This window comes from Lacerta agilis, chromosome 3, assembly GCF_009819535.1.
Source record: "Lacerta agilis isolate rLacAgi1 chromosome 3, rLacAgi1.pri, whole genome shotgun sequence".
Lineage (NCBI taxonomy): Eukaryota > Metazoa > Chordata > Lepidosauria > Squamata > Lacertidae > Lacerta > Lacerta agilis.
The window spans coordinates 101,609,602-101,670,807 of record NC_046314.1 but is presented as its reverse complement, the minus strand read 5'-3'; the positions used below and the strand labels follow the sequence as shown (position 1 = coordinate 101,670,807).

The window sequence follows — 61,206 nt, the reverse complement described above, 5'->3', positions numbered from 1 at the left end:
AGGGCCGGCCCACCCGCCACCATCACCGTGAAAGGCAGGCCAGGCCCCTTCGCCACCACCACCTCTGTCAAAGGCCAAGGCCGTGAGAGGCAGCCTTCGCCCAGGCTCTACACAATAACCTCTATACAAAAATCACACAATGGGAAAAAATATTCCCATTTTAGAAATTACCAAAAAATTAAAAAAAATAAAAAATCTCTATTTTTCCTACAGTGCAATCAACCTGCCTCAAAACATCAATATAATGTCTTCAAAAGCAAACTTTGGTTGTCGTACTCGGAAAGCCAAAATCAGAAAACAATTCATTGCAAACAAATCTCTGGAAGAACGTTCAACAATAAATGAACAAGAAAGACAAAGAATTGCACAAAAACGTGTCGATGAAGCAGAAGAACAATGTACAGCCAGACGTGAAAATTAACGGTTGCGAAAACAACAAATGCATTTTCACAACTACGACGTTCCAAACAACTGCGATGTTTCATAGTCCTGATAATTACAGCAAAATACCCAAACAAAAAAGTAGTCAACCCTGATGAATAGCAGCTGGCAAAAAGTACGTGCAGTTTCACAATGTTGGTGTGTGAACTACCAGCTCTCAGCCGAGCCTACCTCACAGGGCTGCTGTAAAGATTAAGGGGAGGGCGGGACAAGGACACAATATGCACAGCCTTGAGTTCCTGGGAAGAAAATATACAAATATACAACAACAAGCAACAAATATCTGCTGTTTTCGCAAAATAGATATAGGCACAAAACATTTTGCCAGCCTTGATAAAACATATCCTTGTGTTAAAGTACATTATACAGGAATTTTAGCTTGCTGCAGCTGTGAAGTGTTTAACTGTTTTATGATTGTATTTGCTGATTTTGTACTCTATACTTTTTGTATTATTATTAGTAGCAGTATTAAATTAATTTCACACCCTCCACCAATAGGCCACAGGCCAGGTTACAACAATTGAAAGTTCAACATTTAAAACAGTTGATACAAATCACCATCACAGGAATAGGGCGAGTCCTAAAAACACGCATCTCAGATTTCACAGGCCAGAGTAAATATAGTCACTGTATATTAATATATAACAGTCCAGTGACGACAAGCAGACCAACAGTGGATACAAGGGGAACATGAAAACCCAGAGCGGGGAGAGGCAGACTGCAATATCACAATTCTTTCTAGGTAGGAAGGAAACCTCGTTTATTTCAAGAGAGCTACTTCCAAGTAAAGCATACCTAAGCACTGCTTCCTCTGATGGCTTAGCGACAGTGATGGATTAGGTGTCCTTAGCAATGCCTGATGAGTGCTGAATCATTAGAGCTGCCTCCACATTTTGCATGCTAACTTTCTTCAGAAATGGCCAGCTGACTTTTTTTTTAATGAACATTAAGAGACTGGGGCCACTGCTGACCTTGGGCCTCTCAAAATTCTATTATTTCTCCCCATCTGTAGATGGCACTGCAGGAGAACTTGGCAAGCCCAGTCCCTGACTTAATATACGGGGGGATTTGGGTGGCTAGTTTGTTGTTTTGAGCCCAAATTTCAAATTGAATTATTTTACTTTTAAAAAATAAATATTACCTCCTTGCAGTAGAGGAAAGCTGTCCAGTAGCTTTGGCTAATTCCTCCGCTGCCTCCTGTAAACCAGCCAAACCTTCACGATTTACCTCTCCCCATTGTACTGCTATAATTAAGTGGTAAAGTTCAGCAACCATGGGTGAAATAATTCTCTCGGTGGATTTGGTGTAAACAACAGCAGTGATGTCATACAGAGAAAAAGGTTCCATTGCTTCGGCTCTGCAAATAGGAAAAACACTGTTACCTGAGTCAGTTCTACAATGAAAACAAAGGGGTGTTAATAGAGTTCCTGAAGTGCTCGCCCCATTTCCCAAATAAATTTGAAATTCCAGAGGTGGGCATTTGAACACTGAGAACTTGGACTTACTACATCTTCGTAACAACAGTTTATTTAGCAGTATAGAAACAGATCACATTGGTTAGCAGGCAGTTCACAGGCAGAAGAACTACTAATTCTGCTTCACATCCCCAAGGACCAGCTGCACCGCAGGAATATCTCAATTGTAGCTGAAACACTCAGCTGAAAACACTCCCAACTCTCTGTTCTGACACTATGCATGTTTTTGCCAGACTCTGATGGGTAACACAATGCTGATATGGTATGTTACTCCTGTTTTAATAAACTTACCATATCAACATTACCTTTTAGCAGTACTGAGCCTAGGGCTTGCCGATTGGAAGGTCGGCGGTTCGAATCCCCACTACGGGGTGAGCTCCTATTGCTCGGTCCCTGCTCCTGCCAACCTAGCAGTTCGAAAGCACATCAAAGGGCAAGTAGATAAATAGGTACCACTCCGGCGGGAAGGTAAACAGCGTTTCTGTGTGCTGCTCTGGTTTCGCCAAAAGCGGCTTAGTCATGCTGACCACATGACCCGGAAAAACTGTCTGCGGACAAACACCAGCTCCCTCGGCCAGTAAAGCAAGATGAGTGCCGCAACCCCAGAGTTGTTTGTGACTGGACTTAACTGTCAGGGATGCTTTACCTTTTTTTTTTTAACAATACCTAACTGCCATATTTAGTGAGGATTCATGAATTTTAAAAATATAATTGTAGAGATATTTTCCCCTATTAATTTCTGCCATGGACCCCTGACCATTAGGTCTAGTTGTGGACAACTCTGGGGTTGCGGCACTCATCTCGCTTTATTGGCCAAGGGAGCTGGCATACAGCTTCCAGGTCATGTGGCCATCATGACTAAGTCGCTTCTGGCAAACCAGAGCAGCGCACGGGAACGTCATTTACCTTCCCGCCGGAGCGGTACCTATTTATCTACTTGCACTTTTTTGGCGTGCTTTCGAACTGCTAGGTTGGCAGGAGCTGGGACCGAGCAACGGGAGCTCACTCCATCACGGGGATTTGAACCGCTGACCTTCTGATCGGCAAGCCCTAGGCTCTGTGGTTTAGACCACAGTGCTACCCATATGCATGTTTAAATCAAAATATTAAAAGCTCTAATAGGCTCGGAAATAGCTATGCACATGCAATGAAATCAATTTTCAGAGTGGATGATAAAAACATGGGCAATCCCTCTTTTTTATGAGAATCATTCAAACACACCTCACACACCGCTAGAATGGACACCCATACAGGTACATGAAGGAAGAGTGATCACTTACCGGTACGTATGTTGCTGCAAAGGGGGCTTCTATTGGTCTCCAAATGCACACTTCTCATTAATGGACTAGAAATGGCAGCTTTTATAAATAATTTATCTTGGCTTGTTTACAAGTAATCGGAGCCATCGGCAGATGTGATGCCCGTCATGGCAACAGGCAGTCAGCTGATCAGGGACCTGACATCATTGTCAATGGGGCTGGCTGGCAAATCATGGTGAACCTGTTAAGAACTAAAACGGGGCAAACCTCCCATAGCTACCAGACCTCACACCTGATGTCTTAGGAGATCTGACCCATAAGGAGTTGAGGGACAGGACAAAATTCAATTCTTATATGGCAATGGTAGAATGACACAGAGAAGTGGAAACAAAATAAAATAAAAAATTCCTTGCAGTAGCACCTTAGAGACCAACTAAGTTTGTTCTTGGTATGAGCTTTCGTGTGCATGCACACTTCTTCAGAGAAGTGGAGCATGTCTACACCGATGTATAGAGGTGAGGGAGAATTTTAATTTGGTTCACACTTAAAGGCAAACCTACTTAATTCTCTCTTAACCTGAAACATTGCACAAATTGAAACACAGACAGCTTCAGAATGTGCACTTCTACAAAAATTTCACTGCAGTTCTGCAGCCAAGGAATGTGCACAAAAATTCAAATGCTTAGGGTAAAGTGTTTCAGGAAAAGGCATGTTGGTGAAAACTGCATACGGAAATGAAAACCGATTTGCAAAAAATGTGTTTACGCCATAAAATTGCATGCAAGAATGCTTCTATTAGGAGAAATTCTCACTGAAATGCTGGCAAGTTTTCATTGGGGCTTTTCTTCTTTTCTTCCCAGAAAATTTGCAAACTGATGTGGAAATGTGGTGAACCTAACTTTAGGCTGGAGAAACGAGAAAACGAGAGAAACTGAAATTGACAGACCTGCCCATCCCCACCAATAGGGAACAGGTCTATCAAATTTCACTGGACCTGAAGTTCAAGCTGATACAATAATCATTACTATTTTGTACAACACAGAACATGCCTCGTTGAGCCACATGCTATGGTCGCGGCAAAGGAATTGCCCCATCCATGGGAGGAAGTGTGTTCTCGTAGGAAGGTATGGAATCTGTTGGCGTTAAGCTGCTCATAGACAACATGCCTGTATTGTGGAGTCTGACTGATGGGACGGCGCTGTTGAACATGGCAAGACCTTATGGTGAAAATTCTGATGCTTCAGCCTCGGAGACAGCGCCACTTTCCACTGCCCAGTGGACCCAACAACTCTCTGTGCCTTCAGACATGCTGCTTATCATAGACAGCACTTGGGCACCTGCAGGGAAACTCAAAAGAGCTGCTGCCAGTCAGTGTTGACAGCATTGAGCTAGATGGACCAATAGTCTGACTCAGTGTAAGGCCCCTTCTTAAAACCCTATGACCTGTATGTAGATTCTATTTTTTTAAAAAAGATTTTATTATTTTCTATATTAAACAACAAATACATCAAACAAATAAACAAAAACAATTAACAAAAGATGAAACAAAGAAAACACATCAAACACATCAAAACAACATAAGAATAACAAAAAGAAACCTATACATACCTAAACAGGAACACCAAAAAAAAATCATTGTTTAATTCTAGTTTCAATCTTCTTTGGGGGGACTTCCCCCGTTCTCTCAACTGCGTTCAATATCAATATACTTTGGTAACTTTGTAACTATTTTCTTAACATTCACCACTATTCTTAATAATCATAGAGATACTAACTAACCATGTATAATTCATTACTTAAACAGCATATCCTTAGACATTTCTAAATATTTTAAACCATTCATAACATTACTTCTTGTGTACTATTTTTATCTAACATCAACTAGCTAAAGCCAATTAAACAAGCCAGTTCTGCTTCAAATATCTAACTTTTCACGATTTTTTAAATAGTCCTTAAATTTCTTCCAATCCTGTTGCACCTTCTCCTCCCTCTGGTCTCGGAGTCTCGCGGTCAGTTCAGCGAGTTCCATAAAGTCCATTAGCTTCATCTGCCATTCTTCCACTGTCGGGATCTCTTCACCTTTCCAGTTTCTTGCAAGTAAAATTCTAGCAGCTGTTGTGGCGTACATAAAGAACACTCTATCCTGACTGGGTATCTCATGATTGGTCATGCTCAAAAGGCAGGCTTCTGGTTTCTTACTAAAAGTAATTTTCATTACCTTCTTGAGTTCATTGTAAATCTTCTCCCAGAAAGCCTTAACCTTTGGGCATGTCCACCACATGTGATAAAAGGTACCTTCCATATTTTTACATTTCCAACACATATTACTTGTTACATGATATATCTTAGCTAACTTCACTGCTGTCAAATACCATCTATATATCATTTTCATAATATTTTCTCTTAATACATTACAAGCAGTAAATTTAATACCTTCCTTCCACAACTTCTCCCAGTCATCCATCATAATATTATGTCCAACATCTTTTGCCCAATGTATCATTGCAGATTTAACCAATTCATCTTTTGTATGCCACTCTAGCAACAAATTGTACATCCTGGAAAGGTTTTTAGAGCTCGGTTCGATTAACTCTGTTTCCAGCTTTGATTTTTCTGTTTGAAAACCAATCTTTTTGTCTAATCTAAAAGTTTCATAAATTTGATGATACTGCAGCCAGTCGGTGACCTCTTCTTTCATTTGATCATAACTTTTCAACTTAAAAGTTTCACCTTCTTGCTGCAGTATATCTCTGTATGTAGATTCTAATATTGGTGGGTGCTGAACACCCCGCAACGTGGACTTTATTGCCAGTGCAAACAGGAGGGTTCCCCCCGCTTCCACTCCACTTCTTCCCTTCCCTTCCATGCCTCCGACACCGCAACTATAACACAATCACAATGGCAAGCGGGCATTGTCAGCCTTATCCTCCGCAAATACATCTAATCTTCTTTCAGAGCCATCAAAACCGGTGCCCATGGGTACATTGGAGGGTGGCAAATATGAGAACAGGCCTTTCCTGTGGTGGCTCCCTGTTTGTGGAACGCTCTCCCCAGGGAGGCTTGCCTGGCACCTTCATTACATATCTTCAGGCAGAAACATGCCTCTTCAACCAGGAATCTGGCTGATTCTATTGCTTTTTTTAAAGTGTTTGTGGGAAGTTATTGGTTTATTTTTGTTATGCATTCTGTATTTTTGTTTTCTGTTTTTCTTATATGTTAGAATTGCAGTGTTGGAAGGGGTCCCAATGGTCATCTGGTCCAACCCCAGCAATGCAGGAGTCTTTTGCCCAATGTGGGGCTCGAACCCATGGCCCTAGATTGAGTCTCATGCTGTACCGACTGAGCTCCCCCAGGTCACTATCCCAGTCCTGCTGTGAACCGCCCTGAGATCTTTGGATGAAGGGTGATATGCAAATTTAATAAAAACAATACAATAACAGTAATATTTTGTGGGAGTTGGACGAGATTATCCAGCCAGCCACTGATGGTAGCAGCACAATGACGGGTTTGCTCGTTTTTAGGCGTGTGAGAAAGAGAGAGAATGCGTGTGTAGCGAGGAGGGCTCAGAACCCCATTGTCTGCACCCAGCTTGCCGCAGGGTACATATCTGGAGATGCTGTGCGCCTCTGCTATTGCTCCTCTCGAACCGGCGCAGAGAATCAGCCCCCTTTGCACTTCTGATCCGGAGCGAAAACGCACGCTCGCGCACCCACACACCGAATCAGCTCCGAATCAATCGCACCCAAAGAGTTTGATAAGTGTTCTGGGAACAGAAAGGACAGGGAGGCAGACGCGGCGAGGCTTCCCCCCCCCCCCGGCGCTGCCGGAGCCCGGCCCCCTTTTGCTCCCTGACCCCTGCGCTCCGCGGCCCCGGATCACGTCGGGGTGGAGCCAAGATGGAAGAGGAGCCGCTTTCGACGCTGCCGGAGGGGGAGAGGCTGCCTCGGTCTTCCCAGAAGGCGTTTCCTCCTCCTCCTCCTCCAGAGATAGGCGTGCGCCTCTCTGCAAGCGGCAGCGGCAGTGAAAGTTCGGGCTTGTGAGAGCGCCTCCTCCGCAGGGGCGACCATGGCCCTCCGGGGATCGCTGGAGGGACCCGGGGGCCGCTCGGCCGCCGCTGCTTTTTGATCCGGAGCTGCTGCCGCTTACTGCCGCTGCCTTCGGCGCCTTCCTCGCGAGCATGTAGGAAGGGCTGCAGAGGCTGCCAGGAAATGCTCGGGAGTCCAGCGCTCGAAGGGAAGGTGCCCGGGCTCTGATCCAAGGAACCCACCCCCGGCCACCCTCCCCGGTGCCGCCGGAACCGGAGTCAGACCCATCGGCAAGCCTCCTTCGCTGCGTCCTCTCGGTTTCGCCGCCGCCGCCGCCCCTAACTCGTTTTTTTAGCCTGGCAGGGTGGATAAGTCTCTTGCAATGCCGGTTTGGATGGTTTTTATTTTGGGGGGGCAAAGAGACGGCGGGGCCCCCACGCCTTTTTAATCAATGCGTCCAAGGCTTGCTCTTTGATCCGGCCGGGTGGGGGTGGAGGGGGAGTGGCGGCGCGTTTTGCGCCTCTTATTTATTTATTTATTTATGGTTCATTTTTAAATATATACGCACACATATACATATATATAAAGATGTACACGTTTGTGGCACGGGATGAGAACAGCAGCGTCTACGCGGAAGTCTCCAAAATCCTGCTTTCCACCGGACAATGGAAGAGGCTGAAAAAGGACAACCCCAGGTTTAACCTCATGTTGGGGGAGAGGAACAGGCTGCCCTTTGGGAGACTGGGTAAGCGAGCGATGGGGCCGGCAGTTATCCGGGCAAACGAGCTGGGGTTTTTTGTTTGTTCGCTTTGCGCTCTCGAGCATCAGGTTTCCGCGCAACACTCCTAAAGCTGCGCTTGGTTGTATGAATGGGCGCGCGGGGGAGGCAGCCGGCTGCATTCGAAGCAATACGGCTCTGGGTTTCCTTCCCCCCTAGACCTGCTTCTTGTGTATGCAACTGCTTAAGTTTGGGTGCACAGGGGAGGGGCGTGAGAGAGAGTGAAGGAGAGGGTCTGTCTGTCTGGCTCGTGGCGCATATAACTAGATTTGGGTGTTGGCAACCAGGGAGTGACTTGACTGTTTGGCAAGTCAGCTTGGGGATTTGCTTTTGGGGGGCGGGGGTGGGGTTGGAGGACAGAAAGTAAACGATATACCTGTACTGGCACAACGTCATAAAACTGGCATCCCTTGTACCTTAACCTCCTGATATATTTGATATCGGCTGTTTTTAATGAACCAAAGGGTTGCGTCAATTGTGAAACTAATTTAGACTGGGGTGCTCCTCTTGGTAACGATAATGATGCATTTGGTTAGGTCTCAATCACAACATAATGCTGAGAATCACATTTCTATAGGAATACTTAGATTTCCGCCCCCCTCCCAAAGGAACCACTGGAGAGCAAACTTCTATGGCACCCAGTCCCTTATTAGGTACTGAAATGTAATTTTTGCTTTTTCATATTAGATGGTGGTTAGAAGCAACCACAGATCTCCAATAAGCTGCTTTTTGGCATGCTTTGTCTTATGCTGACCAATTATTATTTTTTAAAGACTGCTGGATCTCCAGGTGTTCAACAAAAGTGTTGTTGTTGTGTGTGTCATTGTTGAAAATAAAAGTAACAAAAGTGCCCTTTTTTGAAGTGACATGGGGAAGACTTTTCCTAAGTTGGGAATAGTTTTTGGGAAATGGGAATAATCTTTGGGAAATAGACTGTGGCAGACCAACATCTGTCAGGAATGCTTTGATGGTGTTTCCTGCTTGGCAGTGGGTTGGACTGGATGGCCCTTGTGGTCTCTTCCAACTCTATGATTCTATGAACACGGCTATCTACCTGTAACTGGGAAGTAGTAATTAAACTGTGCACAAAAGACTGATGAATCTTAAACAGTTGTTATATCTTTAATACAAAGACCCAAACACTTGGCAAAAAGAGTTTAATTCACTAACCTCTATTTGAGTTGTTCATGGCTACTGGTTGGCTAACTTTAAAGCTGATCCACAGACCTCTGGGTATAGGGTGGTATATGAATTCTAATAATAATAATAATAATAATAATAATAATTAATAATAATTTATATGAACAAAGGAGAATGACACTGCAAATTTCCGTGCTGCCTCTTAATTTTTTGTAATAGTCTTATTTTCTTCAGTGGGGTTATTTTTAAAATGCCATTTGCGGACTCTTGTGAGTCAGGCTGACAAGACATTCGAGCCTGTTCAGCCAAGAGAGAATAATGTGCTTTTGGAACAGGTGGCTTTTCCGAGAGATGGATCCCTGGGAGGAGAGACAGCATTGGGGGGGGGGGGGATGTAGTAGGAATAGTGGAGACAACCCCAGAGAGAACTGTAGTCCAAAACACCTGGAAGGCACATGGTGAAGGACGAGCTTCATTTGAGGCAGGATGAGCTTTGGGAGGATGGAATAAGTCCTGGAATTATTTATTTTTTTAAAAAAGCATACACTGCTTTCTACTTGGGAAGATTTGCAGAAATGGCTAGCTCGTAACAGCACTGGAAAGTGCATCAAGGATTCTAGTAGGCCTGAAGGTAAGCATGAGTCAATAGCTAAAAAGGCTGAGTCAGGATCAAGTGCCATAGTTTGACTATTCGCTGCACAAAGAGGAACTTTCCTAAATCTTTCCAACATTCATTCAGCTTCATTGGATGCCCACAAAGTCCTAGTGTTACGAGAGAGGGAGATTTTTTTTTTTGTCTGCCCACTTTCTCCATACCATGCCGAATTTTATAAGCTGCTGTTGTATCACCTCTTTCTTTTCTCCGAACTAAAAAGTCCCAAACGCTGCAACCTTCCCTAACAGAGGAGTCTCTCCACCCCCTTGATCATTTTGGTGGCCCTTTCCTGAACCTTTTCCAACTCTGCAATATCCTTGCAAGAAAGGGGATTCCAGCTAAGTATTAAGAAGAACCTCTTGATGCTGCATACTGTTTGATAATGGAACGAGGTGGATGACTTTCTTTCATTAGAAGGTTTTAAGCAGGGGCTGACTGGTTCCCCCTTAGGGATGTTGGGTTGCTAGCACTAGATGGTTGGATTGGTGAACTTGGTGGGTTCTTTCAACTCTTGTGATTCTGTTAATCTCAAGTTTTTCAGAAAATCAAACTAGGAAAGAGGAGTCCCAGCCTTCTGCCACCCTACAAGGTAGAAGATCACACACTGAGCTGTGTGCTTCTTTCTGAGATAAATGGACAATCATAATAATAAACAGGCCTATGCATGTCTAGTCAATGGGATTATTTCCAAGTAAGTGCATATAGGATCGGGTACATTCATGGGTACATGAACAGGATCATTATTTAAGCAAACCAAACAAATCCATATGTTCCATCTGCAGACAAATCCTACGGAAATGTAAACGTCATGGAAACTAGCCTTGGGGGGAGTGTGACAGTAGGATAGGCTCTGTACTTGCTCTGCTTCCAGCATACAGAAGTCCTTCTTCTCCAAGGTTATGAGTTCCAAGCTTTGCCGTTTCATCTCCTGTGTGGATCATGAATCTCAGTAATTGTTTTAACTGATGCATGAGTAATGATAGCCGGGTTCAGCTGCTCCAGATAGATGATATACCAGCAGCTGCACCAACTCGAGGAGAACCCACAAGCTACGACCAACTCAAGGAGTTCCCCATCCAAGATAGGTTGTACCTCTCCACCTAGATTGATCACATGTACACACACATGGTCTTGGTCTGCATTAAAGACATTTTCAGAGCTCTGGACAGCTAACAGAGTATATTCTCATAACTCGCCTCGTGTGGCCTTCTAACTGGAAGGAAAGAAGTGTGTCTCATCCTGTTTGTGGATTGGACACCTCTGCAAAAACTACAACTTCTTTTGTGCTAGTGTTACTGATGGAATGATCACAAACAAAATGCAAAGTCAGAATAGCTGGCTAGGCAGCAGGACTGGTGAGCAACAATTCGGACAAAGGAAGTTAGGACTGATTGATAATGGAACATGAGTCAGCAATTAAGGATAGTTGCATAAAATGCTAATGGACTGCATTAGCAGAAAGCTTCATGTCCAAATTTCAGGAACCAATGCTGATTTTCTTGGCTCTGATGAGTTATCAGCTGATGCACTCTGCAAAGTTCTGGATACCACAATTACAAACAAATGAAAGATCTGCCTTGTAGCCTTGGGACTTTTCCCAGCCCAAGAGGGTGAAGCATGGTCAGGCTATTCTTGCTAGCTGCGTTTTGTTTTTAAAAGAAGCAAGTTGTGTGCTTCAGCAGTATAGAAGGGAAGACTGGGTTAAAAGAATGAAGAAAGTGCAGTATAGCTATATTTTCAAGTGGGAGTTTGCAGGCAAAGCAATAAACCTGACTCCTGGAAGGCGCTTAACATGGAGCTGCTCTTGAAGACAGCTTGGAAGCTGCTGCTGGAACAGAATGTGGTAGCATAGCTTTTGACTAGAGGAAACTACAGGGATTGCTTAACACTAGCCTTGTGCCAACCTCATTGTTATTAGTTTTCCTCCAGGCCACATTAATGGAGTGTGCTTTCCCTAAATGCTCTGGGTTTTTTCGTTGGATTTATCTTAATGAGTTGTAGGTGTCCCTGCGCATGTGCCTTTGCTACTGCAGCATTAAAATTGTGCCAAGAGTACATGGAATTCATTCAGCTTGTTATGATTCTCAGCTGCTCTGAAGGCCATATGGCAGAAAGCGACCTATGAACTTGAGAGCTATTTATATTTAAGGGGTGGCGCTGTGGTCTAAACCACTGAACCTCTTGGGCTTGCAGATCGGAAGGTCGGTGGTTGGAATCCCTGCGACGGGGTCAGCTCCCGTTGCTCTGTCCCAGCTCCTGCCAACTTAGCAGTTCGAAAGCATGCCAGTGCAAGTAGATAAATAGGTACCGCTGTGGCGGGAAGGTAAACGGTGTTTCCGTGCGCTCTGGTTTCCGTCACGGTGTTCTATTACTCCAAAAGCGGTTTAGTCATTCTGGCCACATAACCTGGAAAGCTGTCTGCGGACAAACAGCGGCTCCCTTGGCCTGAAAGTGAGATGAGCGCCACAACCCCATAGTCCCTTTGACTGGACTTAACCATCCAGGAGTCCTTTACCTTTACCTTTTTACCTTTATATTTAAACAATGCATTAAGTGATTGCATGAATATGCCACAATTTAAGAAGGATATTGACAAGCTGGAGCGTGTGCAGAGGAGGTCAAGCAAGATGATCAAGGGTCTTCATTTCATATGTTAGTACATTCCTGTTACTCATATTTTCAGCAGTAAACAATACTATTTTTTAAAAAATGGTTTAATCACTTTCCTTTCCTGAACCCCTTCTGTTTGAAATTTGCACCAGTATGGTCTATAAAGGATCTCCAACACGGATGTATGATTGCTTGGCATAATAATATTAAAATTGCTATCCCCCCATTTTATGATTTGATCTTAGCTGCATGTAACAGAGTGGCTGTTTTTGTTTTTAGCCATGCTCAGATTTATTTCTTGAGCCTGAGGGTATAGAATGCACCGCCTCACAGATGTTGTCAGACTCCAGTTCCCATCAGCCCCAGATTATAACAAGGGTTGCCTTTCAAAAATCTGCCTTTAAATTCAGCTCTGTGCAAGGCCAGGTGTCAAGATGCGCGATTAAGCCGTATGAATGAAACTAATCTTGGACAAATCGTGAAGGAGCATGAACGGCAGGTGACACAGCAAGTTAAGAGAGAGTAATCAAATCCGGATGGAAGTTCTGCAGAATTTCAAGGGAATCACCTCAGGCTTAGATGAGCAGCAGAATCCCTATGGAACACGAAGTTCAACTTGGATGTAATTAGAGAGGGAGAGATTAGAGAGAGAGAATGAATTATTAATACGGTTAAGGGATATTCACTCCCACTTAGGACTGCTTTACCCTGTATCAGAGGCTGAAACACAACATGCTATCCTGGGATAGGGAAGCAACCTGAGGCATCCGGATGGTCAAGAAAATAGGGTACCATATGCTTCTCCAACAGATGTGGGGAGATGTAGTATTATTATTATTTTATTGTTAAATTTCTATACCGCCCTTCATTCAAGCATCACAGGGTGGTTTGCAAAACAAAAACACATACCATAGTAACAAAGAAAAACAATAACCCCTACACGCAGTTTAAAAGGCCACTGATTGTTTAATTAGCCAAAGTGCTTGGGAGACGATGAATGTTATTGCCTGGCACCTAAAGATATATAGTGGAGGCATCAGATGGGGAAAGGATTTCACAAATGGGGAGCCACTGCAGGAGAGCCCCGTTCTTGTGTTGTCACCTAGAAGCCTCAGAGGATGATCTTAGGGTCTGGGTCAATTCCTATGGGGAGAGGTGGTCCTTGAGGTATTGAGGTCCTTGAGCCACTTAAGGCTTTATAGGTTAAAAACAGCACTTTGAATTGGGCCCAGAAACTAATCGGTAGCCGGTGCAAGTCTGGCCAGAATTGGTCTAATATGCTCAAACCGCCTTGTCCCGGTGAGCAACTTGGCTGCTGAATTCTGCACCGGCTGAAATTCCCATGCCGTCTTCAGGGGCAGCCCCACGAATAATGCATTGCAGTAATCTTAACCTAGAGGTTAGCAGAGCACAGGCAACAGAAGTGAGGCTATCCCTGTCCAGATACGGGCACAGCTTAGCCACCAGCCAAAGCTGATGGAAGGCGCTCTGTACCCCTGAGGCCACCTGAGCTAAAGTGATGGTAATGGATCCACCATCAACATCATCATTTCTATACTGCTCTTTATCCAAAGATCACAGGGCAGTTTACAATAAGTACGCCCAAACTGCGTACTCACTCCCATCCATCCAGTTCAGGGAACTTTCCACTGGCAGTGCCTCAAATTTTATCTGGATGGAGCTTCAGTTTGTTAAATCATAGAATCAAAGATTGTAGAGTTGCAAGGGAACCAGTGGATCATCTCGTCCAATCCCCTGCAATGCAGGAACATGCAGCTATCCCATACAGGGATCGAATCTGTCACCTTGGCGTTGCCAGCACCATGCTCTCTACCCAACTGAGCTACCCATGTCTCTCATCCAGTCCATTACCGAGGCAAGACACTGGTCCAGCACTTCCACTGCCTCACCTGCAGATGTAAAGGAGAAATAGAGCTGTGTTCCATCAGCCTATTCCTGGCAACGTACCGGCACTCCAAAACTCCAGATGACCTCACTCAGCGGTTTCATGTAGATGTTAAACAGCATTTAAATTGAACTTTGTGTCCCCCTAGAGATCCAAGATTCTCCTGCTTATCCAGCCTGAGATGATTCCCTTGCAATTCTGCAGAATTGCACCCGGATTTTGTTACTCTCGTCACTTGCTGCGTCATCTGCTGTTTCTGCTCCTTCACGATTTGTCCCAAGTTTAGTTCTACCCTAACAGTTTAATAACCCATGTTGACATCCGGCCACGTGCAGAGCTAAATCAAAAGGCAGATTTCGCAGAAACCCTTGTTAAGATCTGCCTCTCCTTCGGCAATTAAAAACACTTGGATATCTACTGTGTGGGCTCAGTGGCGTATTTTTTCATTTTCTCCCTTGTTTTAAGCACCAGCACTTCAGTTCCGTCAATGCCCCCATTGTTGCCATAAAAAAGAGCTTTCTGATCGCCCTCCACCACCATCTGTGGGGAGGAAAGCCAAGATCTCTGTTGAATCTCCTCTGTCAATGGTCTTTGATACAATTTTCAACGTGATTACATTTGATGAGGGAGGCTAGCGTTTTCGAAATATTTTCCTAGGCCTGCCTTGCTTTCGCAAGCATTCCCCACTTGGAATTGTTCTTATAGGTTCTTATATTTCAACAAACGTCAAACCGTGGCATGGCTAAGCCTGGTTCTAATGCCAAATGTGCCGTGCAGTGGGCCCTTGACCAATTCATCGAGAAGCTATTATGATACTAGTATCATGCATTATACATGAGAAGCCTGGTGAAAGTTCGCCCGAGGTCAGTAGAAAAGCTACATTCATGCAGTTTTACACTTGGTGCCAATTCACACCAACTCACTACTTGCTCTGTTTCCTCCACCTTAAAAAAACAAAACTAAACTTGCTTCTTTTTAAATATGCTCAGATGTGATCCTGTTGCATTGCTGGATGTTTCAAATGCGCATTTGTATAACATATGCACACAGAGTCAGCCTGTTTGCCCGTCTAGCTCAGTAATGTTATTCTCCAGCAGTTCTCCAGGGAGCTGGAGCGGAAAAAGGTCTTCCATGTCACCTGCTACCCGGTTCTTCTTTTGTTTGTTTCGAGATGCCAGGGATTGAATTTGGGACTTAATTCTGCATGCAGAGCATGTACTCTACCACTGCTGAGTTATGGCTCCTCCCATCCTATAAGGCCCCATTTGCACCGTACATTTAAAGCACTATTGAAGGGACGCGGGTGGTGCTGTGGGTTAAACCACTGAGCTTAGGGCTTGCCGATCAGAAGGTCAGTGGTTCGAATCCCCACGACGGGGTGAGCTCCCGTCGCTCGGTCCCTGCTCCTGCCCACCTAGCAGTTCAAAAGCATGTCAACATTCAAGTAGATAATTCCAGTGGGAAGGTAAACTGCGAGAGGCAGTGAAGGATAGGCGTGCCTGGCGTGCTCTGGTCCATGGGGTCACGAAGAGTCGGACACGACTGAACGACTGAACAACAACAACAACAACAACAGTGGGAAGGTAAACAGCATTTCCGTGTGCTGCTCTGGTTTGCCAGAAGCGGCTTAGTCATGCTGGCCACATGACCCGGAAAAAACTGTCTGCGGACAAATGCCAGCTCCCTTGACCAGTAAAGCGAGATGAGTGCCGCAACCCCAGAGTCGTCCACGACTGGACCTAATGGTCAGGGGTCCCTTTACCTTTACCACTTGAAGCAGGCATGGAGTCCTGAAAAGAACCTGGGGAAGTGTAGTTTGCTAAGGTTGCTGAGAGTTGGGGGTTGTGGCTCATACTCTTCTCAAAGAGCTACAATTTCCAGAGCGGCCTAACAATCATTCCCTCACCCCAGGGAAGTCTGAGAATTGTAGCTCTATGAGGGGACCCGTAAGCGTTCCCGGGAATATTTGGGCGAAGCCATGACTCTTTAAAGTGGAATGGTTCTGCTTTAAATGTATAATGCAGATGGAGCCTACGTCACTGTAGGGAAGAAGTCAGGATGGGTTTCTGTTTTCTAGCTCCTCATTATTCCAAAACGAAGTTCTGCTCACTACACACCATACAGAGAATTATTTAAATTGTTAAATTATTCTTTTTACATTTCCACATCGCTTTGCGAATCTTTGTTTAACGTTGCCATAAAAATTCATCAGCTCGGTTTTTTTTAAATCATCAGCTGATTTCTCTTAATATACACATTTAATGATTCAGTTTTGCCCAAGATAGACATTTCTACAAAGCTGTTTTACCCAATAGAATGCATTTTGTATGTTAGTGGAAATAACATCCAAAATGCATTATATATGGAGAAAGAATTATTATGCACACTTTCCCATAGTATGTTTGTTTCTGTTGTCATCTTCTTCGGTGATTACTCGTAGCCGAGTAAGATTGTCTTCCATGAATGTGGTCTTAACAGTTAGTCCGTAAGTGACTGTGGAGGCCAATTCTGCATCCACACGTCCTTCCACAGTGGGGACATAGGTTTCTAGGTGGGAGTTTTATCATGGTGAGGATTTGCTAAACGTGCCTTCCTCTTAGCTGATTTCTCCCTTTCACCCTGAGTTCATGCTTCTTCAAAGTCCATGATGCCTTCTGTAAAGGCTGTTCTCCAATTGGAGCGCTGGTGTTTGTTTCTGCATACATCGCTCAGCTGGTGAACTTCATTGCAAAATTCATTGACAAGTGAATTTCAAAGATTGGCTGTATTTCAGTTCTCGTATTGCTTTGGAAAGTGCAAATTATGTAGGCTTGCCTTCCAGTGTGAACTGAATCTTAAGTTCTCCCTCATCTCTAGGCAAAAGGTAGATCGCTGGGTGATTTTGTAGTAGACGGGAAAATCCTGCCTTCCAAATATTTAACAATACCAGCAAAAATTACTGCCCAGCTACCCTCAATAGAACTGCTGAACAGAAGAAAGCATGGGAATGGATTTTTATGTGAAAGAACTGGCTTGCATTCAGTTCTGAAACTCAGAACAGATTCCTGAGCTCAGGATTCTTTAATTCTGAATATCTTTTGCACCAGGGTGTGCTTGGCGAATCTTGGGGCTCTAGCACAAAAGAAAGTAGATCCCGCAAGCCTGACGTCTGCTGACCCTTCCTGTATAGGTCTAGGAACGACTTAAGCTGCTTACGTCTCACAGAAGGCAATGGGATTTAAGCAGTCTGTCTGGGAAATTGCAGCCTTTGTATTATCAGATGTAAGGATGCCCAAATCTCTTCTTGCATATGCCCAAATTGGCTTCTTCGTAAATGTGAGCATTGCACACGTTAACGCATCTCTTGTCTGTCCGTATCTGTGTATTGACCTTCATTATTCCTAGCTCATACACTGGCTGCACTTTGACCTTATATTGTTATGCGAATGAGCTAGGGTTAAGCCTTGCCCCTATACGCTCCCCGTTTCCTCCTCCAGCTCTGTTTTTAACTAACCACAGTTTAGCATCAAGTCTGAACCCAGAAGCTTTACTCGAATGAGCCAACTTCAAACCTTGGTTTATCCAGCTGGCTTGTTTCAATACACTGTGGAAATATTAACCCAAATTTAGGGCAGTTGCCTATGTCTGTCTCACCTGACTTATCGTTTGCCTACCTCCAGATCTACACCATGCCAAATTGTATACACCTCTATCCCCTCCCCTGCACCTTTTTCATAACTAAAAAGCTCTAAATGTCGTAACCGTTTCTTCATAAGGGAGTTATTCCAGCCCCTTGACCATTTTGTTCCCCCACTTCTGAACTACTACTTCACACTGAAAGCTGGGTGGGGGTGGCTTGGGGGTGAATCACACTTGTGAATGCTCCCTGTGTAAAATTTTTCCTGCAAGTATAAATCTAGCACACTGCAGGGAGAGGTTCTAGGCCAGTCTGATCCCTTCTGAGCTACTTTTCTACTTGCAGGAATTTTGTGGGTTGTCCCCCCCCCAAGAGAAACACCCAAAATTTTAACTGGAATGTATTTATTGAGACCCACTTGCAGTTAGAAATGTTATATAATCACCTCCACCTTCTGCATGTGTATCTGAGACTTCAGTCTTCATGGATTTGTAAAGAGATAAGAACCCTATCTTCTAAGCCACATAATGATGGGGTGAGGGAGCTTTCTGTTCTTCCCACAATGACTGCTTATACCTCTTCAGGAAGGTGTCACTTCTGATTTGGTGCTAACTGCGGTTATTAACTCAGCGATGGTCATGCAGCTTGGGTTTAGAATGCCACTCGTTAGCCCAGGAGAAGCCAAAATCCTGCCTTCCAGGTGTCTGTTGGACTACAGCTCCCATCTGGCCCAGCCAGCATGAGCAGTGGTCAGGGATTTGTAGTTCAAAACATCCTGTTCGCTACCCCAAATGAAATCAGGAAGAGTCAGCAGCTTGCCTTTCAGCAATGTGTGTTTAAGTACAAAAAAAGGAACTCAGCAACTCACTTGGATAACTACCGGTATATACAGTATTTATTGAAGCAACTAGTATCCATAAGTTACTATGTACAGACTTTACAAAATAAAAGAAACAAAACATAAAATCTTTCCTCTCTGTCTCTCTCTCTCTCTCTCATCAACCTACACTGACCACCTACACCTGCACCAACCTAACACCCAAGCTCTCACACAGAGCTCACTCTTTAGGAACTCATTGACCAATCACAGGTCGTTGCTAAGGGTCTGGAGAGAGAGCAGATTTGGGCTTTCTGCCAACTGGTAATTGCTTGAAGATAGACAGCTGAATTTCTGCACGTAGACACTTTGAAATCTCCTAACAGTCCATTCGACTCCCGGAACCGTTCGAAAACCAAGGCGCGGCTTCCGATTGGCTGCAGGAGCTTCCTGCAGCCAATCAGAAGCCGTGTCGGATGTTCGGCTTCCAAAAATCATTCGCAAACCGGAACACTCACTTGTGGTTTTGCAGCATTCGGGAGCCGATTTGTTCAGGAGCGAAGCCGTTCGAGTACCAAGGTACCACTGTATTTCCTTGACGTTTGGGCACAAGCAAAATTGCTGCGATTTGAAATTTTACTTTCACATTCCACTGAACTAGTTTTCCGTCTAGAAAAAAACTGGAGATCGTTTGCCTGGATAAATGTTTATCTCTTTTTAAAAAAACTTTTTTCATGCGCACACCTGTGCACTTCCAAATTCAAAACAGAAAAGGTTAAGATATTAAAAAACCATTTCTCTTTTCTCTTTTGTAGGTCACGAACCTGGACTTGTGCAGCTGGTGAACTATTACAGAGGAGCTGATAAGCTTTGTCGCAAAGCTTCTTTAGTGAAGTAGGTTTGGCTCTTTCTTTTCTTTCTTGTAACCGTGGATTATAAGGGACCTGTGCAGCACATTTTTGTCATTTTTTTCTGAAGTTACATGGGAGGGGACAGTTAGATGCAGGATACTTGTGGATGGGGCACACAAGGGGAGGAGAGGTAGAAGAAACTCCTGTTGTGCAAGCAGAAGTCCTTGTGCAGGGCTGCTACAGACGTGAATCCTGCCCCGAGGATATTTACACCCTTGACATTTGTATTCTAAAAAACAATGTTTATAATAATTGTTCCTTACTGTATGTTATGGCAGTATATATCGACCCTAGCCAGTTTGAAACACCTGATGGGATGGTGCTTCCGGTTTGGTGCCGGATAATGGCGGAGCGGAGCTGAGTCAGTTCCAGTCCCCGGGGGGTTTTAGGGGTCTCCTTGTCTGCGCCAAGGGCCCCTTAAAGCCACGGGAAGAGCGTCCCGTGGACCGCGGCCTCGTGGGTCCCAGACGTGCCGTCTCTGCTCTTGATTGACCCTCGTAAGGGGGGAAAATCAAGCGAGCGGAGCTACCGACACGGGACTGGAGAGGCGGATGCACCCCCCCCCCCGGGAGATCAAAGCAGCAATTCTGCCAGACCTGAGCACCAAGCTTTTCCTGCTAACTTCAAAGAAAAAAGAAGAACCCCGGCTGCTGTAAGTGTGGGACTAATTGGATTTACATTTGAATAATTGGCAACCGGGAGGGATGTTAAAAGGAAGCCCGTCCCTCTCCTTTGTTGTGCAGAGGAGGTAATTAAGCTTCAAGCGGCTGCAGCTGCATTACTAGACACAATGTTGCTACGAAGCACTTTGACAGAGAAGATGGATTAAATCCCAATTTGAGGGATTGAAGATTTTGGAAATATCTCTTCTGTGGCTTTTGGAATTAATTTTGGCACCCTGTCTCAGGGAAAATGGCGCTGGAAAACTAATACGCAGGATGGAAAATTACTGACATTTGACACCCTTTGTTTTCTCCAACCATGCTTGCTTTCGCTTTTAAACTGATTCTAGATCCGGGTATTACCCAGGAACAAAGAACAATCCTTCTGCAATTGGAGTTTGTGAATCGGAAAATGGACTGGTTAGGTCGTAATTTCAAAGAAATTTGTTGTGGAGCAGGAGAGACCAGCCAGATCTGGGAAAATTTTGATAATTTGGAAGTAGACTTCTTCAGGGAACTGGGGCAGGTGCTGGAGAAATGGGACGAATTGATTCAGCAACCCCAGGTAAATGGACGGCCCTGGTGTAGTGAGAAACACAGGGCTGATGTTTTGACTGGAGCTACGAGATTCAGTCTCTGGAGTGGGAGTCCAGAGATGAAGCTGAGAAGATTTTTGAAGACACAAGTGGAAGGAAACCAAAATTGCGAAATGGAGTTGCTGGGAGAGGAGAGCTGGTGCCTCTTGAGGCGCCCAAGGAGGAGATTTATAAATTTTAAGATGATACTGAACAAGGACAACAGAGGGAAATGTAAAGATGAATGGTGGGGGGGCATGGGAGAGAGCAGAAAAATGGTGAGAAGGGGAATAGGGTGAAAATGATAAAAATTGAATTAGGATGGATTTATGGTACCCTGAAGATAGTGTGTTAAGATTTTAGGATTTTGATGTTAAGTTTTAAGATTTTGATGTTACGATTTTGGGAATTTTGAATTAGTGAAGAGATATGTAACTGATTAATAGCAGCAGCTTAAGTGAAAAGAAGTATAAGATTGATTTAAGAATTATTTCATGATACTATAAGATGTTAAGTTTTTATGATATTATAAAAGGTTGGATAATGAATTGTAATGTTAAAAATGGATGTTACCAAAGTATATTAGTATTGAAGGCAGAGGAGGGAAAGCGGGGGAGGTCCCTTTAGAAGATCAGAAACTAGATTTTGTTAAGTAGTAAGAGAAAGATTGGTGTTCCAGTTTAGGTATGTATTGGTTTTGGTTTTGTTTTAATTGTTTTCTTTGTTGATTGTATTTATGTAATGTGTTTTTTATTGTGTTAATGTTGGTGTTTATGTTATGTTATGTGTTTCTCTTGTTTTATTGGAAAATAATAAAAATCTTATAAAAAAAAAATGAAACACCTGATGGTGCATGCATAGCTCTGGGAGGGATGCATTTGACATGCAAAATGTAGTGTGGTGGAATGTGGTGGAGTCCCCTTCTTTGGAGGTCTTTAAGCGGAGGCTTGACAGCCATCTGTCAGGAATGCTTTGATGGTGTTACCTGCTTGGCAGGGGGTTGGACTGGGTGGCCCTTGTGGTTTCTTCCAACTCTATGATTCTATGATTCTAGTGGTGTAGTGGTTAAGAGCGGTGGACTTGTAATCTGGTGAACCGGATTCGATTCCCTGCTCCTCCACATGCAGCTGCTGGGTGACCTTGGTCTAGTCACACTTCTTTGAAGTCTCTCAGCCCCACTCACCTCACATACACTCACCTCACATACAGATGAAAAATTAGAATATCGTGGAAAAGTCCATTTATGTAAGCAATTTTTTTTCATTAGCTACTGGAGTTTAATATATGAGAGTTTGGGGTTCTCATCAGCTGTACGCCATAATCATCACAATTATAACAAATAAAGGCTTGACATATCTCGCTTTGCATGTCATGAGTCTATCTCGTATATTATTTTCACCTTTTAAGTTGAATTACTGAAAGAAAGAAACCTTTCCACGATATTCTAATTTTTCGAGTTTCACCTGTAGTGTTTGTTGTGGGGGAGGAAGGGAAAGGAGAATGTTAGCCGCTTTGAGACTCCTTCGGGTAGTGATAAAGCGGGATATCAAATCCAAACTCTTCTTCGTCTTCTTCTCTAGTATAAACAACAAAGAGATTTGTGGCACCTTAAAGACTATGGCTTCCACCCTGTAATTGTACTGTCAGTGCAAGGATTTTCTCTTGTGCAGCGGGACTTCCTCAGCCCACGCACCCCCTAAATCTGTTCTGCGTTTCCCCCAAATCCCATGGAGCAGATTTGGGGAAAGGAGGAAAGCCCCTTTGTGCAAGCAAATCCTTGTGCTGATGGGACATGAGAGCTGCCCTCAACAAATTTATTACGGGGTAAGCCTCCATGGACTCAAGCTCACACCATCAGGTGCCTCCTCTCCCTTTTTGCTGTTTCCTCCTAATAGCAACAAATTGCACCTTTCCCCCTGCAGCAGACCCTGCAATTTGTTCCTTTCAACTTGTAAGAATATGAAACACAAAGCGTTCTTTAAAATAATAAATGATACTATGACTGGAGGCATTCCTTTGGCTATCTGCTTTCAGACCTAGCGTGATTTCCATGAAGCTGCCTGACACGCCACTCCGATTCTGTGCGAAAGATGCTTGAGGGCTCGTTTTCGAAGTGGTCTAAACCACTCAGCGTCTTGGGCTTGCCGATCGGGAGGTCGGCAGTTCGAATCTGCGCAACAGGGTGTGCTCCCGTTGCTCTGTCCCAGCTTCTGCCAGCCTAGCAGCTCGAAAGCACGCCAGTGCAAATAGATAAATAGGTACTGCTGCTGTGGGAAGGCAAATGACATTTCCGTGTGCTCTGGCACTCGTCACAGTGTCCCATTGTGCCAGAAGCAGTTTAAGTCAAACCAGGAAAGCTGTCTGCGGCCAAACGCTGGCTCCCTCAGCCTGAAAGCGAGATGAGCACTGCAACCCCATAGTGGCCTTTGACTGGACTTAACCGTCCAGGGGTCCTTTACCTTTATATAGTGGCATTATGTAGGGCTTTTCATGCTGCCTGTATTTGCATATGGAGATAAGCCTTGAGGCTGTGTGACTCATTAATTTCAAATGAGCCTTCCTTAAAAAACCCTGACCTTTTCTCGTGAAGGCGAAATAAATTACTGGGCGATTCTGCCATAGTTGTATGTCCTTTTCAAGATACATCTCTTGATCGACCTTTTGCAAAATTATATTTCGCTTGCCCTTTAGTGCCAGAAATCAAGCTGGAATCACTAGAGTGTCTTCTTCTACAACTGCAGCTCAGTTTAACTCTAGAACCAAAACTGATCTTAATCCTTCTAGATTCTGACCCGAACCACCTCAGTAAAGATGCTCAGCAATTACCCTGCCAGGTTTCGGAAAACTCTGAGAATTACCTTGCACTCAGTTCTCACCTGTGGCCCCTGGAAGCTGTCAGCATGTGACAGTGGCCGCATCCTGGGAAGTGGCTTCAACTGGCTGGCCAAACCGGGTGAGGGTAGCCGATGGGTCTCAAACGCTCAGTGAGTTAGGGGCTTCCCCTGCATGCGAAGCCAGGCTCTGGTGGATTGAGCGGACGAGACCAATAGTGGGTCCAATGGTCAAGAAGTCGGTTTCTGCATGTGCTGTAGAAGGAAGTGAGGGGCAGGTGGGGCTCTTCAACCTGGAAAGGTAGCCCATCTAGGAATATCTTTAGGAGAAGAAAAGGCTAAGGCAGGGGTCAGCAAACCTTTTCAGCATGGGGCCGGTCCACTGTCCCTCAGACCTTGTGGGGGGCCAGACTATATTTTGAAAAAAATATGAACGAATTCCTATGCCCCACAAATAACCCAGAGATGCATTTTAAATAAAAGCACACATTCTACTCATGTAAAAACACCAGGCAGGCCCCATAAATAACCCAGATATGCATTTTAAATAAAAGGACACATTCTACTCATGTAAAAACACGCTGATTCCCGGGCCGTCCGCAGGCCGGATTTAGAAGGCGATTGGGCCGCATCCGGCCCCTGGGCCTTAGTTTGGGGACCCCTGGGCTAAGGAGTACCTCCAAATTTTACATCAGAGAGATGTTGAAGATAACTAGTTTCCTCTTTCAGGGAGCCTTCTAAGTGGAGATCTCCCCCCCCCCATCAGTATTTGCATTGGATATAAATTTGTATGTGTCTATGTCATGCTTTTTATTGTGTTTATATATGCAGTTGTTCTTTGAAGTCTCTTAGCCTCACTCACCTCACAGAGTGTTTGTTGTGGGGGAGGAAGGAAAAGGAGAATGTTAGCCGCTTTGAGACTCCTTTGGGTAGTGATAAAGCGGGATATCAAATCCAAACTCTTCTGGTGTGAAATCGCTTTGAGTTGGTTCGTAGGAAAGGATTCAAAAAGGGAACTAAAGGATGATGGTGGTGATTTGAAAGGTCTTTCAACTGCAGCGTGCCCTATGGAGGGGGGAAACCCCCAACTCAAATTAAATCCTTGTCTCTTTCTTTAGACTAATCAAGACAAGTCCTGAATTAGCAGAATCTTGCACGTGGTTCCCGGAGTCGTATGTGATTTACCCAACTAATCTCAAGACTCCAGTGGCACCAGCGCAGAATGGGACCCATCATTTGATAAACAACCCAAGAACGGATGAAAGGGAGGTTTTCCTGGCATCCTATCAGAAGAGGAAAGAAAGCGGAGAGGGAAGTGTGTGGATAGCCAAATCTTCGGCGGGGGCCAAAGGTTAGCAAAGAGAGCCTCGAATTATTGAGATATTTATCCAATAGATGCTAGAGCAGTGTGACAGCTAAGAGGCTGAGCCGCAAATCAAAAGAGCCACAGACCCACTCATGGTCTCAGTATCTTACAGCAAAGATGTAATAATATTATATGTGCTTTTTTTAAAAAAAAAGTTTGTCTCTTTTGTGTGTATGTGTGTGTGTAATTTTTATTAAGTTTTCTATTTTACAATTTAAAGTATTCATTAAACAACCCTAAAATGTCATTGACTTCCCTTTTTCCATGGTTCAGTTTGCATATCATAAACCCCTGCATATTTTACATAAACTAAACCATTCAGTATTCCATTATTACTTCCATCAAAACCTATTTACACTGTTGAATTTATCCTAATGCTGCCAACGTTTTCAAGTGTACACAGTCCCCCCCATATATTCAGTAAACATTTTCCAGTCTTCTTGTTCTCTTATTCTATACATTAGGCTGCTCATATTCCATCAGTTAAAGTTGCCGTTCTTCTTTGGTTGCGACCTCGCTCTTTTTCCATTTTGGGCTAACAAAACATGGGCCGCAGTAGTGGCATACATAAATAGCCTTTTTTGACACCTGGGAATTTCCATCAGATTTATCCCCATCAAAAAGAACACTGGTTTTCTAAAAAAAAAAAAAATACTTTTAAACATTTCCCCCCCAATTCATTATAAATCATTTCCCAGTATTCTTTTACCCTTTTACAGGTCTTCCACATATGAAAGAACGTACCCTCAACCTCATTGCATCTCCACCACTTATCTGATTCAGTCTTATACATGTATAAGATGTATTAAAAAGTATGTTTCTACCCTGCTTTTTAGCCAAAATGGCTCCCAGAACGGCTTGTAAAGATGAGCAGTAATACTGCTTTTTTTCCCACAGGATTACAATCTAAAAGGGATGGCACTCAATGGAAAAGGGTTCGAGGGGATGGAGAAGTCACTGTTCTTTTTATCTTATCGCTTCTTTGTTGAGGATCCTATTCCCTCCCCTTCAATACTTCCCCAACAGTGACTCTCCCTAAGTTTCACTGACAACTAGGATGAATCCTTCAGTGTTCATATGGGAGTTGTATCTGGGGTACCTCAGGGCTCTACGGTTGAAAACCCTTTTGCCACCTATGGGATCTCCCTACCAGGGTTCCCAACTACTGCAGTTTGCCTTCCCTTTAGGCAAATAAGTGGCACACTTGGCTTCACTGTCCAGCCCTCTGTATGACAGGAGAATAAGCAAACAGTTTCCTCTTCCCCAGGAAAGCTTTGTTCTCTCCTCTTAGTCACACCTCTTAAGGTACTGATACACTGCCAGATTCAACGAACGTTTAAGCACATTTAACTTTATTAGGAAACTTGAAAACATGGATGTCTCGGGTTATTACTGGTACAAATCTTCTTCTCATGTAATTCAGCTTTGTTATAATATTTCCTGCATCCCTTTAGCAATGGTAATGACCTTTCCTCCCATTCCCCAAAGCCTAACCTCCCCTTTTCTCTCTCTCTAATCCTCCACCCCCAACTGCCAAACCCCCAACTGCCTTTTAACGGTTGTTCCCCCTCCTTTTAGAATGCCAACTAGCTCCGCCTCCCAGGGAACACCTACCTAAACTGGGAGTGATAGGTTAACCCATGATGAACCTGAATCATCAGCAGGCACTATTCCGCCACAGAGGCATGTACTTCCTGTCCAACTTTTCCGCTTTCATCTTTTCCTCCTGGCTAGGTGAAGGAATTCTTATTTCTTCGGAGGCTACTGAACTTCTGGACTTCATAGATAATCAAGGACAAGTGCATGTGATTCAGAAATACCTTGAGAAGCCTATGCTCTTAGAACCAGGTCACCGCAAATTTGATATTAGGTACAGTAACCTCTTTCCATATTGATATTTCAGCTCAGTAACCTAATGAAGTGAAAGTTTGGTGTGAAAGGCTGGTCATTGAATCTGATTCTTCTGAATTGAAAATTCTCTTAATGGTTTTAAAAAACACCGCCTCTATATATTTTTTTCCCAACTTCTAGAAGCTGGGTGCTAGTGGATCACCAGTATAATATCTACCTCTACAGAGAAGGCGTTCTACGGACCTCTTCAGAACCTTACAATAGTGCTAATTTCCTAGACAAAACCTGCCATTTGACCAATCACTGCATACAGAAGGAATATTCAAAGAACTATGGGAGATATGAAGAAGGGAATGAGATGTTTTTTGAGGAGTTTAATCAGTATCTGATGAGCGCTTTGAACATTACTCTGGAAAACACAATCTTATTGCAAGTCAAAAATATAATAAGGTAATGTGTTTTACGTTTGTTAACAACTGTTCCCTGAGGATTCTTCCAAGACAGAGGTTACCATTATTAATCAATTTATGATCGATTGGTGGGTTTTTCCACAGATGCTTTTAGAATTAGGGTATTGTGTTAATTTGTTGTACAGTCATACCTTGGATCCCGAACAGCCTGGAACTCAGATGTTTTGGCTCCTGAACGCCGCAAACCCGGAAGTGATTGTTCCAGTTTGTGAACGTTCTTTTGGAACTCGAACGTCCGACGGGGCTTCTGTGGATTCTGATTGGCTGCAGGAGCTTCCAACCAGAAGCCGCAATTTGGTTTTTGAACATTCCGGAAGTCGAATGTACTTCCAGAACGGATTCCGTTCGACTTCAAATGTCACTGTTAGTCCCTAGAAGAACGCAAGAACTTAAGAAGGGTTTGCTAGATCAGACCAATGGGACGACCTGCCTGGTGGCTCAAGGACATCATCTGATTGAGTCAAACTCAGCCCGTGAGGCTGATCCTGCAAACGAATCTACCCAAAAACGGTTCTTGGCTGAAGGGCGGTATAGAAATTTAATAAATAATAAAAGCACCTATGGTCTACAGCAGGCACGTCCAACAGGTATACCGTGACCTACCGGTAGATCACTGGACGTCTTTGGTAGATCACTGGCTGCCCCCAAAGAAGCTCAACAACTTTGGCTCCCCTTAAAAAAAATAAAAATCTCATGATTTTAGCCCTGCTTTCCTCCTTCCTTAAAAAAGCTCAACAACTTTGACCTGAACCCCCCAAAAGGGGGTAGATCACTGCCAGTTTTTAACTCTGTGAGTAGATCGCAGCCTCTTGGGAGTTGGCCACCCCTGGTCTACAGCACAGTTTGGCATTTACATAGCACGTATTTTAATTAATATTATTTCCCCCTCCTTTTATATAAACTCCTGTAGAGCGTAATTGCTGCCTGTACAATATATCTTTTTCTTTACGGCCGACAGTCCCAGCAACGGATGTTACTACGCATTGTTTGGCGTTTGTTAAAATTGGGGTGGTTTTAGCATATACAGTTTGACAAAGATTTGTTGGTGTGTTCGGACTGTTGTTGTTGTTTTATTTTTGATTTTGCTGTTCTGTAATTGTTGTGTGTTATATTATTATTATTATTATTAATAATAATAATAATAATAGGTTCCCCGACACTAGTGTAGCAAATTAGACTTTTAATGACGGGCCACTGTGAAGAGTGAGTGGATTCTGCCATCCAGGCCAGAGGCCAGAATAAAAGCAAATCAATGCTTTTATTTGCTGTCCTAGTCGTGAATACCCAATGGTGGATATGAATGGATATGACTAACTTAGGTGTATTCTGAGTGTCACCATAATACACCTTCTGGCTCCCAGTCAGAGAGGCAGTTGCTTCCTACCTCATCTACATGGATAGCAACCTAACAAAATGCTTTGGGCTGGGGTGCCAAAATCTCAGGGGAGCAGAAAATACTATTTATGTATGTGACCACAGCTGTGCGGATGTTATTGGCCCAGAGATGGAAAGAAGATAAAATCCCTACCAGAGAAGAATAGCAGATCAAGTTGATGGATTACGCCGAAATGGCTAAAATGACCGGAATAATCAGAAATCAGGAAGACCAAATTTTTTAAATAAGGAACGAGGAAAATCTATAAATTATCTTAAAAACCATTGCAAACATTTAAAATCTTTAGTAGGATCGGAATAACACTTGTAGTTTAAATGGTGAATTTTGGACACAGTGGAGAGGTAAAACATTTGGATTATTATAAAAGATGCGGGAGGAAATGATTAACAATAGGACACACAACGGGAGGAGGAGGGAAGTCCAGGAGTTTCTTTGGAATCTTCTTTCCATGTTGAATGTTGGATATGTGACTGTAAAACTTTAATCTGAAAAAAATAAATAAATTGATAAAATAATAATGATGATGATGATGATGATGATGATGCTTTGGGCTGATATCAGGCGTGCTCTGTCCTTTTTTCCCCGCAGAAGCTGCCTTATGTGTATAGAACCCGCTATCAGCACCAAACACCTTCACTACCAGAGTTTCCAGCTCTTTGGCTTTGACTTCATGGTGGATGAAGACTTGAAGGTTTGGCTGATCGAAGTGAATGGTGCCCCTGCGTGTGCCCAGTAAGTTCCTGTCGCATGTTGGCATGCTTTTCCCGCATGTGGGTGAGCAGTGTCACAATATAGAATACCCTGCAAATTCCAGACCCTTGCCGTTTTGCTTTTTTTTGTGGGGAGATTGCGATCGTGGATACACGAGCATTTCTCCCTCCCCCTGTAAAGCTGAGGTAGGTGCTGGAGAGAGAAAGGTTTGGAAAAGAGTGTTACGCTCTCGGGGCAGAGTTGTTGGTTTGTTGTTTTTTGTTTAACTTACTTTTTGTGAAATATTTTTTTATTTGGTTTTACAAATATAAAATTATAAGAGTACAACCACACACATCAACACTTAAAAGATTCCTCCGAATCTCTGGACTTCCCACCTTCTTCAGTGTGGTGTAGTGATTAAGAGCAGTAGACTTGTAATCTGGTGAACCGGGTTCGCGTCTCCGCTCCTCCACATGCAGCTGCTGGGTGACCCTGGGCTAGTCATACTTCTTTGAAGTCTCTCAGCCCCACTCACCTCACAGAGTATTTGTTGTGTGGGAGGAAGGGCAAGGAGAATGTTAGCCGCTTTGAGACTCCTTAGGGTAGTGATAAAGCGGGATATCAAATCCAAACTTTTCTTCTTCTTCGCTTCCTCCATGGGTCCCATGATCAAACCTTTCCTGCTGCACCTTTTTCAATAGTCCCATGTTTTACATAACTCCATTATCTCCATAGTACTTGCTACATTACAAGTGCTATTGCAATCCTGCTAGTGTTTTCATCTGCTTACAGTGGTCTCCAAGATAAATTATAAATTTTCCCCATTCTTTGTTAAAGTTTTGGTTGTCTTGGTTCCTGAGCTTTCCGGTCAATTTTGCCATTTCGACATAGTCCAACAGTTTAATTTGCCATTCTTCTCTGGTAGGGACTTCTCTTCTTTCCATATCTGGGCTAGTAGCATCCGTACTGCTGTCGTCGCATACATAAAAAAGTATTTTATGCTCCCTTGGAATATCAGCACCTACAATTCCCAATAGAAAACCCTCTGGTTTTGTTTGTTTGTTTAATAAAAGTTAATTTAAACATTTTTTTTTTCAATTCATTATATATCATTCCCCAGAATGCTTTTATTACCTTACAAGCCGTGGCAGAGTTGTTAGCACAGTGGCGATTGCTCCGAGCGCATTGAAACTTGGTTAGATTTTGCACATGTGTGCAAGGGTGCATTGCTGCCCAGGGAAGGCAGGTGAGATAGACAGGATCTGCCGAGAGAGAGTCACTTCCTAGCCTCTCTCAACAGTGCCATCCACACTGCACGTATACGTGTGGATTCCAGGAAACATAAATGTGCTTGTACTTCAAGTCTGTCCTGCTCTGCTATAATAGGGGAGGGAAGGTGGAAGCCAGAGAAGCAATGAACTCTAGCAGCCCTAAATCTTAATATTTGGAAATTAAATTGCCGAAGATATCAGCTGGTGCATGGAAAGTGTTACGCCACTGTTTCTTTGTACCGCTTGCTAGCAACGCCAGATACTATTTGTGCATCCGTGCAAAACGACATATGAAGGGAAAGTGGGCTAGCGGTTAAAAAACAACAACAGGTGTCTTCCTGCATTCCTAGACCCTTGGCCAGCTGTGTGTTTAATATCCTTATGAGGGTGGCAGCAGCCTGTATTCGTGAGGGATCTTAGCTAGGATTCAGATTCCTGTTTCTCCCAGCTCCATAATATCAAAGGAGAAAGCATGTTTGTCTTCCGACAGTAACGCCGAGGATTTATTTTGAGCCTTGGTTTAGGTTGAGACGAGTTATAAATAAATATTATTTGTCGTGACATGACATTTCATAAATACAATGCAAACTGGCCCCTCAAACCCACAATACTGTATTATTTCTAATTCCCCCCCTGCCCCCGCGTCTGTTTTTGTTAGCCACACTGATGACAGAACATTGTGCTATAATAAATGAATTTCAGTTTTAGAGTGCTTTTTTTTTAAAGGTAGATTAAAGGGGCTTCAGTAGTCCTTTGCCGAGAGAGGAAATGATACGAAATCTGATGTTCTGAAGAATGTAACTGCTCTACGGTGCAGTTCTGTGCACGCTTACTCAGGAGTATGTCCCATTTTGTTCAGGGGAGCTTACTCCTAGGTATGTGTACATACACTATGCTCAATCAACATTTCTAATTCAAACTTGTCTCTTCTCATTTTTTTTTATTTTTTAGGAAACTTTATGCAGAGCTATGCCAAGGTATAGTGGATGTAGCCATCTCTAGTGTCTTTCCTCTTTGTGACACTCCACAGAAGCAGAGCCAGGAACCAATATTTATTAAGTTGTGATGATGATCACATTAAAAACAAAAACAAAAAAAACCCCGTCCACCCAAAACACATGGGAGAACTGCCACCTACGGATTTGGGGGGGAAAGAAGAAGCTTGGATCGATCATTTCACTTGCTCACCAGGCTGAAAGCAGAAAGGATACAGAACGATGTCTCGGAAATGTAGAAGGGAAGCCAAGTTTCCAAGAAAAGTCCAAAATGAACCAAAGCTGTCTCATCAACGCTGTGTGTGTGTGTGGTTTTTTTGGGGAACACCTTTGCTTTTGAAAGGATTCCTGCAAGGGAAAGAAATTCTGTAGGAGAACAGCGCCACAGTTTTGCTTTAATGTGAGCAAAAACAGGGACGTTTTGTTTTTCGCACCCCTCCAATGTAAAAAATTATTTTAGCAAAGCATTCTTCCAGGGATTCCATGGCTTGGAGGTTTTGTCAACTTGACATACTGTTATGTGGGTATTGTTTTGTTTTGTTTTGTTTGTTTCCTTCACCTGCTGCAGTTCTAGTGCCTTAGCTTTGTTCCCAATAAGTAACTTAATTTACTCTTACTTTGTTCTGTAGCTTTTCTTTCTTTTAAAGCTGTGGGGTATAAACTGTTCCTTTAAAAAGTGGTGTGTGTGTGTGTGTGTGTGTGTGTGTTGAGTTTTAAAAAAACTGGTTTTTTTTAATTGAACATTACAGTGTGCAGAAAACTAACCTGAAGGACTGCCATCTCCCTTTAGACTCCCACCCCAATAATGCAGGAAGTGGGCATTGTTCGGCCGTCCAGATAGTGATGGACTACAATTCCCATCATCCTTAGCTGTTGGCCATTCTGATTGGTGAGGATGGGAGTTGGAGTCCAACATCACCTGAAGGTTCCGTCATCCCTGCTCTATTACAGGCCGGCACAACTCGTGAACTCAACAAGCCAAGGCAACCAGCCGTGTTCCTGTGGCTTGGCGCAGACCCTTGACAATCTCTCTCTGTCTGCAGACCCAGGCAGGCAGCTTTGAAATGAAAGTTTTATTAAGACTGCGGTCTTATGTTCCCTTAACTGTAAGGCTCATTGAGACTGATTTATACGTGAACATGCAAAAAGTTGGGCTGTATGCCTCCGAGAGGTTGCCGTGCGTAGTTGATAATGGGCAGCATTTAGCTTGGTTGGCCAGAGGTTTTGCAGGCCATCCTTAATGTAGTTTCCATCCATTATTCCTCAGGATCTGGTATTGCTTTTTAAAAAATAGCAAAAATGACACTGAAACCATAGCACGTGTCTCCTAGCATTAGGGCCTCCCCCCACCCCCCAAAAATGTTCACATCATTTAGACTCCAAAGCTCTGTGTGTCATTGGCTGCAGATCCCTTTTCACCACCTTTTGTGTTTTAACTGTCCCCCCTCCCTTTGACTTTTATTCTTTTGGTTAGTTTTATTCATATTTCTTAAAGAGGGGAGATCACTGGAAAGGAACATTGCCATCTTCTTCCGTTGCATTAAAAAAACACCCATCCTTTTGCATATCTCTTCATCTTATTCTGGGGTTCCAAAATACAGGCCACTGATCCCTTTCCTGTTTGACAGATGTTGTGGCTTGGTTCAGACGTCACAGCCAAACCACGGTTTGGTGGTTGTGAACCGACTTGAAGTTCTTATGCTTCCTCCTTTCCCTCATATTCCATGCCACCCTTTTGGTTTGCAGTAACTATAGTTCTCCATGATTGCCCAATGAGCAAACTATGGTCACCACAACCATTGGTTTGAGTCTCAACCAGTATTGAAACAAACCATGGTTAGGAGGCACGATATGGTTTCTGATAAAGCAGTTTTTTTGCCCAATTTGGACCTTATGGCAAATTAAGTCTTACTGTGAACTAGGTGGGATGGAGGGAGCAAGCCCGTTCGCCACCGCGAAATAATTGCTCTCTGCCATTATTTCTCTGAAACAGTTCTGTATAGTTAGAACTAGCAACAACATTGCATCCACAAGGCTATCCCATAAAATAAATTATTTCAAGATTCAGTTTACAGTGGTACCTCTGGTTGCGAACAGGATCCGTTCCGGAGCCCGGTTCGCAACATGAGCAGCGCGCAACCCGAAGCGCCGCATCTGCGCATGTGCGTGGCGCAATTTGGCGCTTCTGCGCATGTGCGATGTGCCAAACCCGGAAGTAACCCATTCTGGTACTTCCGGGGTTCGGTGCGTTCGTAACCCATGCCGAATGCAACCCGCAGCTATCGTAACCAGAGGTATGACTGTATTATATAAAGAAGCTGGCATTTAAAAGTTCTGGATTCAACCATAAACATACATGTAAATAAGGCTGAGTGCAATAGAAAAAAAATGCTAGAACTTTGTTTTTAAGGTAATCGCTATGGTCTCTTAGGAACCCAAGATGTAGGCTAAATTAGATCTCATGTATCATCTGCTGCACTTGTATCCTCAGAATGCATAATATGAGATGAGATGCTGATTGAAAACATACTACCTGCTCCTATACATATTTACTTAGAAATAAATTCTGCTCGTTTCAATGGAACTTGCTTCGTGTTTGGGAGCTTAGGATCAAAGCTTCAGCTTTAATATTCAAGAAAGCTTTGCAAAAAATGTTTGAGCAAAGCGTGGTGAGCATTCTATAAACTCTTAGGTCTTGCACTCGGACTTGTGCTTGAGATTGCTCAGCTTTGGGGTACGGCTGTGACTGAACACTTAAAGCAAACATTAACTGCTCTGCATCTATGACTCTTGCTGCCCTTGCAGACTTGGCTACAGAAGCATGCCTTCGACATTTTATCAAACCAGATTAAGTTGCCCGACAAGCTTCATTAAAATGTTCGTTCGGGTGACAAGTTTGTAAGTTCTTCAGTGGCGAAAAGGTGCTTTCGACATACTTAGGTTAAAATAGTGCATCCCCTTTGGAACCAAATGCAAGCGCTCAGGCTTAGGTGGGGTCAAGGGTGGCAACTTTTAACTAGCCCTTGTTCTTGGGGGTTTAACAGCATCTTGATAACGCTTACTGCTGCACTGTAAACATGCTGCCTTTGCAAATTGGCTTACTACGAGAGGCCAGACCGAGACAGCCACCCCCTGCCAGCTATTCAGTTTGGCAACTCTCGCTGGATTTTGGATTGGACTGCATGCCATTTTAGACCAGTTGCCTCTGCTTCATTGCTCCCTATCGGTGCAAGGCCATTGTTCCTATGGCAAATATGGCCTCCCCTCTGAATAGAAAATGGCTCCCTAGGCAAAGATGGTGGAAAGTTTCTGCTGTTTCCCTAATATGGAAGAGGCATTTACCGGCAGAGCAGAGTCAAAACAGGTTCACATCCACCAAGGCAGAACATGCCATAACCCACTTTAGAAAGTATTGGCTAGAGGAGAGCTGTTGGCTCGGAAAGATGTGGAGGCTTTGCAAAGGCTGGGTGGTCTGGCGCTCTGATTGACTGCACATTGCCTCCACTTGAAGGGTTATTTTCTGATTTTGCTTATGGAATGAGGGGGCAATGAGAATTGTGTTGAGTCTGATTAGAAGGTCTGGAAGTGGGGGGTGATAACTTCCCTAAAGGCGCTTCCTCTTCATCCTTGTCTTCCTCTGAGCTCCAGGGCAGACTGAGCCCTGAGAACATTTGTCTCACCTGGTATTGTGTATTCTGGTTGACAGTGCCTTTCCACAGTCTCGGGCATGTATTCTAGCACTGAACTATGGAGCTTCTCCTATACAGAAGCTGCTATGGGCTCTCTGTTTGCTGCAGAGGATTTCTTTTGGGTTGCAGAGTCAGTTCATGTAGGATGCTAGGCCCACACATTCTGAGTCTGCAAGAGCAGGGAGCACACCTCCACACTCATCCAGTGCTTTACTGTGACAAATATTGCGGGGGAATCTTTGTATAGTGAAGAGTGGCATGCAAACTTCTTTTTGCAGAAGCTTGTCCGCCATGACTAATAATCTCAAGTAGGAAGGAAGACCTCAACAAACCTAGTATTGCCCAAAACATTGCTCAAGAAACCACTGCTCTAAGGCATTGGGATTTTTCAGATCTCAGATTAGACATTCAGCCACTCAGGTTTTAATAGTGAGGGGTGTATAAATATTGGATGGTTTTAGGATCATGGCATGATAAGCTAAGAAGTACATGGAAGGAAAGTGTCTCCCCACTCCTGCAGCCTTCTGAAAGGCCTCGTGGAATTGGGCAAAGGGGACTGATGGGGACAGGGAATTGCCCAAACTTTGGTGGAGTTTGACCCAAATTCAGACAATTCCCCCTTTTTTTCCAGGAGATCAGGTTGTTTCAGAGATTCTCCTCAACATTTCAAGATAGTTGTAGAGGAGGGAGGAGACAGGAAACTTTCATTTCACAGTCTTCCTCAATTTATTTTAGGCTCTAAGCCCATGACTTCTGCTTTATTTTTTGGTCTATTGAGACTTTATTCTTGATGTCTTCATTGAAACATTCTTTTTGTATTTTTCCTCCATTCATCGTCATTTGTCCCCACCATCTAATTGCTAACACTGCGTATGTTGTTCCATTAACCAACTGGATCCTTCCCCACAAGAAAAAAAAATCATTGCGATATGTAATTTGATAGCTGAGGAGAAAAGATGTGAACTGCTGATGGAACAGTTAAAATTTCCTTGGATTATTTGCATTTAATCCCTTTTTGCAAGTAGAAGAATGTATAATGCAAATTCGGTTATTCAGACAATTTTTGAACATCCAGTACATTCATAATTCATTGCTGATATGACTTGAGTAGGTGACCTATAGTTATAAATGCATTTGCATGACCATGGGATACAGTTCTCTTAATTTTAGAAAGTAAAAAAAACTGGATAATAAGATATTTGGACAGTGGGCACTTTGGGTACCAGCTTTTGGAGAGTTTCCTGAAACTAGCTTTGCAGGCAGTCTTTGTATGACAAAATGCAGCGAACGAAATGTGATACACATCATGACTCTTACGAGTTTAACAAATGCAGAATAACAGGACAGCACTTAAAAGTGTCTACTTGTGGACTTAGAATTTCTGCCCATCGCTATGAAAATTCCTTTTTGGCTTTGTAATGTTCTGTGGGAAAGCCTTGTTTAGGAACACAAATATAGCACATAAGTTTTTTGCTTTTTTTCATAAAAAAGATCTCTCTTTTAAAAAAAGGGCTGTGTTCCAATGTAAGACAATTGTGTGTATGGCCTCTTTTGATATTTGGGGATATCTTTTCTACTGCTGTAACTGATTTGTGTGTCCTTTGTATTGTGGTGGAATCATGCATACTAGAAACCTTGTTGTGTTGTCAAAATCCAATGACTTGCAGATCTTTTTCCAGTAGGGTTTAGGAAACGGTTTTCTGCTCAGCCAAACCTTCAAAGCAATAAGAGAATGGAAATTCAAGTACTAAGGTGTAAATACCCATGTTCTTGGTGCAAATATCATGTACATTTGTTCCATAAAATGACTGAAACGTACAGTAGATAGTGACAAGACAGACTTAAATACAGGACGTGATTGTTACTTGAGTGAATGGACAAACAATCTGAAGCATCACTTTTGCAAAAATGAAAAATGGGTTCATTGTGACCCTCTCCAGGTGGAGAGACATGTTTTAAATACAGTACATAAATAAAAAGCCCAACCATTCCGTGAAAAAGCCCAATGCGAACAGATTGACATTTTTTCATTTTAAAGTTAGACAGTGGCGTAATCTGTCAATTCAATACAGTCTTTAGTGTAATCTTTCCTCGTGTGATTTGTCTTAATTTTGCAGTGGATACAGGATTATCCACTTACCTGGGGACTTAGTGGGACTTACTTCAGAGTAGACACATATAGGATTGCCCTCTTTTGCTTTAATTTCTGGGTGAGGCCTACGCTGAAAGTGTTGAGTTTTTAAAAGGATTTTCTCAGGTGTTCCACCCCGCACAGAATGTGTACTTTACTGTTGAGGAGTTGGAAAACTCAATTTCTGCGGCAAACAGTAATTTAAGACTTGGAAGATGGTGGTGTTAAAAGTAGAAGCTCTTTTTAAATGCAAGCACTGGTAGAAACAATAGCCAGAAACAATAGGTAAGAAAATAAAAACATTTAGGCTATCCTCCTAAACATGTTAACTTGGGGAGCAAGCCCCATTGAATACAGTGAGACTTGCTACTGAAATAAAACATGCATAGGATCGAACTGTTACTCAGGGGTTTCCTTCTCAGATGGTTTCCACTGATGACTGACATTTGCCCTCTATCACTCTCCTTACAAGGTATTTTAGGCTCTGGCTAAATCTCAAAAGCACTTTTTGGAAAACGAAAAGGGGTAAAATGGCCACAGCAGGAAACTGGAAAAGCTGTCTTAAAAAGACAGCTGTTTAAACAGTGACTTGGCCACTTAACCACTCCTGACAGTGACTCTGTGCCTTTGGTAGCTAAGCAGAAATTCAGCTGGTGTAGCTTTACCCTACTCTAGGCTGCTCCTATTGAATTTCTGCCTGTTGTGAAACTGTTGAAGGAACAGCAGAGGCTCTTTTAGGAAATGGGTGGCAACCCTTAATAGCAAATAGCAGTCCTTTATATACAATATCTGATGAGAAACAGGGATTTTCTTTTTCAAGCGGATTCATGTTTTAGCACTTGGAAAAATATCCTATATAAAACTACCCCTTCTGTGCTAAAAACTCTAAAGTGTGCTCCTACTACAATTTAAATGGTTGGCATGCAAGTTATTACAAACACATTAATGGTGTTCCTGACCCCAAAACCAGTTTCATTCATGTGGGGAGCCTTGCATTTTGCACTGTATTTGGGAGCCCTCAGTACTGAATGTTTATGAATGGTCAGTGCATGTCTCATTCTCTGAGCATTGTCTGTTTAAAAAAAAAAAAAAAGATTCTGAAACCATGTCATATACACAGTGTCTGAAGTTACATCATACGGATCTTTTGTTTTGTCTTCAGAATATTGTAGCGTGTGGATCTTTGTGTCTGATGAAATATGTGACTGTAAGCAGTGCATGGTTTGCTGACATTCATATTCAAACCTCTCCCGAGCAAATTAAAAAATATAAGCAAATTAAAAATATAAAACCTAATTTTGCTTGTGCGTTCGTCTCTTTCTCTTGAAAAAGCAGGATTAAATTGTGTGGAAGCACAGAGATAAACAAAGAACGAGGTAAACAGCTTGTGTTTCAAGAATGTTTTGAAGTCCCTCGGTCAGCAAGGGGCATACTCTTAATGTAACAGAGAGGCTAAGGCAGGATCCTTACCCTCCTCTTCAGTATTTAGCCATAAACCCACATCTACTTTGAAGCATTTCCCTGGTTAAATACGTGAGAGAATTATGCATCCGCAGGGAAGTACAGTAAGCATTTAGGAAAGGAATGAAGAACCTATTTTGTTGGAAGCCACCTGGACTCCAACTCCCATCAACCCTGCCAACATAGCCTATGGCCAGGGATGATGGAAGTGGTAGTCCAGCAACTTCTCACATTTTTTGATAAGTATCCCCCTAAAACACTCCCTCGAAGGCCAGCCCAAGAGTTTTTGCAGCAAAATGGAAGTGCTGCCTTTTGGTGACAATGGCACTTCCCCTGCAGCCCTCACCACTGCCATGCACAAGCGCACTGGCCCTATGCACCATCTTGCCACCTCTCCCCATAACCCATCTTGTCGGAGCACAGGCATTCCGAGACTGGTGACACTCCAGGCCAGCCACCATAGTGCTGGTACACTTGCGGGGGGCTGTAGAGGAGGCAGATCTGCCTTCCAAGGAGCACACTGCAGCTGCCACCACAAGAGGGGATGCGATCCTTGGAGGCTCCTGCCGCCCAAGGCAGCCGTCTCACCTGGCCTCGTGGGTGGGCCAGCCCTGTCTCCTGCTCTCTCCACTGCTAGACCTTGGCAGTTACCAGAAGAGAAAGGTAAAGGGACCCCTGACCATTAGGTCCAGTCGTGTCCGACTCTGGGGTTGCGGCGCTCATCTCGCGTTACTGGCCAAGGGAGCCGGCATACAGCTTCCAGGTCATGTGGCCAGCATGACTAAGCCACTTCTGGTAAACCAGGCAGCGCACGGAAACGCCGTTTACCTTCCTGCCAAAGCAGTACGTATTTATCTTCTTGCACTGTGACGTGCTTTCGAACTGCTAGGTGGGCAGGAGCTGGGACCGAGCAATGGGAGCTCACCCCGTCGCGGGGATTCAAACCACCGACCTTCTGATCAGCAAACCCTAGGCTCTGTAGTTTAACCCACAGCACCACCAGTGTCCCATTACCAGAAGGTAACTGCAATTAAATTGTAACCTCAAAATGGCACTAACCAGATGCCTATGGGAAGCCCACATTTGAATTCCCAGCAGCTGGCGTTCAGAGGCATTATGGGTGACATTGAACTAACTTTTATGCAGGATAGACCCACTGAAATCAACGGACGTAACTTAGTCATGTTCATTCATTTCAATGGGTCTGAGTGAAAGTTAGTCGAATACCACCTATTGCCTCCAGCAGCAGAAGTACAGTAAAAGGTAAAGGTAAAGGACCCCTGGAGGGTTAAGTCCAGTCAAAGGCGACTATGGGGTTGCTGCGCTCATCTCACTTTCAGGCCAAGGTCCACAGACAGATTTCCAGGTCATGTGACCAGCGTGACTAAACTGCTTCTGGCAGGACACTGACAGAAACCAGAGCACACAGAAACGCCGTTTACCTTCTCGCAGTAGCGGTACCTATTTATCTACTTGCTCTGGTGTGTTTTCAAACAGCTAGGTTGGCAGAAGCTGGGACAGAGCAAAGGGAGATCACCCCGTCGCGGGGAGTCGAACCGCTGACCACCTGATTGGCAAGCCCAAGAGGCTCAGTGGTTCAGACCACAGCACCACCCGTGTGTAGAACATGGTCATCATGGTTGGACTTCAAATAAATTTCATTTCAGATGAAATTGTGGGTTGAAGTACACCCCATTCCCCATAAAAGTCTCTTCCCTTTTCCTGTCTCTTCCCTTTTCCTGCCTTTATCCTAGCACAGACAACATGCGGGACTGGCCCAAAATATTTTTCTGCCTGATGCAAAAACAGGAAATGTTTTGCACACCCAAATCATCAAGGGGCACAAATTACCCAAAACTGGCCAGATTATTATGGCACCCGAGGCAGAAAATCCCACCACATTCTCTCGCTGAGAGTACAAACTGCAGCAGCTATAAATGACAAATCTGTTACTGCACCCTTAAAATAGCTGCCTCGCCCTGGCTAACGCTAGCGGCGGCCCGGATGTCCCGCCCGTGGATGGAAAAGTAGAGCCATCAGAGGAGCAAACCCTCCCCTCCAAAGAACTACCCTCTCCCAACCTTTAGGCGGCGCTCACAAGCTGTACGCGCTCAGTAGAAAGCGGGGTGGAGGGAGGGGGAGATTGGGAATGAATACGGCAGTAATAAAATAAACAGAGGTGACACGCTGCGTTGAATATGGTGACAATTTAAATCATCTGCTGGGTCGTTGCTCCTCCCTAGAAATTGGCTATGGCAACTGTGACACCCTTAGGCGTATAAAACTTGCACTTAAACAGATCACGTTTTCCAGAAAAGGGTTTGTGGTGTAGTATTGCTCTACATATTTCTATCTCTGCGGATTAAATACTGCCCGGAGGTAAAGTGGCCGCAATGCGCTCAGGGAGCTGTATGCCTTCCCTTTCAGTGCCGCCGTTAGAACGCCGAGGCGAAGGAGGAAGAACTACAGCTCCCAGCGAGCAGCGGGACGGAAGTGACGGAACATGAAGTGTCTTTCTGGCGGAGGCGGTGTCCTGCGGCTGCCGAGGGAGAAGCATGGGCGACAGCGCGTGCAAGTGGCGGGCTTTGCCCAGCGGCCCCAGCCTCAGGAACCTCACGGCGACGGGCTACGGGCTGCCCAAGGAGCGCCAGACGCCGGCCCTGCAGGACGTGGCGCGGGCGCACACCGAGTCCTTCAACTACGCCGTGGGAGAAGGGCTGCAGCGGGCCGTGCAGGTGGAGCCGGAGGGGCCAGAGGAGGGGAGGGAGCCGGCGGGGGGGGGGGGAGTCAAGGAAAGGAAGCGAGTATAATATTACAAGTAGTAGTAGTAGTACAGTTGTAGTAGAACAGGAAAAGGGGATGCGAGGGAAGTCAGTTGATATTTAAATAATAATAATAATAATAATAATAATAATAAAGCTTTATTGGACTTTCTTAAGTAATGTTTCATTCTGGATGGTTTTATTTGATTGTTTTAAATGTAGGTTGTACACAGCTTAGATTTATTTTATTAAAAATATAAAGCGGTACAGAAATGAAATGAAATTAATAACAACAACAAAACAACATTATTACCATTATTGTAAGAAAAGGGGATGCGAGGGAAGTCAGTTGATATTTTATTATTATTATTATTATTATTAATGGGGTTCTGTTAGTATTTGTAATGTAATTTCCTCAGAAATGTATTTCACAAAGAATAAATGGTACTGTGGAAAGGAGGTGGCAGTTGGCATTTGATTGGTTATTTCATGAGATTTTATGAATTGTAGAGAGGAAAGAACCTTCAGAGCAGTTTGCAAAGAAGGTAAAACCATTGCTTAAAAAAATGAACGGCTGTGTTTTGAAACATACCAAAAGGTTAAAACCAGCATAGTGTAGACTAAAGCAAATCAAAACTCATTCAGGCTTTCAAGACATCTGGCTAAGGCACATCTAAGTAAGAATACATTCAGCAGATAGAGAGGGGAAATACAGTAAAGATGTCTGCTTAATATCAATAGAAGAGTTTGGATTTGATATCCTGCTTTATCACTACATGAAGGAGTCTCAAAGTGGCTAACATTCTCCTTTCCCTTCCTCCCCCACAACAAACACTCTGTGAGGTGAGTGGGGCTGAGAGACTTCAGAGAAGTGTGACTAGCCCAAGGTCATCCAGCAGCTGCATGTGGAGGAGCGGGGACGCGAACCCGGTTCACCAGATTACGAGTTTAGCGCTCTTAACCACTACACCACATTAGCCAGTATAGAAATGAATAATAATATTAATACTTAAAGGGTAGGAGGGATTTTTGGGTTAAAAAAAAAACATGTAGTGCCTTTATTTGGGCCAACTAAAAAGTCACAAAGAAGTGAGCAGGTAAGGAAAAGAGCTATTTCTCAGAGGTTTGCTGCCTCGGATCCTGGAGAGATAGTACTGTATACAGTCATGATGACCAGCAGTGGATTTGGTGGTGAGCTGTGATAACCTGTGGGTTTTCTTTTTTCTTTCACTTTTTAAAGGCCATTCCACCTTTGGAATTTCTTTACAAGAATGATCGGATCACTTTGGCCATTGTGGGGGCCACCATCAACCCTCCTATGGTACCAAAAGGAAGTATATGTAACGAGCTTAAAGTTTACCCAGCAGAATGCAGGGGGCGCAGAAGCACCTACCGTGGAAAAATAACTGTAAGTAACAAATGTAAAGGAATGATGTGGAAAGGAGTGTGGTGGAATCATGTGAACTTTAGAAATCCAAGGTGTGTAGAGAGGCCTGGCACTACAATGTTTTGGAGATTTATACACTCCCAGCTGGCATATAAGGTGAACTGTTAAGACAGCATGTGGGTGTTACAACTCCTAATAATTTGTCAGCTACCACTTTCTTCCATTAAGAACAGTTTGCAAGCATGGTGATAGGTGGGTTTGCTCATGTAAGCCAACCCATGGTTTGTGTCAAGCGGAGAGGTGGGAAGAGAGGGTGCGAGGCTACAAGTTAAGCATTAATATAGTTTGATTGTGATTAGAAAAAACAGGCAGTGCTCCATTTGTACTGGACCACACTCTGGTCTTTAAGAAAATCTGATGGATTCACACTTGAAATCTAACTAGACATTGTAGGGAGATGCCTTATACCATGGCAGGCTATTGATTCATCTAGCTTGTTTACACCATAGATTGTCAATGCGATGCCCTCCATAAGCTGTTGGACTGCGGTTTCCATCAGCCCCAGCCAAGATGGCCAGTGGTCAAGGATAGTGGGAATTGTAGTCCAACAACATCTGGAAGGGACCATGTTGGCTACTGTTGGTCTACAGAAGCTGGCAGCTGCTCTCCAGGGTTTCAGAAAGAAAATTGGCTCCCTATGAGCATCCAGACCCTATTCAAGGGGTTTCTACTAGTGCACAAAGCCCTATGTTACTTGGGACCCAAGATCTTGAAGGAACGTCTTTACCAGTAACTTCTGGCCTGAAATTTGCAATCTGAGGGAGAGGCCCTGCTTGAGGTCCTGCCCATCAGTTGGAGCAGTAAGGAGGATCGCAGCCTAAGAAAGGGAATTCTCAGTGATTGTGTCCCAGTTAAGGAACTCACCCCTGCACCAAGGAAAATGGATCATGCAGGTGGGATGTTGATAAAAAAAAATTACCCAGGCCTTTGTAACGTAGTTCAGGAACACTTTTGTCTCCTACTGTGGATGCTCTTAATTGCTGTGGATGTTCTAATTGCTTTCATGAATAGGAGTTTTATTGTTCTCAGGTGCCCTGCATTCCCTTTGGGGAGAAAGGACATGTTACAAATTTGACCTAATAAGTAAGCACACTGCTGATAGTTTTTCTCTAGGCACATTTTTTTTTTTTTGCCTTTGTAAGATAACTTGCATTGTAGCTATTTCTTTGAGAGGAGAGTCTTCTACATTTTCAGTGATTTAGATAATATAGATCTGTTTTTCTCAAATCATTCTTTTCCCCTCCCATATAGGCTGATATCAGCTGGGCACTGAATGGCATCCCTAAAGGGATTATAAAACAGTCCCTCGGAAATGCTCCAATTATGGTGAAGTCCAAACTTTGCAATCTCCACGGTCTCTCTCCCAAAGAGCTCATCAAACACCATGAGGAGGAAGAGGTATTGCTGGATTTTATTGATTTGCCTTTCTACGTAGGAAGCCGCCTTATACTGAGTCATACCATTGGCCCACCCAGCTCCCTATTGTCCACCCCAGCTATCAACAGCTGTATGGGGTTTCAGATTGGGAGTCTCTCCCTAAACCTACCTGGAGATGACAGGGATTGACCTTCTGCATGTAAATCAGATGCTTTAACCACTGAGCTACAACCCCTCCTTTTATATATGAAGCAAAAGAAAGTGAATGTTGCATTGCTTGGAGTGAGATTCACCACATCCATTTCAAAAGTGATTTGTACCAAGGTTGTTTTCTCTCCCTCTGGAGAAAAGGATCCATTGACATCTGTGAGGACGTAGGACTCCTAGGTCCTATTACAGTGGTACCTCGGGTTAAGATCTTAATTCGTTCTGGAGGTCCGTTCTTAACCTGAAACTGTTGTTAACCTGAGGTTCCACTTTAGCCAATGGGGCCTCCCGCTGCTGCCGTGCCGCCACCCCCCGGTTTCTGTTCTCATCCTGAAGCAAAGTTCTTAACCCAAGGTACTATTTCTGGGTTAGCGGAGTCTGTAATCTGAAGCGTCTGTAACCTGAAGCTGAGGGTACCACTGTATTAATATTAAGCTTTGTACGGTGGTTGTAGTTTGTTTTTTAAAATGTAATCATTTTAAAGTTAAAGTTGATAACTTCCCTAAATGGAATGGAAAACGCAGGCTACAAATACCTTGATGAATAAAGAAAGTAAACTAGATTATGTTGAAATTAAATTTCCTCTTACTAAAATTTTGATTGTTCTTTGCAACGAAAACGATATTAAAAAATGAGTAAGTGTACCCTCCGCTTCCAGACCTAATAAAATCTGCCTTTGTTGATTAATGCACTGAAGTCTTAGTGGATCAACCAATTGAATCTTGCAGCTCTGTTAACTGCCTTTTTTCACTTTTTGGCAGGAAATGGGAGGCTATTTCATTGTTAACGGTATAGAAAAGGTGATCAGGATGGTGATTATGACAAGGCGCAACTTTCCCCTTGCAATGATTAAACCAAAATGGAAATCCAGAGGTCCAGGCTACACACAATATGGTAATGTTGTTCTTCGTAAAACAACTTTAAAATAATCCTGCATTAAAAATAAAAATTAATCAGATGATGAGGGTCCCCCAGACTGTTTAGAGTGGATCACAGCCACCTTTCCTTCACCTGATGCCATATGCCATCAGGCACAAGGAAGTTCAGGTCAAGAAAGGTAAGAAAAGAATTGGAAGCTGCAGCTGTAAGGGAAGAGTCAGGTGCACTTCGAGCACCCGTGCCTTGACATTTCATAGAATTGTAGAGGACCCTGAGGATCATCTAGTCCAACCCTCTGCAATTCAAAGCTTGAAGGACCATAGCTGAATAGTAGAGCCTCTGTTTCACATACATAAGGTCCCAGATTCAATCTCTGGCATCTCCTGGTAGGGCTTGCTGTCTGAATCCTGGAGATCCATCGTCAGTCAGCATAGACAATGCTGAGCCAGATGGACCAATGGTCTGGCTCAGTATAAGGCAGATTCCTATGCCCCATCAATCACCTGCTGTGTGCTGGCCAAATCAGACTCCTTGCTCTTGTCTTAGAGAGCCTTCCAACCAAAATAAACTATGCTAGACTTCATTTTCATTTATTATATTTCTATGCTGCTTTTACTCACATGAGTCACAAAGCGGCTTACGTAACAATAAATAATAACATAGTAGAGCATCACAATTGCAACATAAATCATATAAAATCATTAACAAATTGCCAGTAAAACAATTACAAATCGTCAGGAAAACAACCACCTTCTATAAAACACTATTAACAAATCAACTTTAAAAAATATGCCAAACAGCACGACCACAAGAAAAATTGTATTATAAAATCCACAAAGTATTAACAGCACTCATAATCCACAAAACAATATTAACATTAACAAGCTAACCACCAAAAGCACTAAGCACTGCTGAATTCTACGAGGCTTGATGGAATTGGTAGTTTTGACTGTATAATGTTAGTACAGAGGTGCAAATGAATGTCCTGTCTTTGGTGATTGCTAGGGTTGAATATTAGGTAAACTGCTTTATTTCCTCTTTTGCTTATAACAGTAATCATGCTGGAGGCATGTCCAACTCCCAAGAGACTGTGATCTACTCCCAGTATATAAAAAAGCTGGCAGCGATCGACCCATTGACATTGGAGGGAGGAGGAGTGTGCATGGGGTGGGTGGATTGCCCAGGGGTTGTTGAGCTTTTTGGGGATTGCACAGTTTTTTAGCTTTCCCCCCATAACTTTTTGTATACGATAAGGATCCCGCGACCTACCAGGATCGGCTGGGGATCTACCGGTAGATTGCGATATACTGGTTGGACGTGCCTGTTTTAGATGACAAAATGACACAGTAACTCTTAGAGGTTTGTTTGTTTATTAATTGGTATATAAATCTGAAGTAAATGATGCTACGATTTGCTTCCTTTGGATGGTGCTAGGTGTCTCAATACACTGCGTTAGAGATGAACACACAGCCGTTAACATGACCCTTCACTACCTTGAAAATGGCACAGTGATGCTGAACTTCATTCATCAAAAAGAGCTGTTCTTTCTTCCACTCGGATTTGTACTGAAGGTACTGCAGCTGTGCTCTGTCTGTAGGATCCCTGTTATATTTTACACACTACTTTTCCAAGAACCACGAGACGTACAATTGCAAATAAGTCGCTCAAAGTTAATAACCCACCTGCTTTCACACACTAGAGTAAGCCATTTTTGGTATGTCAGTAGCCTGAAAGGAAAGTGAAGACACTCGTCCAGTTGACAGAGTCTTTCTGTGCTTGGATGCCTAGAGTCCATTTCTACTCAAGGCAGGTTGAGGTAGGCAAGTGGCTATTTACAAGCCTGTCACCAGCTTAGATTAAACCTAACAGTCGAGCCATGATTTTCATGAACGGACTTTAAACTTGCAAACCTTTTCCTCCACTTGCACCCCTCCCTTCTTTCCTAAATCATATTTTGTTGTGGTGTCCAAATTGAGCAAAACCTGAGCTTCCAATTCTGGCTTGGAGGCAAACCTTTTGCCCTGTTTGAACATGGGCAAGAATATAGCTATAGATATATATAGTATAGTTCACCTCATTCCTCCCTGTCCCCACATTCCAGGGACATGTTGGGAAAATGGGAAAACATAAGAAGAAAAAGGCTGCTTGCCCCCAGTATATATGTTAGCAGGCTATATACAGAATCGCAGGCTTTTAAAATCATGATGCTTTTAGTGATACCTGCCTAATGTGTCCGTTCCCCCCCCCCCAAACTAATTTCTTCAAACCTTTTCTTTCTCTGCTCCAGGCATTAGTTAGTTTCTCAGATTTCCAGATTTTTCAGGAGTTGATTAAAGGAAAAGAAGAGGATACTTTCTATAAGAACTGTATGTCTCAGATGCTGCGGCTGGTAGCAGAGGATGGCTGCATGACACAGAAACAAGTCCTCATCTTCCTGGGGCAGCGCTTCAGAGTGAAATTCAACCTTCCTGATTGGCACAGCAGTGAACAAGTTGGAGAGTTCCTTCTTGAGTATGTATTTAGGCAGATGTGGTGGCGCTGTGGGTTAAACCACAGAGCCTAGGGCTTGCTGATCAGAAGGTCGGCGGTTTGAATCCCCGCGATGGGGTGAGCTCCCGTTGCTCGGTCCAAGCTCCTGCCCACCTAGCAGTTCAAAAGCACATCAAAGTGCTTGTAGATAAATAGGTACCACTCCGGCGGGAAGGTAAACGGCGTTTCCATGTGCTGCTCTGCTTCACCAGAAGCGGCTTAGTCATGATGGCCACATGACTGTACACCGGCTCCCTCGGCCAGTAACGCGAGATGAGCGTCGCAGCCCGAGTCATCCGCGACTGGACCTAATGGTCAGGGGTCCCTTTACCTTTACCTTAACTTCGATCTTCCTTTTGAAATACAAACCCAGTCTTTGACTGGTTTCAAATCAGACTGGTGCAACCTGGAGGCACGTTCCGAAATATTTAAGGTTGAAACCAACAAGACACTATGTCAGTGGAATGACTTCCGCAAGAGCAGTTGAACTGCCCCCTCCCTCTGCTGCCCCTGCACTGCCTCCTGAGATGAGAGGGAGGGGAAGTTCCATTCCACTTGTGCAATAGGATGCAGCCTTGTGCAGTTATTCAAATCTAATGTTCAGTGGATGTGCAGTATGCGTACACAATAGTTGCACAACCCCAAAGAGTGTACACTCTTTCACACAAACGCTTCTATGTGTATAGAAGCAGCTTGTTTGTACCTGTGTTCAGTGTAATGTGTGAGCAAGCCTTGACTGTTTCTTGGGGGTTGGAAGTCTTGACTGTTTCTTGGGGGTTGGAAGTTACAGTTCATTGCATGAATAACAATTACCCCCGAAAAGCTATTCTGTCCCGCCCCAACGGAAGACTTAATTTTCTTCCAGTGAAATAGGTCCTTTACCAAAACTGAGGTAAGGTCACCACCACTGTGAAATCCTAGGCTGATTTGCATTTGTAAGGTTGAAAGTACCAAAGGCAAGTTGCAAAGATAACATTGGGCTAAAATCACTGCCATGTTTTAAGTTTTGGAGTGATGCTCAGATAAACAAAAAAGTTAATTATCACAAAACTTTGTGTTGCTCCCACAGCAAATGCATCTGCATACACCTGAATAACAAAGTTGAGAAGTTCTACCTGCTTTGCTTCATGACTCGAAAACTCTTTACTTTAGCCAAAGAAGGCTGCATGGAGGATAATCCTGACAGTTTAATGAATCAAGAGGTGCTCACCTCGGGACAACTTTACCTCATGTTTTTAAAGGTACTACCCTGAGAGTTTATTCTCCATTCCCCTATAGATAGCCAGAAACAAGCTCTTTAATAGTTGCCAGAAATCTTGGTATCTTTTGCCTGTGTACCGCGAGACACAGGCAACAGCTTTCCAGGTCACATCAAGCATCTTGTGGTTCCCACAGACTTCATTTATTTTGTGTATTTTATGTCATTTATAGGCTGTCCCATCACTGAAGTCCTCTGTGCAGCTTACGGGGTTTAAACCAACAAAATTAAATGTATTAGCCAATGTGGTTATCTCAAGATTATGTGGACTACAACTTGCATCAGCGCCAGCCGGCCTGGCCAATAGCCTGGGATGATGGAAGATGTAGTGCACAACACTAGAAGGGTGCCATGTTGACAACTTCTGGTATAGCCCAGCATGTAATTTCAAAGGCCTGGGGGAAAATAAAAAGGTCTTTGCATGGCATCAGAAAGAGATTAAAGTAAGTGCCAAGCAGGTTTCATTGGGGAGGTCATTCTAATACTAAGGAGCCACTGCTGAAAATAGTAGAATAGGAAATTGCTTCCCCTGGATAAAATGATCACAAGGAAAAACTGTTCTTATTATATGGAGTTATTTGTGCCAGGAAGTTTTGTGTTTGGCGGGAGAGCTGAGGTTCTGGTTTTTTGTGACAAAACTGGAGAAGGAAAATTATTCTCCAGTTGCCCTGCCTCTCACTGATTTCTCACAGATATGTACTATACCTCTTACAGGTCAGATTTGAGCTCAGATGCAGGAAAACGTATTGCATATCTGAAAGCACTTCAGTGGAAATGTCAGCAGTATCCCAATGTGCAAGGTTGAGGGGTAACATGGAGCTATGGTTTGGCACGACATGAATAAGTTTCTAAGGGTTCTCAGACCTGTGTACACTACAACTCCAGCTAAACCATAGTTTTCCATATTTGTAACCGTGGCTTGTTCTTGCCCTGCAAACCGAGATCCCCCCCAATTCTCCATTGCAAGGACTACAAGGGACTAGTCATCTTTGCAGGTTCAGTTAAAATGACAGACTTCTGCCGTGAGCCAAGGAGGGGGTTGCAGAACACAAGCGTGTTCATGTCGCAACAAATTGTGGGTTGGTTTGATAACTGCCTCTCAACCAAGTCAGGGGGGCTAAATTGCTGTCGGCTGCAGCTTTGGTTGATTCCCCTGCTTATTAAGCTGGGTATCTCTACTCACCTCTAGTGTCTGTATATTTGGCCAGAGCATTGAAATCTGCACCGGTGGTTGATTCTGTGTGACACATTTTGCAATGTAGAAATTCCAACGCAGATGTACATAATAGGAGCTCGGTTGTGATGAATCGGGAGGCAATTTGAGAGAGGCCTAGTTCCAACGGCGACTTTCACCTCTGTCCTTGTGTTCGTCATGTGGCCAATTTGTATAGAAGTGCATTGTGTTAGTTGTTGAAGTCTTTTTTTCTTGTTTGTTCTTCTTATTCTATATCACAGGAGAAGATGGAAACTTGGTTGCAGTCTGTGAAAATAGCCTTGGACAAGAAAGCTCAGAAGTCAGCTATGACGATTAATGCAGAAAACATGATTAAGATTCTTGGCATGGGGGCAGATATTACAAGGATGCTTGAGTATCTCCTTGCTACTGGCAACCTGCGCTCTAAGACAGGTAAAAATGTCAGAGACCTACAGCACAATTTTGCACAGACATTGAAGCCCCAGTTGAGTTGGATAGGGGAAACCCTTCTAGGTACGCCTGTATAGAATTGCAGCACTAGGGTCCCCTGATGTCAATGCTCAGTGACTTTAAACCAAATCCATAGGTACCTACAAGGGCATGTATTACGGGTGATTGGCCAATCTGTTTGTAGTCATTATGCCTTAGATTCCTAGAGCAATTCCTTGCTGCAGGCTCAGAAGCTGTTACTTGGTCCACACCCCTCTTAAATCCTGACCCCTTGTGTTTTACCACCCCTATTTTTTTTAAATGCGAAGTCCTAACAAATGCCTACTCTGTTCACTGCGATGTTCAGGTGCTGATGTAGTTGAATATTTGACATGCATCGCACAACTCAGCACATGTGGTGGTGGTGCTGTTAAAACCGCTAAGGCTACCAAGCAATTGTTCTTGCAAAATAAATCTTGGATCAAAGCTTTTTTTCCCTGCTTCCTATTTCTCTCCCCCCCCCCCCCCAATCTCTTCTTCCAAGGTCTGGGCATGCTGCAAAGCTCCGGTCTCTGTGTGGTAGCAGACAAGCTGAACTTCATCCGCTACCTCTCCCATTTCCGCTGTGTGCACAGAGGGGCTGATTTTCTCAAGATGAGAACAACCACTGTGCGCAAGCTGCTGCCGGAGTCCTGGGGCTTCCTTTGTCCTGTCCACACGCCCGATGGAGAACCGTGCGGTCTGATGAATCACATGACAGCCCCATGTGAAATAGTAACACAGACATCGTACACACACTCCCTGCCATCCTTGCTTTGCTCTTTGGGTAAGAATGGATCAATTTGATCTATAAGAAACGCTTTCAGGGGAAAGCAAGTCTCAGATTGTAGGGTTGCCCTTTCCACTGAGCTGTAATTAATATGCCCACAGAGATGGTTGCAAAGTAGTGGGTTTCAAATTGGGTTCTGGGGAATCTTGGGATTCCTTGGAAACATAGAATCATAGAGTTGGAAGAGACCACAAGGGCCATCCAGTCCAACCCCCTGCCAAGCAGGAAACACCATCAAAGCATTCCTGACATATGGCTGTCAAGCTTCTGCTTAAAGATCTCCAAAGAAGGAGACTCCACCACACTCCTTGGCAGCAAATTCCACTGTCGAACAGCTCTTCGTTGCAACTGACGAGCCTCTCTAGGTGGTTTGAAACTTACAAACCTGTAATTTCTCTAGGTTTTTTTTTTAACTGATATGCTAGGTTTGTCAGTGTCTGGGTTTGTCAGTGAGAAGATCGTTTATGGCAGATACACTTCCTTGAGCAGCACTTTTCTAGACTGCTGATCTTTCCTTGCAGTCTGCAGTCACAAGAGTGTCTGGAGTACCCCCTCAAGTTGTGCTGGACAGTGGTGAGGGCCAGCAGGCCTAGCCAGTGCCCACTGAGTACTGAGCATGTGCAGTAGCCCCACAGCTATGCCCCAGAAGCCTCTGTAGTGTATGGGAGGTGTTTTTTTGGCAGAATGCAGAAGACCCTTAGCAGACAAGGGCATGTGAAGATAGTCGTCAAAAAAATTGAAATCATGGAAGCTGAGGGCTGCAGCTCTTTGGTAAGCTGCATGCTGAGCAAGCAGATGACCCCGTGCTCAATCCCAGGCATTTTCAGTTAAGAGGATCAGACTGCAGCTGCTGGAAAGACCTCTGCATCTGATCTTGAATAGCTGCAGCCAGGGAGACCATACTAAGCTAGATGTGCCACAATGGACTGAGTCAGTACAAGGCAAGATCATATCTTGAACTACTGTGCTAAATCATATGTTTGCTGGCCACAGAGTGTGATCAGGCTTGGTCTTTCCCCCCTGAAATCTTAAACCTGATCAATCACTTTCAACAATAAGCTCTTGGGCTGCATTACTGGTGTGTATTTCTGCAACAGTTTTAGAATGCAAATAAAGAGTCATCTCACTTCCTGTGTTTTTGGCTGAACCAGGAACCTGAAGCATGATCTCCCTGCTTCAAATAAAACACTGTTTAGTCAGTGCCCCACCCTGTTTTCAAAATGAGCCACAAATCCTTCCTGGCATATCAGTTAAAAGAAACAAAACCTAGAGAAATTACAGGTTTGTACGTTTCAAACCACCTAGAGAGGCTTGTCAGTTGCAACGAAGCTTCGCTGCAAATTTTGTGTAGCCGCTAGTAAAATGTTAACATCTGTTCGCCTTTTGAAGGATGCTTGCAGTCGTTGACATTGATGCATCATATATTGCTGTGCAACTTTCTGTAGGTGTCACTCCAGTTGATGCTGTGCCAAGCCAGCCGTACTCTGAATGCTACCCAGTTTCATTAGACGGCTCCCCAGTAGGCTGGATAGAGAAGGATCAGGCTCCTGGTCTTGTGGAGACACTCAGGCACTTCAAGGTTAGTCTTGTTTGTGCTGCAGTGTGCATCTCTACTGTACTTGAAAGTCTGCAGGCTCTTGGACTTCTTGCAGCATTTTGATGATCCAGCTGCCTGTAGCTATGTTTATCCTACAGAATTAAAAGGGTGAAGAGATAAAGATGAGTTATTGTTGTATAAATACCTGCCTCCGTTTGAATACTGTGTTTTGTTTTTCACTTTGCCTCTGTGGATCGGGAGAGAGATTTCTGCATTGCTCTTGCTTTTGTTGAAGGACATAAAATGGACGCTTCTTTAATTTATGCCAATAGGCAATGCAAGAAAAGAAGATTCCCGTTTGGACAGAGGTGGTCCTTGTCCCAATGACAGGAAAGCCTAGCCTTTACCCAGGACTCTTCATTTTCACCACCCCTTGTAGGATGATGCGTCCCGTGCAAAATTTGGCCCTGGGAAAAGAAGAATTAATTGGCACAATGGAGCAGGTACATGTTGATTATGCAGCAGTGATCTTGGGAATCGTTTTAGTGTATTTGAACAATAGTATCCTAACTGGGTAGTTGAATCCCTTCTGCTGCTGTTACTGTGAGTAGAATTGGAAGGGAAATGGGAGGTCATTGGATTCATATCGGGGAAGGGCTGTAGCTCAGAGAAGAAGAAGAAAAGGAGGAGGAGGAGTTTGGATTTGATATCCCGCTTTATCACTACCCGAAGGAGTCTCAAAGCGGCTAACATTCTCCTTTCTCTTCCTCCCCCACAACAAACACTCTGTGAGGCGAGTGGGGCTGAGAGACTTCAGAGAAGTGTGACCTAGCCCAAGGTCACCCAGCAGCTGCATGTGGAGGAGTGGAGATGCGAACCCGGTTCACCAGATTATGAGTTTACCGCTCTTAACCACTACACCACACTGGGATGTGTTTTGCATGCAGAAGGTCCCAGGTTCAATTATCTTCCTATGTTTCTATAGTCTTGCACTTTTCTGTGCAATTTTGGATTGTGCAACTACTTAAAAATATTATTAACAAGTTGTCGATATGAAGAGATGTTGCTAACAAGTTAGTCCAGTGGGTATTGCCTGTGCATCTGTGACCATCTACTCTGGATCTCCTTGTTTCTAATTCTGCAACCACAATTGTCGGCGTCATTGGTGTTGCTGAGCATGTTTTAATGCCACTATTGTGTGTGGCAAGTCACCTTATCTCATGAAATGCTCTTCCCAGCAGGAATAGGTTTTAAGGAAATGAGCTACCATTACCACGGCTGTTAAAATCTGGTGCAGATCGTGCCAAAAAGCGCTCTTTTGATTGCGTGTGTTGACTTAATAATACGGTATTGAAGAATCGTGACTTCCATTTGTGTAAAAGTCTTTCCTAAGAGCTTTGCTTGTGTTTAACATACTTGGTGACCACTCAGTAGAAGTTGAAAATAGTTCAGCTTGCTTGTTTGCTCTGTTCTCCCAAAGAGAGCTTCTGCAAAGGGTATAAACTGGCTTTCCCTTACCCCAGGTCTTCATGAACATTGCTGTGTCTGAGGATGAAATTCAACCGGGACTGACCACACACCAGGAGCTCTTTCCCCACAGCATATTAAGTGTGGTGGCAAGTTTTATTCCCTTCTCGGATCACAACCAGAGTCCAAGAAATATGTACCAGTGTCAGATGGGTAAGGAATCCTTGGACAGTTCGAGATGCATTTTCTGGACCCACCCTTTTCTTCTGATGTAAATCATGTTAACTGCTTTTTAATCATGTACAGTGGTACCTTGGTTTTCAAACGTCTCGAAGGTCGAACATTTTGGTTTTCGAATGCTTCCGTATTGAGTTTTCCGGATGTAAATGCTTCCCGGAAATGCATGCTTCAGTTTTCCAGACGTTTTGGAAGTCGAAAGATCTTCCGGAACGGATTACGTTCGAAAACCGAGGTGCCACTGTATTATATTTTATGGTGAAGTGCAGAAAGTAACTCCTATAAAACAAAATAACAAAAATGTTCATAGGAAACTCATTCTCCAAGTATGGATTCTTATGTAGCCAATTGGCTCCCATCCACACATCAAACTATCTGTTGAGGGAATGCCAAAGTTTGCAAAAAAACAAAACAAAACCCAAAACCAGTTTTTTTCCGGGGGGGGGGGAGTTGGGTGGGACGCCAAAACAATGTAGTGAGAACAATGTGGTCACGGCGCACACAACACTGATAGTTAATGAGGGACAGCTAAAGAACCAGGTTGTGGGGGGAATTAAACAGATTATACTAGTGGAAGGGGTTGCTGTGCGTGTTGGGGCTGATGGGAATTGTTGAAAGACAACAGAAAAAAGGGACTAAAAACTTTAAGTTACAGGTGGGTAGCCGTGTTGATCTGCCATAGTCAAAAAAAAATAGAAAATTCTTTCCAGAATTTTCGTGTGCACACGAAAGCTCAAACCAAGAACAAAGTCAGTTGGTCTCTAAGGTGCTACTGGAAAGAATTTTCTATTTTGTAAAAACTTTTAAGTGGAACAGAAGATGGAGACTTGAGGATGCTGAAAACTTTAGATTGCACATAGATTGCCCCACATAAGGATTTGAAATAGAAAGGGAAACAAATGGAAGTGAATGCCTTAAGTGCTGTATTATTTTTATACTTAGGAAATACAGGGAGACGCCTTACAGGAGGTCAGGCTAGTTCGTCATCTAGCCCAGTATTGTCTGCTCTGACTGGCAGTTGCTCTCCAGGGTCTCAGGCACAAGTAATTCCCATTTCCTGCTAGGGAACCAGCCTGTGACCTTCATGCAGAACCTGCCTTCTTCCTTTGAGCTCTGGTCTTTCCCTATGGAAGACATGAAAGACTTTGAGTTTATTTCATCTGATGTCTGCTGTGTCTGTGTGTTTCTTTTGTCCTTCCAGGCAAGCAGACGATGGGTTTCCCGCTTCTGACCTTCCCATACCGGTCAGACGATAAGCTCTACCGACTTCAGACCCCTCAAAGCCCACTGGTGCGGCCGGCTATGTATGACCATTACGACATGGACTCCTACCCGGTCGGTACAAATGCAGTTGTTGCCGTGATCTCCTATACTGGCTACGACATGGAAGATGCAATGGTGAGTCCTCGGTTTTAAAAAAGGAAATTTACGTTCAAATTAACACTGTTCTCCCTTCTTAATCCCATCACTTTAGGGTGAAAATGAAGGGAAATTTGGAAAATCAGTAAAAATGATTTGGCAAAAGAAAAGAGCAAATAAAGGGCGCAAGGTGTATGTTAACTTGGAACTTGACTCTCTTGGTCTGGATTTAACCATTCAGTGAAGAGAATGTACCAGTCTCATACTGTCAGGGAACTGCCCTAAGCCCCGGGGCTGGGGATGGAGGTGTACCGGGAGCCTCTGCACATTCTGAGTAGCAAAACCTCTTCCAGCGGGCAGAGGAGTGTCTCCTCCAGTGGGGAGGGGCCAGCTGGAAGCAGCCAGGTGAAACGGGCTTGGAGATGCTGCGGAGAGCCCCAGCACACCTTGTGAGTTTCGCTCTGAGGGGAGCACACCACTTCCGTCACCCCAGTTGCGCAGAGGGGTCAAAAGGAGACAGGGGAGGCGGTGCTTTGGGGTGCCGAAATTCTTACGTTGGGTTCATAGCCAGAAACCGGCACTCCCGGATCCTGCTAGTGACTGATACGGTCATGTTTTTCATCACTCTGCACTGTAAATAGTTTGCACAATAAAACTGTTAAAAGACAAAATAAAATAAAAAAATTCCTTCCAGTAGCACCTTAGAGACCAACCAAGTTTGTTCTTGGTATGAGCTTTCGTGTGCATGCACACTTCTTCAGATATCTTCAGATATTGGTGGCTGAAGAAGTGTGCATGCACACGAAAGCTCATACCAAGAACAAACTTGGTTGGTCTCTAAGGTGCAACTTGAAGAATTTTTTTTTATTTTTTATTTTTTGGGGGGACTATGGCAGACCAACACGGCTACCTACCTGTAACTGTTAAAAGACAGTTCGGACTCATGCCTGCTTACTCGTGAGCAACCAAACGCAGACCTGACACATACCAACAGCCAGAAAAGGGAACGTTTGCAGCTTGGAGAATGCATCTGGCAAGCATTCACAAGGGAGGACATACGTATTTCACTGGGTGTTGGGGGGATAAGGAAGAGGAGGAGGAGGTTCTCCCTAAGGCAGGGGTGGGGAATCTGGTCCTTCAGGTGCTGCTGTACATCACCCCAATCTCTTGGGTGCAAGGTTCCAGGGGTTTACCCAGGGCTTGTGCTTCCTTTGAAAGAGATACAGTGGAGACATGGTTTATTTACATGTATATACAACCTGATGCTACAGTGGAGGCGTTTACAGCATTAACACCCCAAGGGGGTCTTACTCCCCCCCATAGCCTTGGATGTGAGCAGAAATCAGGCATGTCTCTTCCTCACAGGCTTCAGCCTGCTTCTTCCTCCAGCTTCTAGCTTGCATACATACAACTCAGCTTGGCTTTGTCTTTTCTAACTAACTACCTGGAGTTGAGGCAGGTGAGCCCATCCTTTGTTACCATCATGACCCATATTTGGAGGGAAGCTTATCTGGCTATTTCAACAATCTGAATCCACCTTTAGATTTTAACCTTTGCTGGATCCCAGAATTGGAAAGGGACTCAGGTATATACAGCCTAATCCCCCTCCCCAAACTCATAACATTCTCATTATTATTACTTAGATTGAACTGATTTCTAGTTTGCCTTTTTGAGTGTACCCCTCTCCCCCCCAGCTAATTACAAACCAATACAGCGTTAAAATTCGAACTTTAAAATGACGGTTTAAAACAAAGAATGACATTAAAATAGCAGTAGTAGATCAAACAGTTCCTAAACAAGAGTGCTAAGAGCATCTGAATTTGGGGATAAAAAGATCTTCAAGTTTCCTTAGAGGCCAGGTTTTTACTTGACATTGATTTGTGTGGGGGTTTTATTTCATGTTATTTTTAGATCTTGAACAAGGCTTCATGGGAGAGAGGCTTTGGACATGGAAGTATCTACAAAACGCAACGTATTGACCTTGCGGAAAAAGTCAAGAAGGGAGAGGATAATCTGGTATTTGGGATTGGTCAGGATAAGCTGACAACTTTGCAGAATCTGGATCCTGACGGCTTGCCCCACATTGGAGCCAGACTTCAATATGGGGACCCCTTCTATAGTTATGTGAATCTCAACACGGGGGAAAGCTTTGTGACCTACCACAAGTGAGTTCAAAAATGCTGCTATAAGACGATGGATGTGTGTGTGTGTGTGTGTGTGTGTGTGTGTGTAAAAACTGCGTATTGAAACACTAGTGAACCTGCGGCTGTCTAGGTGTTACTGGTCTACAAATCCCATCCCACTGGCCATGCTGACAAATTCATGAAGGATATGGCTGCTAGCCACAATGGCTATGTTCTCCTTTCACTATCAGAGACAGTGTGTTTCTGAATACCAGTTCCCAGGGTTCCCAAGTGGGGAGATTCCTGTTGTACTTAAGTCCTGCTTCCAGGCATCCCCTGGGCATCTAGTGGGCCAGTGTAAGAACAGGTTGCTGTACTAGATGGGCCATTGACCTGATCCAGCAATGGTTTGTTTTTTTTAATATATTCTTAGGCTGGCTGGGGTTGATGTAAGTTGGAGCCAAGCAACATCTGGAGGCCCATAGGTTCCCCACCCTGCTTTATAGGTTCTCTGTTGAACTCCCTGGGAACCTTCCCACTCCGAAATACTGCTCTGGAAAATGCTTTGGGTGGGGGCAGTTCTGTTGCAGTGCATTTAGGCAGCTATGCTCACAGGATAGCCTGGGGTGAGTCATAGGGTCAATCATACCCACAGAACCCGGCCAAACCCATTTGTGGAAATTAATGGATGGGAAAATGTAATGCTCTTTAGAAGATTGTGAAGCCTTTTGCAAGCCTTCTCTGGCTTCCCTTTTAAGATTGCAGGAAAAAGTCCCACCTACCTGCCAAATTTGGCCCACGAGACAGGTCCTGATAAGGTTCTTCACCCGTCCTTCTCCTCTCCTGACTGCGATGACGGTTATTAATGGTTGCAGTTAGGCAACAATCCTTGGGACTATTTGCTCTGGGTGTTAAGGTTTGGGTTGAGAGCATTCCCTTTCTTGCTTTCTTTATTTTTATAAAGGCCTTGCAGGATCTTTCATTTGTTTCCATCTTCATTTTATTCTGTATTTGTATTGGGTGAATACTTCACACGTTCCCCTCCCCTATCATCTCCAAATAAATTGGAGATTCAACTTTCCTGAAGAATCTGTTGGCGATTCAAACCTTTCTTCCCTTTTTCTCCAGGAACAAGGAAATCTGCATTGTGGATAGCATCAAAGTATGCAGCAACGACACAGGGACTGGGAAATTCAGGTGTGTGTGCATCACCCTGAGGGTCCCCCGGAATCCAACGATCGGGGACAAATTTGCCAGCCGTCACGGACAGAAAGGCATCCTGAGCAGACTGTGGCCGGCTGAGGACATGCCCTTCACCGAAAGTGGAATGGTGCCGGATATCCTCTTCAACCCTCACGGCTTTCCGTCCCGAATGACCATTGGCATGTTAATTGAGAGCATGGCGGGCAAATCTGCTGCTCTGCACGGGCTTTGTCACAACGCCACGCCCTTCACGTTTTCCGAGGAGAACTCTGCGCTGGAATACTTTGGCAAGTTGCTGAAGGCCGCCGGCTACAACTTCTACGGGACGGAGCGAATGTACAGCGGCGTCTCGGGAGTGGAGCTCGAAGCGGACATCTTCATCGGCGTGGTGTACTACCAGCGCCTCAGGCACATGGTCTCTGACAAGTTCCAGGTGAGGACTACCGGGGCCAGAGATAAAGTCACCAACCAGCCCATCGGAGGGCGGAACGTTCAGGGCGGCATCCGTTTTGGAGAGATGGAGCGGGACGCTCTGCTGGCTCACGGGGCCTCCTTCTTGCTGCACGACCGCCTTTTCCACTGCTCCGATCGCTCGGTGACCCACGTGTGCATCGAGTGCGGAAGCCTGCTTTCTCCCCTCTTGAAGCCTCCGCCCGAGTGGTCTTCCACATGCATCAGGCAACACGTCTGCACCACTTGCGGTCGGAGCGACACCATTGAAACGATTGCCGTCCCGTATGTCTTCCGCGTCTTCGTAGCGGAATTGGCTTCCATTAATGTAAAAGTGAAACTCGATGTGAGTTAGGGTGGTGCGAACTGTCCCGACCTTAACGCTGGGAGAGAATTGAAAGTACGTTTCTCCTGTGGAACCGTCTTTAAATGGGCTGCTAAATTGTTATGAACTGTCGGGTTAGTCTCCTATATATTTGAAAGTGAGGTGGAACTCTGCTTAATGCTTATTTACAAAGAAATTGGACTCCCAGGGCACACAAGAAAATTAATAGGCTGTTTATTGGGGCTTTCAGTAAATTATTGAAAGCTGGCTTTTTAAGAAGGACGTTTGTGCTCTGCAGTTAGGACAGGTGAGGAACCTATGGGCCCTTCCACATTGCTGGACTACAACTCCCATCATTCCCTGGTCATTGGCCATGGTGGCTGAGACCGATGAGACTTGATACTCCAACAACATCTGAAGGACCAAAGGCTCACCTCCACCTCTGCAGGTCCCATGAGAGAAACGCATTTGCAATTTCCTCCCAGAGCTAGGAGTTCCAGATAACTTAATTTTTCATGCTGTGGATTTTCAATTGTGATGACAGATGCTGACAACAGAGATACCAAAGA

The 61,206-nt window shown here is 44.0% G+C and overlaps 2 protein-coding genes across 3 annotated transcripts; both read left to right on the top strand.

The window, feature by feature from the left end:
- The first annotated feature begins 7,752 nt into the window (after positions 1-7,752).
- On the top strand, positions 7,753-31,832 carry TTL (tubulin tyrosine ligase). Its single transcript, XM_033144973.1, has 7 exons — positions 7,753-7,945; positions 19,538-19,616; positions 24,820-25,052; positions 26,802-26,937; positions 27,099-27,368; positions 29,373-29,516; positions 31,700-31,832. The coding sequence occupies exons 1-7, from the start codon at positions 7,789-7,791 to the stop codon at positions 31,812-31,814; spliced, it is 1,134 nt and encodes a 377-aa protein (XP_033000864.1). The 5' UTR covers positions 7,753-7,788; the 3' UTR covers positions 31,815-31,832.
- Positions 31,833-41,534: 9,702 nt separating this feature from the next.
- POLR1B (RNA polymerase I subunit B) lies at positions 41,535-60,739 on the top strand. Of its 2 annotated transcripts, XM_033144971.1 has the most exons (15): positions 41,535-41,759; positions 43,027-43,194; positions 44,485-44,631; positions 45,579-45,711; positions 47,131-47,267; positions 47,984-48,207; positions 49,295-49,466; positions 50,939-51,110; positions 51,652-51,933; positions 53,382-53,515; positions 53,806-53,976; positions 54,997-55,153; positions 56,379-56,575; positions 58,448-58,701; positions 59,788-60,739. In XM_033144971.1, the coding sequence occupies exons 1-15, from the start codon at positions 41,580-41,582 to the stop codon at positions 60,665-60,667; spliced, it is 3,408 nt and encodes a 1,135-aa protein (XP_033000862.1). In that variant the 5' UTR covers positions 41,535-41,579; the 3' UTR covers positions 60,668-60,739. The 2 variants fall into 2 exon arrangements, with proteins under 2 accessions (XP_033000862.1, XP_033000863.1); XM_033144972.1 differs by lacking the exons at positions 41,535-41,759; positions 43,027-43,194; positions 45,579-45,711 and having other exon boundaries at positions 44,528-44,631.
- The last annotated feature ends 467 nt before the right edge of the window (positions 60,740-61,206 follow it).

Bases quoted from the DNA above. Each gene is read 5' to 3' on its own strand.
- TTL (XM_033144973.1), top strand. From the start codon at position 7,789: ATGTACACGTTTGTGGCACGGGATGAGAACAGCAGCGTCTACGCGGAA. The intron at 19,617-24,819 runs GTAGGTTTGGCT...CTCTTTCTTTAG, and splicing joins CGCAAAGCTTCTTTAGTGAA to ACTAATCAAGACAAGTCCTG. The intron at 26,938-27,098 runs GTACAGTAACCT...CCCAACTTCTAG, and splicing joins CACCGCAAATTTGATATTAG to AAGCTGGGTGCTAGTGGATC.
- POLR1B (XM_033144971.1), top strand. From the start codon at position 41,580: ATGGGCGACAGCGCGTGCAAGTGGCGGGCTTTGCCCAGCGGCCCCAGC. The intron at 47,268-47,983 runs GTACTGCAGCTG...TCTCTGCTCCAG, and splicing joins CACTCGGATTTGTACTGAAG to GCATTAGTTAGTTTCTCAGA. The intron at 51,934-53,381 runs GTAAGAATGGAT...AACTTTCTGTAG, and splicing joins ATCCTTGCTTTGCTCTTTGG to GTGTCACTCCAGTTGATGCT.